General features: G+C 46.8%; 1 protein-coding gene across 1 annotated transcript; it reads left to right on the top strand.

Moving 5' to 3' along the window:
• The first annotated feature begins 16271 nt into the window (after positions 1-16271).
• Positions 16272-43155, top strand: NR1I2 (nuclear receptor subfamily 1 group I member 2). Its single transcript, XM_073617513.1, is given in 9 exon segments — positions 16272-16498; positions 16500-16588; positions 27658-27788; positions 32046-32233; positions 32721-32860; positions 34434-34579; positions 36300-36416; positions 39914-40019; positions 40979-43155. Coding segments are annotated over 9 exon segments (1170 nt in total). The 5' UTR covers positions 16272-16393; the 3' UTR covers positions 41127-43155.
• The last annotated feature ends 28934 nt before the right edge of the window (positions 43156-72089 follow it).

Below are 72089 nucleotides of genomic sequence, written 5' to 3'. Positions count from 1 at the left end.
CAATGCTGTACCCAAACAAAATTTGCGTCCTTTTTTTTTTTTCTTCCACAAATAGAGCTTTCTTTTGATGGTATTTGATCGCCTCTGCGAAAATTTTTTTTTTTTTTTTTTGTGATATAAACGGAAAAGACCGAAAATTTTGAAAAAAAAAAAAAAAAAAATATTTTCTACTTTTGTTATAAGAAAAATCCAATGAACTCAATTTTTAGTCATACATTTAGGTCAAAATGTATTCGGCCACATGTCTTTGGTTAAAAAAAAAAAAAAAAAAAAGCATATATTTATTGGTTTACGCAAAAGTTATAGCGTCTACAAACTAGGGTACATTTTCTGGAATTTACACAGCTTTTAGTTTATGACTGCCTATGTCATTTCTTGAGGTGCTAAAATGGCAGGGCAGTACAAAACCCCCCCAAATGACCCCATTTTGGAAAGTAGATACCCCAAGGAAATTGCTGAGAGGCATGTTGAACCCATTGAATTTTTTTTTTTTTTTTGTCCCAAGTGATTGAATAATGACAAAAAAAAAATTACCAAAAGTTGTCACTAAATGATATATTGCTCACACAGGCCATGGGCATATGTGGAATTGCACCCCAAAATACATTTAGCTGCTTCTCCTGAGTATGGGGATACCACATGTGTGGGACTTTTTGGGAGCCTAGCCGCGTACGGGGCCCCGAAAACCAATCACCGCCTTCAGGATTTCTAAGGGCGTAAATTTTTTGATTTCACTCCTCACTACCTATCACAGTTTTGAAGGCCATAAAATGCCCAGATGGCACAACCCCCCCCCCCCCCAATGACCCCATTTTGGAAGTAGACACCCCAAGCTATTTGCTGAGAGGCATGGTGAGTCCATGGAATATTTTATATTGCGACACAAGTTGCGGGAAAGTGACAACACTTTTTTTTTTTTTTTTTTTTTTTTGCACAAAGTTGTCACTAAATGATATATTGCTCACACAGGCCATGGGCATATGTGGAATTGCACCCCAAAATACATTTAGCTGATTCTCCTGAGTATGGGGATACCACATGTGTGGGACTTTTTTGGGAGCCTAGCCGCGTACGGGGCCCCGAAAACCAAGCACCACCTTCAGGATTTCTAAGGGCGTAAATTTTTGATTTCACTCCTCACTGCCTATCACAGTTTTGAAGGCCATAAAATGCCAAGATGGCACAAAACCCCCCAAATGACCCCATTTTGGAAAGTAGACACCCCAAGCTATTTGCTGAGAGGCATGGTGAGTATTTTGCAGCTCTCATTTGTTTTTGAAAATTAAGAAAGAAAAGAAAAGTGTGTGGTTTTTTTTTTTTTTTTTTTTTTTTTTTTTTTTTTCAATTTTGAAAACTTTGTGACAAAAAGTGAGGTCTGCAAGATACTCACTATACCTCTCAGCAAATAGCTTGGGGTGTCTACTTTCCAAAATGGGGTCATTTGGGGGGGGTTTGTGCCACCTGGGCATTCCATGGCCTCCGAAACTGTGATAGGCAGTGAAGAGTGAAATCAAAAATTTACACCTTAGAAATCCTGAAGGCGGTGCTTGGTTTTCGGGGTCCCATACGCGGCTAGACTCCCAAAAAGTCTCACACATGTGGTATCCCCATACTCAGGAGAAGGAACAGAATGTATTTTGGGGTGTATTTCACATATTCCCATGGCATGTTTGAGCAATATATCATTTAGTGACAACTTTGTGCAAAAAAAAAAAATATATTCCATGGACTCGACATGCCTCTCAGCAAATAGCTTGGGGTGTCTACTTTCCAAAATGGGGTCATTGGGGGGGGTTTTGAACTGTCCTGGCATTTATGCACAACATTTAGAAGCTTATGTCACACATCACCCACTCTTCTAACCACTTGAAGACAAAGCCCTTTCTGACACTTATTGTTTACATGAAAAAGTTTTTTTTTTTTTTTTGCAAGAAAATTACTTTGAACCCCCAAACTATATATATATATATATATATATATATATATATATATATATATATATATATATATATATATATTTTAAAGCAAAGGCCCTACAGATTAAAATGGTGGGTGTTTCATTTTTTTTTTTCACACAGTATTTGTGCAGCTTTTTTTTTTTTTTTTTTTGCATTAAAACACACTATATTGCCCAAATGTTTGATGAAATAAAAAAGATGATCTTAGACCGAGTACATGGATACCAAACATGACATGCTTTAAAATTGCGCACAAACATGCGGCGGCGACAAACTACATACATTTTAAAAACTTTTTAAAAGCCTTTACAGGTTACCACTTTAGATTTACAGAAGAGGTCTACTGCTAAACTTACTGCCCTCGATCTGACCTTCGCGGTGACACCTCACATGCATGGCGCAATTGCTGTTTACATTTGACGCCAGACTGATGCTTGCGTTCACCTTTGGGACAGAGCTTTCTTTTCCTTTTCTTTCTTTCTTTATTTCCCCTATGATAGCAATAGGTAGTGACAGGTACACTTTTTTTTTTTTTTTTTTCGAAAAAATTGGGTCTATTAGACCCTAGATCTCTCCCCCCCTGCCCTCAAAGCATCTGACCACACCAAGATCGGTGTGATAAAATGCTTTCCCAATTTCCAAATGGCGCTGTTTACATCCGGCAAAATCTAAGTCCTAAAATGCTCATAGCTTCCGTTTTCTTAGGTCATAGAGATGATTGGAGACATTCTGGTCTCTGATCAGCTCTATGGTCAGCTGCGGAACCACCGGCTGCATGCTCAGGTTCCCTGTTGGGACAGGAGAGCCTGAGAAAACCATGGAAGACGGTGGGGGGGGGGGGGGGGGACGGACATTCACTCCCACTGCTTGTAAAAGCAGTCTAGAGGCTAATTAGTGTGTGACAGTGATCGATCGATAATGCACTTGGGTGGGCTGGGCGGAGGGGCAAAAACGCAGGTGCTAGCAGGTATCTGGGCTGATCCCGCTAAAACACTGCCTTTTTTGGGAACCCTAAACTGCTGAAGACGCTAGTATAGATCAGATCAGATATTGATCCGTTCAGATACTATACCACTAAGGGAGGTGTATGCTGTGTGTGTGGGTGTTAGCGGTACTAGCACTAATCTGACGCTGCCTGGGGCGACGCAGAACCTGACTGACGCTAAAACCTAACTTATATCACCCCCCTGGTGATCAGGGGGTTGAACCTTTTATTGGGTAATAAACGGCGGTTATAAAAAAACAAACTAACTAACCAGCGTCACCCGTAACACTTTTATACGGTGATCACTGGTGAAAGGGTTAACTAGGGGGCAATCAGGGGGGTTAAAACTTTTTTTAGGTAGTATATGGGGGTCGCTTTTGCTATAAAATGCGGTGAACCTAAATACTTACCTGGGTATCTAGCATCACCTGTGACACTTATACGGTGATCACTGGTGACGGGGTGAAAACCTTTTTATTAGGTAGTATATGGGGGTACCTGACGCTATAAACCTAATAACCTAAATAACTAGCAGGCCAACTAGCGTTACCCGTGACACCAATACGGCGATCAGAAAAATGACTGATTAGTGACACTGGTGACAGGGGGTGAAATGGTTAACTGGGGGGCGATCAAGGGGTTAAACCTCTATTAGGGGGGTACTAAAGAGGCATACCACTAATTGCCCTAACGCTTATAACAGTCACAAAATGACACCAATGCAGTGATCAGTGAAAAAATGAAAACTGCTATTGGTGTCCCTGTGACAGGGGGGGGTGGGGGGGGGGGGTTGATCGGGGGCGATTGGGGGGTGATTTGTGTGTCTATGTGTACTGGTGTTAATGTGCTGTTGGTGCAAACTCAGTGATGTCTTCTCTCCTCGGGCGCTGGAACGAAAAGGCTCCTCGAGGAGAGATGACATCACTTCCTCTGCTTCTGTTTACAGTTTGAGAAGCAGAGGAAGCTTCCCATTCATCAGGAGCGATCGTGAGGGAGAGGCCATGAATCGGTGGCCTCCCCCTCAGGACGGATCGCTCCTGCAACGATGCCAACCGCCTCGGGCACCGGGGGGGGGGGGGGGGGGGCATGCGCGATCGTGACCCCCTGCCCGCGGGAGGGGAGTAACGTACCCATACGTTACTCTGCCTGCCCGTGCCATTCTGCTGAAGTATATCGTCGTGAGGCGGCCGGCAAGTGGTTAATATAATGAATTTAAATGAGTATGAATTTATTGTCGGCCATTATCGCCACCTTTTTTTTTTTTTTTTTGTGCCAGAAAAGCTCAAGAAAAATGCATCCCTCTAAAGTCTATGTATGTCTTCACACGGGTCCGTTGCGCTTCCTTTGTGCTGTTTAAAAAAAATCTTGCTTGCTGCTTTTTTGGTTAGTTACAAAAAACGCACCTCCCTGTTGAACTGCACTGAAAATGCATCAATAATGCAGCACCCATGTTATGTTTTCTGATGCATTTTTTGGGTCACATGACCTACGAAAAACACCCCCATTAGCACAGTAAAATCACGTGCGTTTTCGGCGCCATTTGGCACTTTTTTTTTTTTTTTTTTTTCCCCTGTCAAAATGAGGAAAACCATAATTTTTCAGCCGATATGTTTCGTCCATCGAAATTTGGTGTGTCTCTAAAGAAAATCCAAAATTTGGGGTCATCACCAGAACCAGTAATGGAGGGGAAATCTTACAATGGGGGACACTAGTTCTAGAAAACCAGGGATGTGGTAACAGGAAGTGAAGGAAAATCTCCCCAATGGACTAAAAAAAAAAAGCTTTGACCCCTCTTACCCTCTCTTACGCTATCCAAAATGGAAAAGACCAGTTGTGCCTTTTTTTTTTTAGTTCTTCTCGGTGTGACGGAAAGCGCACACTTTTGCACACAAGTCTGACTTGTGCCGACTATCATGTAGGAGGCTTTAGTTGTACATTTACAATGTTTTCTCTGCACGTTTTAGATCACACGTTGTGTATCTGGTCCTCTGTTAGATTTTCCATGTATGGACGTCTTTCCATGTCATGGGTGCTGGACGTATGACAGACGGGTCACATGGTGTTGCCTCCTGCAAAGCCTGGATGATGTTCCGTAAACTGAGGGGGTGTCTGTGACTGCACTCCTGCAGCGCTGGGGTCCTGATGTCCGTCCCCACCAGGGCTCTAGCTACATGAAGACCCTCAATCCTTTTCTTAGACCCTATCACCAGACCATCCATTTCAACACCGATCTTCCAATAAGACTATATTTGCATTTAACATATTATCGTATTATATTTGTTGTTACCTGTAACATCCTCCTTTTTGTGTAGACAACCGAAAGCCTGAGAGTGCTGCTGGGAGCTGCCATCTTGGATGTCAGCAGGCTCATAGCTGTCACTCAAGCGACACTCTATGGTATTCTCCTTCACACCTCCATGGGCAGCTACATACAGTAGTGCTCATAAGTTTACATACCCTGGCAGAATTTATGATTTCTTGGCCATTTTTCAGAGAATATGAATGATAACACAAAAACATTTCTTATACTCATGGTTAGTGTTTGGCTGAAGCCATTTATTATCACTCAAGTGTGTTTACTCTTTTTAAATCAGAAGGACAACAGAAACTACCCCTGATCAAAAGTTGACATACCCCGGTGATTTTGGCCTGATAACATGCACACAAGTTGAGACAAAGGGGTTTGAATGGCTATTAAAGTTAAACCATCCTCACCTGTGATCTGTTTTCTTGTAATTAGTGTGTGTGTATAAAAGGTCAATGAGTTTCTGGACTCCTGACAGACCCTTGCATCCTTCATCCAGTGCTGCACTGATGTTTCTGGATTCTGAGTCATGGGGAAAGCAAAAGAATTGTCAAAGGATCTGCAGGAAAAGGTAGTTGAACTGTATAAAGCAGGAAAGGGATATAAAAAGATATCCAAGGAATTGAGAATGCCAATCAGCAGTGTTCAAACTCTAATCAAGAAGTGGAAAATGAGGGGTTCTGTTGAAACCAAACCACGTCTGGTAGACCAACTAAAATTTCATCCACAACTGCCAGGAAAATTGTTTGGATGCCAAGAAAAACCCACAAATAACTTCAGGTGAAATACAGGTCTCTCTGAAAACATGTGGTGTGCTGTTTCAAGATGCACAATAAGGAGGCACTTGAAGAAAGATGGGCTGCATGGTCGAGTCCCCAGAAGAAAGCCATTACTACACAAATGCCACAAAGTATCCCGCTTACAATACGCCAAACAGCACAGACAAGCCTCAAACCTTCTGGCACAAAGTCATTTCAAGTGATGAGACCAAAATTAAGCTTTTGGCCACAACCATAAACACTACATTTGGAGAGGAGTCAACAAGGCCTGTGATGAAAGGTCCACCATTCCTACTGTGAAACACGGAGGTGAATCGCTGATGTTTTGGGGATGTGTGAGCTACAAAGACACAGGAAATTTGGTCAAAATTGATGGCAAGTTGAATGCAGTATGTTATGTGCAGCATGGGACGTACTTGGACATTCCAACATGACAATGATCCAAAGCACAAGGCCAAGTCGTCCTGTCATTGGCTACAGCAGAATAAAGTGAAGGTTCTGGAGTGGTCATCTCAGTCTCCTGACCTCAATATCATTGAGCCACTCTGGGAGATCTCAACGTGCCGTTCATGCAAGACAGCCCAAGAATTTACAGGAACTGGAGGCTTTTTGCCAAGAGGAATGGGCAGCTTTACATCTGAGAAGATAAAGAGCCTCATCCACAAATACCACAAAAGACTTCAAGCTGTCATTGATGTTAAAGGGGGTATTGAGAACTGGGGTATGTAAACTTTTGATCAGGGTCATTTTGGGTAGTTTCTGTTGTGATTTATGATTTAAAAAGCGTAAACACAGTTGATTGATAATAAATGGCTTCAGCCAAACACTAACCATGAGTGAAAAAAGTTTGTGTTATCATTCATATCTCTGAAAAATGGCCAAGAAATCATCAATTCTGACAGGGTATGTAAACTTATGAGCACAACTGTAAATGGCTGTCTAGAAAGGTGAGGTATTGGGCAGAGGAGCTGGACCAGCACAAGCAGTAATTAGACATTCCTTGAAGGGGCTATAACATGCCAGGAGGGAGAAGACTTTCCTAGTGAATTGACTCTTCCTAGAAAATGTGACTACTCCCAGGATGTTCAAAGGCACATTGAAAGTCAATAAAATATAATTTATCGAAAGAAAAAAAAACTCTGCAAGTTAGAATTTAACGTAGTTGATGTTCCTGTGCTTTTTACCTGCAATTTAGATTAGTCACAGGGTCTCTTTAAAGTGGATCTCCAGGAATTATTCTTATTACATACCTGCATTCCATGATGGGTTTTCCTCCATGTCGTCCCCCCCCCCCCCCCCACGATGGGTTTTCCTGCCATGTCGTCCCCCCCCCCCCCCCCCACGATGGGTTTTCCTCCATGTCGTCGTCCCCCCCCCCCCCCCCCACGATGGGTTTTCCTCCATGTCGTCCCCCCCCACGATGGGTTTTCTCCATGTCGTCCCCCCCCCACGATGGGTTTTCCTCCATGTCGTCCCCCCCCCACGATGGGTTTTCCTCCATGTCGTCCCCCCCCCACGATGGGTTTTCCTCCATGTCGTCCCCCCCACGATGGGTTTTCCTCCATGTCGTCCCCCCCCCCACGATGGGTTTTCCTCCATGTCGTCCCCCCCCCACGATGGGTTTTCCTCCATGTCGTTCCCCCCCCCACGATGGTTTTCCTCCATGTCGTCCCCCCCCCACGATGGGTTTTCCTCCATGTCGTCCCCCCCCCCCCACGATGGGTTTTCCTCCATGTCGTCCCCCCCCCCCCACGATGGGTTTTCCTCCATGTCGTCCCCCCCACGATGGGTTTTCCTCCATGTCGTCCCCCCCCCACGATGGTTTTCCTCCATGTCGTCCCCCCCCACGATGGGTTTTCCTCCATGTCGTCCCCCCCCCCCCCACGATGGGTTTTCCTCCATGTCGTCCCCCCCCCCACGATGGGTTTTCCTCCATGTCGTCCCCCCCCCCCACGATGGGTTTTTCCTCCATGTCGTCCCCCCCCCCCCCACGATGGGTTTTCCTCCATGTCGTCCCCCCCCCCCCCCCACGATGGGTTTTCCTCCATGTCGTCCCCCCCCCCCCACGATGGGTTTTCCTCCATGTCGTCCCCCCCCCACGATGGGTTTTCCTCCATGTCGTCCCCCCCCACGATGGGTTTTCCTCCATGTCGTCCCCCCCCACGATGGGTTTTCCTCCATGTCGTCCCCCCCCCACGATGGGTTTTCCTCCATGTCGTTCCCCCCCCCCCACGATGGGTTTTCCTCCATGTCGTCGTCCCCCCACGATGGGTTTTCCTCCATGTCGTCCCCCCCCCCACGATGGGTTTTCCTCCATGTCGTCCCCCCCCCCCCCACGATGGGTTTTCCTCCATGTCGTCCCCCCCCCACGATGGGTTTTCCTCCATGTCGTCCCCCCCCCCCCACGATGGGTTTTCCTCCATGTCGTCCCCCCCCCCCACCCCCCCACGATGGGTTTTCCTCCATGTCGTCCCCCCCCCCCCCACCCCCCACGATGGGTTTTCCTCCATGTCGTCCCCCCCCCCCCCCCCACGATGGGTTTTCCTCCATGTCGTCCCCCCCCCCCCCCCCACGATGGTTTTCCTCCATGTCGTCGCCCCCCCCCCCCACGATGGGTTTTCCTCCATGTCGTCCCCCCCCCCCCACGATGGGTTTTCCTCCATGTCGTCGTCCCCCCCCCCCCCCCACGATGGGTTTTCCTCCATGTCGTCGCCCCCCCCCCCCCCCCCCCACGATGGGTTTTCCTCCATGTCGTCCCCCCCCCCCCCACGATGGGTTTTCCTCCATGTCGTCGCCCCCCCCCCCCCACGATGGGTTTTCCTCCATGTCGTCGTCCCCCCCCCCCCACGATGGGTTTTCCTCCATGTCGTCGCCCCCCCCCCCCCCCCACGATGGGTTTTCCTCCATGTCGTCGCCCCCCCCCCCCACGATGGGTTTTCCTCCATGTCGTCGCCCCCCCCCCCCCCCCCACGATGGGTTTTCCTCCATGTCGTCGCCCCCCACGATGGGTTTTCCACCATGTCGTCCCCCCCCCCCCCACGATGGGTTTTCCTCCATGTCCGTCCCCCCCACGGTGGGTTTTCCTGCATGTCCGTCCCCCCACGGTGGGTTTTCCTGCATGTCCGTCCCCCTCACGATGGGTTTTCCTGCATGTCCGTCCCCCTCACGATGGGTTTTCCTGCATGTCCGTCCCCCTCACGATGGGTTTCTCCTGGCATGGTCCTGTCCCCCTCACGATGGGTTTTCCTCCATGTCCGTCCCCCTCACGATGGGTTTTCCTCCATGTCCGTCCCCCTCACGATGGGTTTTCCTCCATGTCCGTCCCCCTCACGATGGTTTTCCTCCATGTCCGTCCCCCTCACGATGGGTTTTCCTCCATGTCCGTCCCCCTCACGATGGTTTTCCTCCATGTCCGTCCCCTCACGATGGGTTTTCCTCCATGTCCCGTCCCCTCACGATGGGTTTTCCTCCATGTCCCCCTGATGTTTCTCCATGAAGATGGTGTTGTGATTGGTTGGAGTCTCCATTTCTTCATCACCATTTATGAGGGTCTCCCACTCTTCCTGGGTCTCTATTTATTATATAGTAGATGGAATGCCCCAGCAGAGCAGACACACCTGTCATTGCTGGAGCCCCAAAGTGATATAAGGAGCCAGCAGGTGACACAGCCCATTGGACTCCACCTGTAACTGAAATATCTTTTTTTTTTTTTTGGTGGACAACCCTTTTTTTTTTTTTTTTTTTTTTTTCCCAAGTGGCTCTAGAAAACCTTGTGTGCCTCTTAATGTGGTGCGATCATGGCGGAGAGCTCTGCCTGGTTTGTTTTTGACAGGCAAGGTGTTGCCAGACAGCGGCAATGCCAGAGATTTGCACTTTTTCATTGGGATGTATTGCAGAGTCTCCCAGCCCTGCACACCCTGATGAAGGGGCGGGGGAGGGGAGGCTAATTTTCTGCTTCTAAGGGGTAAAGGAGAGGTTTTATAGATAATTGTCCTGGAGGAGGCATACAACCTCCAGGCGATGTATTTTGTACGTCATATACTCCTCATGCGCTCTGTCATTGAGGTCACCATTCAAAAGATTTTTGTTTTTGTTTTGTTTTTGTTTTTTTTCTTCTGAATTATTGTCCTGTTTTGCTTATGTAACTTCACATTATGGAACATAAAGATAGGATTGTGAGGATCTCCTCTTCCATTCGGGTTCAGCTGACATTCATGATCCAGTCACTGCATTTAAATTTATTATTTAATATTTAATAATGTGACTGTGGGGGGAGGGGACATTGGAGTGTAAGCTCCTCTGGTTCAGAGACTGATGTGACTGGCTCAGTGTTCTATGTACAGCACTGCGGTATATGTCAGAGCTATATAAAATGTAGATTATTATTATTATTATTATTATTATTATTATTATTATTATTATTCTACATTTTATTTAGCTCTGACATATACCACAGTGAGGTACATAGAACACTGAGCAAGTCGCATCAGTCTCGGTACCAGAGGAGCTTACACTCTAATGTCCCCCCCCCCCAATGTCGCATAATAATAAAAATATTATTATTATTATACATTTTATATAGCTCTGACATATACCGCCGTGTTGGCCCTCTCGGACAGCCCCCCCCCGTGTTGGACAGCCTTTGCCCCCCTGCACCTGTTTGGAAAGACGATCAGTGACAGGCACGCCCGCACTGTTTGTGTTGTCACCGCTCTGTATGTACAGTTGTCACTTCATTCATCAGCTGGTGGAAGATCTTCTACAAGCTAAACCAGTTTTCCTGACCCCACCGCCGGCATTCTTCTTCCCCTTTTTTTTTTTTTTTTTTTTTTTTTTTCTTTAGTCATTGTCAGGAAACTGGAATGGTGACAATACCCACAATATTTTCTTTTGCATTTTAAAAAACGGGATGCGGTTTCTTTCTGCGGCGCCTCCCATTTCACATTGTGTGCGGTCGACCCCCATCTCTGGCTTAATCCCCCCCCCCCCCCCGGTTGCCGGTAGGCACGTCTCCTGATGGTCCCTATGTAAGCGGCGTGTTCCCTGGTGTTTTTGGCTTTGCCGTCTCTCTGTGTCTGCTGCAGCTTCACTTATACACCAGAGAAGGAAGCTCATGGGATCATGTAACAAGAGGCTGCAGACCCAGCAGGAAGAACTGAGAGAAATCGGCTGTACCTGACCATGCTGGAATTAAAAGGAACTAGGAATGAGGTAAACCTATGGGGAGTGCTAATACGTCATGGTTGGGGGTTCCAGTGCCCGGTTGAGGCATAGCTTGAGCCCCACTTGACCGTGGCAGTACTGTGGCGGTTTGCACATTTGATATTATTGTAGTCAGTATATCATTGTATATTAAAGTTTTTGAGCCAGAGATTGGGGGCGGGGCCTAGGGTAGTGCATGTCGTAGAGTCTCTGGGTGAAGGCAGGACATTCCCAGCTGTGGCGATCCGACCATATCGGTGATAATTCCTAAAACTATAGCCATGGCATAGTGGGCATTCTGCTGCTGGGTGACACCATCACCAAGATGGCCACCGTTTTTTCCTTAGTTACAGCTCAGCTCCCTCTGCTTCCCCATCCTGTCTCAGCATTTCGGCTCTCCCCCCTCCCTGCAGTGACACAGCAGCCCAGCTCATTCTGCTATCTTCTTACAGCAGTGACTTGGCTTTTCCCTCCCAGCAGTAACTCAGCAGCTTAGATCACTCTGCACCCTCTCCCAACAGTTACTCAGCAGCTCAGATCACCCTGCACCCTCTCCCGGCAAAGACTCGGCAGCTCAGATCACCCTGCACCCCCCCCCCCCCCCCACTCAACAGTGGCTCAGCTCCCAATACACCCCCCTCCCAACAATGACTCAGCAGCTCAGATCACCTTGCACCCCCCCTCCCAACAGTGACTTAGCAGCTTGCTTACAATACACCCCCCTCCCAACAGTGACTCAGCAGCTCAGCTCCCAATACACCCCCCCTCCCAACAGTGACTAAGCAGCTCAGATCACCCTGCACCCCCCTCCCAACAGTGACTCAGCAGCTCAGAACCTCCCAAGCCAGATGACTCCAAGTGGCTCTCTGCGGGAGACCCGGCCTCTCTAGCGGGTAGTCTGCTACAGTACCCATCTGACCTGGTAAGCCCCATGGCCATAGACCCTGCAGCCCTGCTCCATAAATTCCACTCCATAGTGCGGAATGAGATCACCACAGCCTCTCGCAAGCTTTCTGCTGACTTAGTAAAGGGCCTTAAAGAGCTAGGCCACCGCACCAACCAATTAAAGCAGCGCATGGAATTGGCGACCACGGTACTTGAGAGGGCATGAGGAGGAAGTTGATAGGTTTACTGCTGAACTTAGCATGCAGTATAAGTTGGAGGATGCAGAAAATAGAGCCTGCAGAAATAACCTTCGCATATGTGGAATCCCTGAGGCCAATGCTGACCTGCAAGGTACGGCCACTGCCTTTTTTTTTTTTTTTTCCCCCCAAGAACTAGCACCTGACTTTCCTCATGAGTGTTTTGGAATTTGACTGCATACAGAGGTCCCTTGCACCCAAACCAACTGAGGTCCCTCCAAGGGACGTCTTTATCAAGTTCCATTATTACCATACAAAAGAGACTCCTGCAAGCAGCAGCAGCCTGCCAAGATCTCTCCTTCCAGGGCAACCCCCCTCCAATTATTTGCAGGCCTCTCCCCAGTCACAATTGTCAAACGGAGGAATTTAAAACCACATCTGCAAATTCTGCAAACCCAAGGGATTGGGTACAGGTAGGGGGGTTCCCCTTTTTAAGCTCTCATTTTCCTACCGAGGACGCCGGTTTCATGCTTCCTCTTCACCTGACCTTTGGCACTTTCAGGAACTGCAGTTTGACCGACCTCTCAAAGGATACTGACATTTGATGTCCTGCGTTCCTCCCATAATATTCCCTTACGAGAACATTATATCTACCTCCAACTTACGCATTATATTTTAACAACTAATTTAAATCCCACCCTACTCCGTATACTCTGACCCCTTTTCGAGAGCCTTTGCAGAACCCGATCACATTCCCTGGGCTTGATATATTTGATATACTCCTCCTATAATTTCTGTAAAAAAGCTCCCATTGAGGCCGTATCACCTTCAGTGGGGAAGAAAAAATTGGGGAGACAGCTGGATCCGGAGGACTGGCAGAGGATGACTATGACCCTTTTCTAAATGTTCTGTTGGGAAATGCCTATAAAGTGTTGTATAGGTGGTGTTATACGCCAGTCAGATTGGCCCATTTTTATCCCCACTTACTCTCCTCTCTGTTTTCGGGGGTGTTTACAAAGAAGGTTCTTTGGCACATATTTGGTGGTTATGCCTGAGGGCGTGCAGAGTCTACACCCTTCTTCGAAATTTATTTCATGTTAACCTAAAAAGGAATCCCTATGAAGCCCTTCTTGGCAAATTGGTTGTTGAATTACTACATCCAGAATGGCAGTTGGCCCAGCATCTCTTTACTGCAACTAAACTAACCATTGCAAGAGCATGGAAACCCCCCACACTTAGTTTTGAGGTTGTCAAAAACCGCATGAATGATGTCATGGTGCATGAGAAACTGACGGCTATCCTTTCGAATACACATGACCAATTCCTTAGAGTTTGGCAACTGTGGATCACATATACCCAGCCTTTGCGGTTTGACAGTAGGATTCTCTCAATTTAACACTCCTCTGGCACACACCCCGTGGACTCTTTCTTCCTTTCACAGAAGAATATGGAGAGTACTCCATGGCCTCAGAGGAAGAGGTACATAATATGGAGAGGTGCTCTATATTTTCTGAGAGAAAGTGGTACATATTATGGAAAGTACTCCACTGTCTTCAAGGAGAAAAAGTATATATCATAGAGAGTACTCCACAGCTTCTGAGAGGAAGAGGTTCACAATGTGAAGAGTACTCCATGGCCTCCGAGCGGAGGAGTGCTCAGCTGTGAGTCATCCTTTTTCTTGTGTGCTAGAAATATGTCTCCTCCACCATATGGGGAGAGCACAGCCTGGAGAACAATCAATGACAAATTATTAAGCTTTGGGTCTAGTTGTAGGCACCCTCTCCTGACGGCTATTATTGGTCACTGGAGGCTGTCGCTGGTAATGGAGTGTCCACATTTGCATTTACATATGTGGTCGTTGCACCCCTTATACAAGAGTCGATCAGACTCCACATCTACTTCTAGACTTCATCAGTAGGCATCTACCTGCTCATCCAGATCACAAATTATTTTTCAACAATGTTTTCAGATTAAAATATTGTAACCACTCTAAATGTAACCATAATTGGATGGATCGGACATTTATTTTAATTGCTGCAAATAGTTTCAACCGTAAAAAGAAAATGAAAGTGTTCAAATACCGTTTTATGGTATTAATATTGATATTCTGTAAATTATATTGATGAGGAAAGTTCCAAGAAAATCAGTTCGATTCTCGTGTAAAAACTCAAAAATTGATTTAATAATAAAATGGCAAAATATTACAAGAACAATATCAAAATGTAAAAATAAGATCAATATAGTAATTATTATATTCTTAAGATGAAGATTGAATCAGGTGTGTGTGTGTGTGGCTTGTTTAAGGTTCTCATATGTCTTGCAGTTCTACAGAAAACCGTGGGCTTTAACGCCCTCACGTAATGGTGGGGGTTGCTCAGTCTCTATGCATTGGCATTCCCGAGGAGTGGGCAAGAACAATGTGTGAAACCATTTAACGTATAGGATAGAACTTCTTTGATATCTAAATAAAATACTACATAAATCAGTATGTATATTATATTCATTGAAAACACAATGTTCTTATTAATATCCTAATCAAGAAATATTTTAGTATAAAGAACTTGTAATCTTAACTAAAACATAAACTTTTACATAATCAGAAATGTGAATTCTTAATTCTCTATCTGTGATTGGGGGGGGGGGGAGAGTAAGAACTAATTATTACCATATGTGAGCTCTCCAAAGAAATGCTTATGAACATTATAACAACAATATGTGTACTTTCACAAGTATAAAAGTCTAAATAATTTTCACCCTTTCCATTATATTTGTGTGTGTGTATGTGTGTGTGTGTGTGTGTGATTAATAAATATATATTTATTATATATTTTTTTTTTTTTTCCTGATTTTATGTATATTAAGCGATGATAGCTTGAAGTGCAATGAATTCACCCACAAGGCTTAGTCAGCCAACCACATCCAGCCCACAGTGCTCCCATCAGTTGCCTCCCATTGGTCCAAAGATTCTGCAGTATTTTACCAGGTTTAGCATTGATCCCAGAGGATTAATATGACAGCCAGGCAGCCTGAATTTTTAGGAGATCAGCAATGTCGGGTCTCCCTTTTTAAATCCATGTCCCTGAGGATTTCATGATGGGTTTTTTTTTTGTAGAGGGGCCCTGAGTCCTCCTGATCCCTCCTTCTTTATTGAGAATCGTTATTTAAATTCCCAATTATTAAATGTATCGTCCTACTGTCTGGACAGATTTATTGATCAGCATGAGATTTCCCCGGGAAGTTCTGATCATGTCTGAGCCGTAAATCCCGTATTCCGATCGGTCACTCTCTATCGATTTCTGAAATTTTGTAACTTTTGGCTTTGCCTGTGTCCCCACTGGGGAGATTCCTTTCACTTCCTGTGCTGACGGAGGAATAAAAACCTCCAAATCCTTCCCTGCTTCTGCAGCCAGGCGTTCTCTGCGGGTCGTATTACAAAAACTCTCAGTGTAGTAAACCTAAGAACGTTGCCGGGGGATGGCTGGGATTTGAGCTACTGCGCAGACTTGTGAAAGAGAGCACCTGGGTGTTTTTGTATTCTGCTTGGGTAGATTTCCTGATTTGCTGGTCATTGAGAAAGGAAATGTAAAGCAAATCTCCTCCCCAAAGTAACACAAATGTGCAACTAAATTTGTTGGCTGGAATTCCATTTTTTTTAAGTTGCAACATTTTGGCAGTTCTAGAAAGATACAGCTTGATGCAGACCAGGCACCCTTTTCACACCTGAAACACAAGACTGTCAGAGCTGCAGGTAAAAAAAAAGAGGGGAGATTTGTGTCTAGGTTATTTTTTTTTTTTTCTTATTCCTGCCTCAATCGGACATCCAGTGCTGTCAGCCTAACCTGTCCTTTCAGCCGGTGTGTAGGGGGTGATGAGAGTTAAGTATAAAGTAAAGCTGTAGGCCATTTGTTGAATAGTAAATGGAGTTTTTTTTTTTTTTTGTGTTTGTTTTTTTTTACCCAGACTCCGCAGTCTTCGCACTGACACCCTGGTTATCCTTTGCCACTTCACCGTGCGTAGGAGGAAGTCGCACTCTCCGGACGAGAAGTGGCGGTCCCGGGGACCCCGGCCTCCACCGCCCAGCCATGTCCCTGGAGCAGAGAACCGTCGTACTGGAGGAAGACGAGGAAGAAGAAACTTCCAACAGCCCCGGAACCGGGGACGACGATGATGATGATGATGACGACGGCGAGCCCGAAAATCTGCCGCGCCTGCGGGGACAAGGCCACCGGCTACCACTTCAACGCCATGACCTGCGAGGGCTGCAAAGGCTTCTTCAGGTGGGTGCTCTGGATATACTGCCCCATACCCACATAAAAAAAATAATAATTTTAATAATAATTTTAGGCTTGAAGATTTAGGTAAGCCCCCATATCTTATGTTTTCTGACAACAGAGACCCTGGAGAATAAAACAGCTGTGTTTCCAAGTTTTTATGTCGCACAAAATCACAGCAACAGTTTATCAAGCACACACTTTCAGTAAAAAAGTTAATTCTGGGTCACACAAACACAATTTATTACCCGATATTTTTATTTTTTTTTTTTTGCTAAAATATAAAAGATGAGGTTGTGCCGAGTAAATGGATACCAAACACGTTAAACCCTAAAACTGCATGCACATTAATAGGAATAATTTAAAGGTTATAACGATGAACTAATTTGTCGGATAAATGTGCCCTCTTACCCGTCAGTTAAGGCCCGAGAAGACAAACTATCATCTACTGCATCCCAACAATCGCCCAACTGTAGGAGGTACAAGATGGAGCAAACAAACTAAACTGGAGCCTTTCCCCTGCAGTGCCCCCTAGTGACAGAAATGCACATTTCTCTTGTTTGAGAACTGCATTGAAGAAGTACAGTGTTACTTGAACTGTATTCCAGGATTTACTTGTCTTCAGCTGAGAGAACTGAGAATAATTTAAGACATTACAGTCTCTCTCAGAAATATTAGTATTAGTATATCAGTAAGTTCTTCATAGTACAGTGGGGGAAAATTAATTATTTGATCCCCTGCAGATTTTGTAAATTTTCCCACTTGCAAAGAAATAAAGTGTCTATAATTTTTATCATAGGTGTATTTTAAATGATTGAGCCAGAATATCAACCAAAAATCCAGAAAAAATACATGATACAAATGTTATAGATGGAGTTGCAGTTCAGTGAGTAAAATAAGTATTTGATCCCCCAAGCAAAACATGACTTAGTAGTTGGTGGAGAAACCCTTGTTGGCAATCACAGAGGTCAGACGTTTCTTGTAGATGGTGACCAGGTTTGCACACATCTCATGGGGGATTTTGGTCCACTCTTCTTTACAGATCTTCGCTAAATCCTTAGTTTCTTGGCTGTCGCTTGGCAACTCGAAGTTTCAGCTCCCTTAAATGTTCTATGGGATCAAGTTCTGGAGACTGGCTAGGTCACTCCATGACCTTAATGTGCTTCTTCTTGAGCCACTCCTTTGTTGCCTAGGTGGTATGTTTTGGGTCATTGTCATGCTGGAAAACCCATCCACGACCCATCTTCAGTGTTCTGGCTGAGGGGAGAAGATTCTCATCCAAGATTTTACAATACATGGCCCCGTCCATTGGCCCCTCAATGCGGCAAAATTGGCCTGTACCTTTAACAGAGAAACAGCCCCAAAGCATCATGTTTCCACCACCGTGCTTGACTGTAAGGATGGTCTTCTTACGCCGGGTACACACGACCTGACTTTCTGTGAAACTAGGTCCGACGTTCTTCCCGCCGGACTTTACGGCGGACTACCGCCGTACTTTCTGAATGGACGGACTTGCCTACACACGACTGGACTTTCCGGCAGGCTAGGTCCGCCTGTCTTCCCGATGGGCTTTCGCCGGAGTTACGGTGGACTTTCCGAATGAACGGACTTGCCCACACACGAACAAGTCCGTTCATTTTGAGTGTGACTCGGGTACAACGGGACTAGAAAAGGAAGTCTATCTCGCTGCTTTTATCGGCGAGATTGACATCTTGCGAGCCTGGTCTGGTATGGATTTTAAGGGGAACCCCCTACGCCGAAAAAACTGCGTGGGGTCCCCCCAAAGTCCATACCAGACCCCGATCCGAGCACGCAGCCCGGCCGGTCAGGAAAAGGGGTGGGGACGAGCGAGCACCCCCCCCCCCCTGAACCGTACCAGGCCGCATGCCCTCAACATGGGGGGGGGGGGGGGGTGCTTTGGGGGAGGGGGCCTTGTCCCCATGTTGATGAGGACAAGGGCCTCTTCCCGACAACCCTGGCTATATATGTGTGTGTGTGTGTGTGTGTGTGTGTATGTGTATGTGTGTATATATGTGTATATATATATATATATATATATATATATATATATATATATATATATATAATTTATGTTCTTTTTTTTTTTTTCTGTTTATAGCTTTTTTATAGAGACATCAGGTTCCTATTAGGCTGGGTTCACGGACAGTTGCCAGAGCGCTTTACCTGTCCAGCAGCTCTCCGCTCTTAACTGCACTAGGGGGCAGTGTGGCGCACAAATCGGCGCATCATAATTTTTTTTTTTGGACTAACTTTATTTGAAGTGTACAAAACATATACTTCATTCATGGTGCTGTACAGCAGCACTATGTGCTGCTGTACCGTGCCACACGATTATGTACAGTGCGCTGCGATAAAATGCAGCTTGTCTGCATTTTATCGCAATTACGCTGCAGCATAGTTACAGTGGCATTAAGTGGTAATGGCACCCTAACCCCATGCATCTTCAAACCTGCACCAAACTGCATGGTGCTGCAGCCCTAGGTAGTTTGGTGCTGCATGCTTTTGGAAAAGGGTTAGAATACTTCCTTTTTTTTTTTTTTTTTTTTTTTTTTTTTTATGCGTTTCTCCTGCGTTGAAATGAATAGGCTGCCCTACACGCAATGCGCTGAAAGTACACGGAAACGCAAGTGCGCTTGCTCAGTTGTACCTGTAGGCGTGAACCAAGCCTTAGACCCCCCCCTGATGTCTCCTCTGTCCTCTACTGAAGCTAATGGAGCTCAAATAGCCGTCCATTAGCTTCTTTCCTGGGGAAAGCGACAGACGAACCTGGAAGTGACGAAATCCCTCCTCACTCCCAGGTTCTTATGCGCTTGGGGAGATTAGTGATTGGACGCTTGCTGGTCTCCCTCCCCCTCCGCCTTGGCAGCACCTGCCATGTGGGTCCCGGGCCCCCGGGGGGGGGGGGGGGGATATCAGTGCCTGGAAGACAAGGTGGGGGGGTGCACAAGGGGGGGGAGCAGCTGGGGGTGAATGTGCCGCTGCAAAGTGTGCTCCCTAATGCTCCACAAAGCACTCTGATTTTTGAATATTGCATTCCTTTTCTAGGATCTCTAATTCGTTATAATATCCTTTTGGTGTTATTCGGTAAAGGGACGGCATTCGTGTTTTTTTTTTTTTTTTTTTTTTTTCCGGAATGTCAGTGTTCAGACTCCTCCGACCCCGGTACTGCAATCCTCGATACTGTGCTGTCAGTGTGATCACCATCCATATCTGGGAATCGCACTCTGCGGGAGTGTGTGGGTCCAGCTGGAACAGGTGCTCAGAGGTATCAGAAACAATGACAGCTTCCAGGATGTGACCGCTCAGGCGGAGGATTGTGGTGGTTATAATGAGAAAACCTCCCGTTCAGGTCAGACGTAGGTCAGGAACGAGATTTGACTCTTCAGCTTCTTTCTCAACTGGGTGGACAAGTTAAAAACCACCTGATTACCGACCATACGTATATACACTCACCAGCCACTTTATTAGGTACACCTTGCTAGTACCGGGTTGGACCCCCTTTTGCCTTCATTCTTCTTGGCATAGATACAACAAGGTGTTGGAAACATTCCTCAGAGATTTTGCTCCATAGTGACCTGATAACATCACACAGTTTTGACAATTTGTTGGCTGCAAAGGTGCTCTATTGGATGAGATGTGGTGAGTGTGGAGGCCATTGGAGTACAGGGACCTCATTGTCCAGTGGTGAGATGATTGGAGCTTTGTGACATGGTGCATTATCCTGCTGGAAGGAGCCATCAGAAGATGGGGACACTGTAGTCATAAAGGGATGGACATGGTCAGCAACAATACTCAGGTAGTCTGTGATGTTTAAATGATGCTCAATTGATACTAAGGGACCCAAAGTGTGCCAAGAAAATACCCTCCCCACCATTACACCCCTACCACCAGCCTGAACCAGAGATACCCCATTACACCCCTACCACCAGCCTGAACCAGAGATACCCCATTACACCCCCACCACCAGCCTGAACCGGTGATACAAGGCAGGATGGGTCCACGCACCAAATTCTAACCCCACCATCTGGATGTCGCAGCTGAAATCCAGACTCGTCAGATCAGGCAATGTTTTGGTCGTTATTGTCCAATTTTGGTGATCCTGTGCGAATTGTAGCCTCAGTTTCCTGTTCTTAGCTGACAGGAGTGGCACCCGGTGTGGTCTTCTGCTCCTGTAGCCCATCTGCTTCAAGGTTGGATGTGTTGTGTGTTCAGAGATGGTATTCTGCATACCTTGGATGTAACGAGTGGTTATTTGAGTTACTGTTGCCTTTCTATCACCTGGAACCAGTCTGACCATTCTCCTCTGATATCAACAATGCACTGTACTGGATATTTTCTCTTTTTCCTACCATTCTCTGTAATTCCTAGGGATGGTTGTGCGTGAAAATCCCAGTAGATCTGCAGTTTTTGATAATACTCAGACCAGCCCGTCTGGCACCAACAACCATGCCACATTCAAAGTCACTTAAATCCCCTTTTCTTCCCCATTCTGATGCTCAAGTTTGAACTTCAGCAAGTCATCTTCCCCACGTCTAGATGCCTAAATGCATTGAGTTGCTGCCATGTGATTGGCTGATGATCAATTTGTTTTACCAAGCAATTTAGCAGGTGTATGTAATAAAGTGGCCAGTGAGTGTACATCAACTTCAGGGACAACATGTTCCCTTGCTGCCTAAGTTATCCCCCCCCCCCCCGCTTTCAGATGCCAAGACAATCAGTGTTGTTTGCTTTACCTGTCAGTGGTCATAAAGCTATGGCTGATCGGTGTATGCAGTATCCTGATGCACATCAAGAGCAGAAAAGTTGAATTTGGTATATTTCTCTGAGCGTTCCAGATTTTGCCTACTTATTGTGTCGGGACTAAAAAGATTTAGAAATGTGGTCATACAGGACCATAAATGTGCAATGTGTTCAGAGCTGAGTTGGAAGATCAGGTTTTAGCTCGGAGCTGGGTTGGAAGATCAGGTTTTAGCTCTGGGCTGGGTTGGAAGATTGGATTGGAGCTCTGAGCTGTTTTGGAAGATTGGATTGGAGCTCGGAGCTGGGTTGGAAGATTGGATTGGAGCTCTGAGCTGGGTTGGAAGATTGGATTGGAGCTCGGAGCTGGGTTGGAAGATTGGATTGGAGCTCGGAGCTGGGTTGGAAGATTGGATTGGAGCTCGGAGCTGGGTTGGAAGATTGGATTGGAGCTCGGAGCTGGGTTGGAAGATTGGATTGGAGCTCGGAGCTGTGTTGGAAGATTGGATTGGAGCTCGGAGCTGGGTTGGAAGATTGGATTGGAGCTCGGAGCTGGGTTGGAAGATTGGATTGGAGCTCGGAGCTGGGTTGGAAGATTGGATTGGAGCTCGGAGCTGGGTTGGAAGATTGGATTGGAGCTCGGAGCTGGGTTGGAAGATTGGATTGGAGCTCGGAGCTGGGTTGGAAGATTGGATTGGAGCTCGGAGCTGGGTTGGAAGATTGGATTGGAGCTCGGAGCTGGGTTGGAAGATTGGATTGGAGCTCTGAGATGGGTTGGAAGATTGGATTGGAGCTCTGAGATGGGTTGGAAGATTGGATTGTAGTTCGGAGCTGGGTTGGAAGATTGGATTGGAGCTCGGAGCTGGGTTGGAAGATTGGATTGGAGCTCGGAGCTGGGTTGGAAGATTGGATTGGAGCTCTGAGGTTTGATCCAAGTCTCAGAACTCCTGGAAGCTCTCTCTCTGTCTTGTTGCTTTTTGTTACTTTTTAACATATAAAATTGTTACAGAATTGATGATGGTGATCTTGTAACCTTTTGTAGCCGTGTTTGGGGAGGGAGATCACTGACGTTTGTTCTGTGTTTCTAGAAGGTCCTAGAAACTAGAAACGTTTTTTATAATTTTGACTCTCAATTAACCTTTTTAGAAATGGCAGTTTTGAGCTGTTGTCAATGTGAAGAGAGTCAGGTGGCCTTGTCAGAACCATTTTGCGAACTTCCTGCCTCTTCTTCCAGGTATTGGCCTCTTCGGCTCTCATTGTGTCAGTCCTCTATTATATTCCCTGGTTACCTAACAAGGAGGCCGGTTGCTCAGTGACCAAGATAACTCCACTCTGACTGGAGTGACTTCTGCAGAAAGTGCACTAATTCAATAGAACACTTCAATAAGGTTGAAAAGCTCTTGGCTTTTAATGAACGTGAGTGTACATTCCTGACTAAAGGTTCCTGGAAGAGCTGCTTATAGTCCACATTACTTCTACACCGCCAAGAGCTCAAGTCTCATTATCCCTCTCATTAATGGAAGGCTAATTATTCCAGGCAGTGAATGGAGGAGCACCTGGGGTGACCACCTTGTGGGTTTTTACTGTTGTCTTTGACAACCCCCAATAGGGAGCCAGCACTCCATTGTGGCCCTAGAATTATTCTCATCCTATAGAACAGCCATCAGCAGTACACCTGGGGATTTGGTGACTTTCTCTTGATTTCAGGGACTCCCAGTCTCATTTATTTCCCAGTTTTCTAAACTCTGCTAGAAATAATTGGTCAAAGCCCCAACAATGCCAGCCAAGGTATTTCCATCAATTTCTACAAGTGTAATCCTCTGGTTACCCGAAACTGGGATGTGATTGAAGCCGTATGGACTAGAGTGCGGGGGGTGTTGGCTGATTTTAAATTTCAAAAGTGTCAGCAAAATTGCCAACTGTATCACTGGCATGAGATCCATGTTGGTAGCCCCCCCTCCCTAACCAACCACCACTTATAGAGCCATTGAGTCTCAGGGCCAAACAGGCTGGTTGAGATTAAACAGTCCAGCAGCCTTTTACCATGGAGGAAACCTTGAAATAATGTTAGGTCTCGGGTAACCCCAATATTGGTGGCCAGTGGGAGAAGGGCCCCCTTCCATTGGTGGTCAGTATAAGAAGGGACCCTGTCCATTGGGGGTCCTTGGGCAAAGGACCACCTTTCATTGGTGATCAGCAAGATGAGATCCTTTTTATTAGTAATCAGCGGGAGAAGGGCCCCCTTCTGTTGGTGGCCAGCGGGAGAAGGGCCCCCTTCTGTTGGTGGCCAGCGGGAGAAGGGCCCCCTTCTGTTGGTGGCCAGCGGGAGAAGGGCCCCCTTCTGTTGGTGGCCAGCGGGAGAAGGGGCCTCTTCCATTAAGGGTTATTAAAAAAGGGCCCCCTTCCATTGGTGGTTAGTGGGAGTATGATCCCTTGCCATTGGTGGTTAGTGGGAGTATGATCCCTTGCCATTGGTGGTTAGTGGGAGTATGATCCCTTGCCATTGGTGGTTAGTGGGAGTATGATCCCTTGCCATTGGTGGTTAGTGGGAGTATGATCCCTTGCCATTGGTGGTCAGTAGGGTTCATGGAAAAGGTGCTCCCTCTCATTGTCTCATTGACAGCAAGGCCACCTTCCAACCTCTGAAGGAACCCTGGTTGATAAAGGCTGGTCCACAGAAGTCTACTGCCCACAGTTTTTGATCAGTTTCTGGACGAAAGCGACAACTGAAATAGGTGCGGTCCTAAACTATCTATTAGTGTAAATGGAATACCTAAACAATGTATTTAATGTATCTTCACTCCACAACCTGGTGTGACAAGGTGACCAGTAAGGGTTCTCAGATTGAACATACAGACTCTGATCCAGTTTCACTGTTTCCCTTCATCAAGTACGTTTTATAGGGCTATTGAACGCTATTGGTCAAATTGTAATCTTTTCCCTTGGTGCATATTTATCAGTAAAATTCTGCTGATCTAGAAGAATGTACCGTGTCACCAGCTGTCTGCCTCAGACATTTCCCAGCACGCTGGGCTGACATATCAGAATATTGTCCAGATATAAATATGTTTTTTTTTTTTAAAGCTGGACTACAGCTAGATACAAAATGCACAAATGAATGCAGCTTTGCAATCATTATAAGAAATGTAAAAAAATACAATCACTGTAAGTACCTGCAAAGTTACAATGTTACAGTCTGATCTCTGGACTCCCCTCTACAAAGTTACAATGTTACAGTCTGATCTCTGGACTCCCCTCTACAAAGTTACAATGTTACAGTCTGATCTCTGGGCTCCTCTACACAGTTACAATGTTACAATCTGATCTCTGGACTCCCCTCTACAAAGTTACAATGTTACAGTCTGATCTCTCAAGACTCTCTGACTCTATGGACCTTCTGGAATAAGCCACCCATCGCCCAGACCACCTGACCGGCAGACTCAGGCCATCGGGCATCCTAAGCATGAGTCCCTGTCCCCTTTGCTGTACCATATTACTGCCTGGGGGATCATCGCCCCTTGCTTTGCCATATTCGTAGTACTGCCTTGGGTAGTATCTCTCTTTGCTGTGCCCTATTGGGACTATTTATCTGTGCTGTGATACATTTTTGCCCTGTTGTCTATGGTCTTTGTGCTGCTTCCTATTTCTACTCCAAGTTCCCCAGTAAACGCCGGCATGTGTGATCCGCCTCCCATGTGCTCTCTGCTCTCTTAGTTCTTTACACCCGCTCGCCCTCCTCCTCTATGAATGTTCCCCAACATTGTATCTTGTTTCATCCTTCAATTAAAATCGTGACGGCCACAAAGAAATTCTTTGAAAGCGTTTCCACATCCGAAGCCACACAGAGCGCAGAAACCGAAAGTGCGCCAGGTCAAAGCCAAGCCGTTCCAGGGAGCGGTTGTGAGACTCCGAATGCCTTATTATTCCGGCATTAACGGACGCAATCCCGGGATGAAGGATGCGCGCTGTACAGGGACTCAGTGTCCTTGTTTACTACATGCCTGGCCTTGACTATTCACATCACACATTGCCGCGGATCTGAGCGTCGCCTCCACACACTGCCGATATTGTATAACTTGTATCCTTCACATGAATACTAAAATTGTACAGAGAATGTATACAAGAAAGATGTATTTTCTACTTTATATACAGTGAGGGGGGGGGGGGGAGTGAGTATTTGATCCCCTGCTGATTTTGTAGGTTTGCCGCTGACAAAGAAATGATCAGTCTCTAATTTTATTGGTCGGTTTATTATAACAGTGAGAGAAAAACCTATCCAGAAAAACGCATTTCAAAAAACTTAAAAAATGATTTGCATTTTAATGAGTGAAATAAGTATTTGATCCCCTATCAATCGGCAATATTTCTGTCTCCCAGGTGTCTTCTATACAGGTAACGGGCTGAGATTAGGAGCACTCTCTTAAAGGGAGTGCTCCTAATCTCAGCTTTTTACCTGTATAAAATAGACACCTGTCCACAGAAGCAAACAATCAATCAGATTCCAATCTCTCCACCATGGCCAAGACCAAAGAGCTGTCCAAGGATGTCGGGGACAAGATTGTAGACCTACACAAGGCTGGAATGGGGCTACAAGACCATCGCCAAGCAGCTTGGTGAGAGGGTGACAACAGTTGGGGCGATTATTCTCAAATGGAAGAAACACAAAATAACTGTTAATCTTCCTCGGTCTGGGGCTCCATGGAAGATCTCACCTCGTGGAGGTTCAGTGATCATGAGAACGGTCAGCGCCCGCAAGGTCCCCCTGCTCAAGAAATCACATGTAGAGGCCCGTCTGAAGTTTGCTGATGAACATCTGAATGATTCAGAGGAGAACTGGGAGAAAGTGTTGTGGTCAGAGGAGACCAAAATCGAGCTCTTTGGCATCAACTCGATTCACCGTGTTTTGGAGGAGGAGGAGGAGGAATGCTGCCTATGACCCCAAGAACACCATCCCCACGGTCAAACATGGAGGTGGAAACATTATGCTTTGGGGGTGTTTTTCTGCTAAGGGGACAGGACAACTTCACTGCATCAAAGGGACGATTGACGGGGCCATGTACTATCAAATCTTGGGTGAGAACCTCCTTCCCTCAGCCAGGGCAATAAAAATGGGTCGTGGATGGGTATTCCAGCATGACAATGACCCAAAACATACCACCAAGGCAACAAAAGAGTGGCTCAAGAAGAACGTTAAGGTCCTGGAGTGGCCCTAGCCAGTCTCCAGACCTTAATCCCATAGAAAAAATGTGGAGGAAGCTGTAGGTTCAAGTCACAAAACTTGGAGAGGATCTGCAAAGAGGAGTGGGACAAAATCCCTCCTGAGATGTGTGCAAACCTGGTGGCCAACTACAAGAAACGTCTGACCTCGGTGATTGCCAACAAGGGTTTTGCCACCAAGTACTAAGTCATGTTTTAAGAAGGGGTCAAATACTTATTTTCACTCATTAAAATGCAAATCCATTTATAGCTTTTTTGAAATGCGTCTTTCTGGATATTTTCGTTATTCTGTCTCTCACTGTTAAAATAAACCGACCCATTAAAATTATAGACTGATCATTTCTTTGTCAGTGGGCAAACATACAAAAATCAGCAGGGGATCAAATACTTTTCCCCCTCACTGTAATAGAAGGATAGACTTCCCTCCAGTCTTGCGCAGTTGTCCTCTCCTTGACTAAAATTACTTCCTCTAATTTCACTACACACTGTGAACTTCTCATAATGTGCATTAGGAGCTGCAGCAAGTCAGAGCCCCACCAACGTAACTTGCAGGCGGGACACTCAAAATTGGTCTTCTGTTCCCACCAACATAACTTGCTCAAAGACAGCAGGGGGTGCACTCAAGTCTGGTCTTCCGTTTCCACCAACACAACTTTTCTTACAGCCAGCAGGGGGCGCACTTGAATCCAGATATCTGTTCTCACCAATGTAACTTACTTACTGCCAGCAGGTGGTGCACTCAAAGGTGGCCTTCTCTTTTTACCAACACAAATTGCTTTTTTTTTTTTTTTTTTTTCCTATGGGGGTGGGGGTATACAGATATAGAGTTGCATGTCTTTTCACTTAGAGGCAGTCGAAAGGGAGCAGGAAGGGGCAGGGGTGCGCTTTGTATTAAAAAATGATTTGTAAAATAAAACAATATACAGCTACATGGACAATCGGGTTATCTTCTTATGCACACTCCAAAGAATTAAAATTTGACCAAAAAAATTTGCGTTTGAAGGGGAACTCTGGTGTACGTCCCAGTAAATCACAAGTCATTGTCCTAGTGATTGCTAACTAAAAAAAAAAAATTTTTTTTCTTTGCTCCCCCCCTGCAGGCGGGCGATGAAGAGGAATTTGCGTCTCAGTTGTCCTTTCCAGAACTCCTGCGTCATTAACCGAAACAACCGACGTCACTGCCAGGCCTGCCGACTGAAGAAGTGCCTGGACATCGGGATGAGGAAGGAGTGTAAGTGGAGGAGAGCTGGTGATACATAACTGCAGCCAAAAGCATCTGTGATCTGCCAGGGGAGATTTAAATTTACTTCCTGTTACCTGTAGTAGTTTGTGTCTCTGCCCCTCCCACAATAATGCGATTTCCTGCAGTAGTTTGTGTCTCTGCCCCTCCCACTATGGTGAGATTTCCCTGCAGTAGTTTGTGTCTATGCCCCTCCCACAATGGTGAGATTTCCCTGCAGTAGTTTGTGTCTATGCCCCTCCCACAATGAGATTTCCCTACAGTAGTTTGTGTCTGTGCCCCTCCGCTTTGCGCTGGATTTTTTTCAAGGGCAGCTGTATGCCAGTGGTTTGAGCGGGGGAGACTGCTTGTAAAGTGGAAACTCCCTTTTAAAGTGAGCCTGTAAAAATTAAAAAGGAAGCTGCCCTCACTGACTTGTTATTTAAAGGAGAAGCCTTCAGTGAACCAGCTTCACTACTGCGAACTTATTGCCCTGCTCAGCTTTGTATTGTCAGCAAACCCTGAGATCAAGCTACTTATACCGACCTCTATTAGAGCTGCACAATTAATCGTTAAAAAATCGTGATCTCGATTCACCTCCCCTGACGATCTCTCCTGCTGAGTTTGACGATTCTTTCATATAAACAAGTGGAGAGATTATCTGCTCACTCAGCTGTCAAAAGAAAACATCCAGGCATTCTGCCAAGTTTAGAACTTGAAACATTGTATCTAACTTCCTTCTTAGATCAAAGGGATAAACTTCTCTGTGTAAACAAATAACCTGGGCAATCTGCCAAGCTTTAAACAACGTGTAAATGCAGGAAGTTTAACCACTTAAAGTCTAAATCTTTTTCTGACACTTCTTTCTTAAGTTAAAATCAATATTTTTTGCTAAAAAAAATTACTTGGAACCCCCAAACATTAGAGATAAAATATATAAATATAAAATATATATATATATATATATATATATATATATATATATATATATATATATATATATATATATATATATAATTATAATATGGAATAAAATGGCAATTGCTGCAATATTTTATGTCGCACTGTATTTGCCCAGCGGTCTTTCAAATGCAATTTTTTGGGAAAAAATACACTTCAATAAATAAAAAAAAGAAACAGTAAAGTTAGCGCAATTTTTTTTGTTTTAATGTGAAAGATGATGTTACGCCGCGAGAATCGTGAGAGAATCGTGATCTATCCTCTAAGCAAAAAAATCGTGATTCTCATTTTAGCCAGAATCGTGCAGCTCTAACCTCTATATCATATATGAATAAATCAAACCGAATTGGTCCCAAGACAGACCCTTGGGTGACGCCACTTACCACTCCGGACCAGTCTGAGCACTTGCCATTTATCACCAACCTTTGAATGTGCCCCTATAACAGGTACCCTATGGTCCATAGCAACAGCCTTCAATCTGTACATTTTGAGCCTTTATTTGGAACCGTGTATTGAATGCTTTGGCAAAATCCAGATACACCACACCCACAGGCCTACCTTTTATCTAGATGGCAGCTCACTTCCTCATAGAATGTTAACAGATTGGTCTGACAAGAATGATCTTTAATAAATCCATGTTGATTACTACACTATTTTCATATGAAAAATTCCTGGATATGGTCCATTATCATCTCCTCCAAAAATTTACATACTATTGATGTTAGGCTGACTGGCCTGTAGTTACCAGATATTCAAATCTTGCCCCTTTTTTAAAATATTGGTACCACGTTGGCTTTTCGCTAATCAGCTTGTACTATTCTAGTCACTAAGCTGTCCTTTTTAATAATTTAGGAAAAATGGTCTGGCTATGACTTGACTAAGTTATTTGAGGACTCTTGGGTGTAAGTCATCTAATCCTGGTGATTTATTTGTGTTCTGCTTCTTTCAAGTCCTTTTTTTATTTAGACTCTGGCTTCTTTTAGCCACAAGGTTACATTCCGTGTTGTGTTTCTAACAATACAGTCATGGTTGTTATACCAACTTCCCCCTGATCAACCTTCATGGGGGCCAATATGCTCTGACATCGCTTTCTTACTAAAAATATACAGTACATACCCAATGGTCCATGCCAACCGCCTTCAATTTGTACATTAAGCATTTATGGGGAACTGTATCGAATGCTTTGGAAAAATCCAGATACACCACATCCGCAGGCCTACCTTTTTATCTAGATGGCAGCTTGCTTCCTCATAGAATGTTAGCAGATTGGTCTGGCAAGAATTACCTTTCATAAATCCATGCTGATTACTACTAATGATACTGTTTTCATATGACAAATTCCTGGATGTGGTCTCTCTAATAAATTTACCTACTATTGATGTTAGGCTGACTGGCCTGTAGTTACCAGGTATACATATCTTGGTGGGCTCTTCGTGAATCAGCTGGTACTATTCCTGTCACTAACCTGTCCTTAAAAATTTGGAAGAATGGTCTGGCTATAACTTGGCTAAGTTCTTTGAGGACTCGTGGGTGCAAGTCCTCTGGTTCTGGTGATTTATTTGTGTTTTACATTTTTTTTTTTTTTTAACTCCCCCCTTTTTTCTTCTTTTTTTTTCTTTTAGCCACAAGGGTACATTCCGTGTTGTGTTAATAAAGATACAGTTGTGGTTGTTTATACTCCTCCTCTATTTGCTTTTGTAAAAACTGGGGAGAAGAAAGCATTTCGTACAGTTGCCTTCTCCTCATCATTTGTAACCAACTTCTGATCATCCTTCATGGGGCCAATAGGTTCTGACCTCGCTTTCTTACTAATAATCTAAAAATTTGAGGTATTTTTTTTTTTTTTTGTTCACTCGCTTCCAATACGTGCCTCTCATGGTCTATTTTAGCTGCCCTGATCGCTTTTTTACATTTCTTATTGCATTCCTTGTAGTGTTGGAATGCCGTTGATGACCCCTTGGCATTATCGTTTTTAAAGGCCATTTATTTTCTCTTTTTAGATGCCTTTTTACGCTGAAGTTTAACCCTGGCTCTTTTTTTTTTTTTTTTTTTTTTTCCTTATATTTGCTGCCCATTGGAATACACTGGCTAATACCGCAATTTAACACTTTCGCTGCCAGGTCCGTGCATCATACAGCGGGGGGGGGGGGTTCACACACAATCCAATGGCTGCGGACAACGTAAATTGGGTGTAAAACTGAGAAGAAGACTTCTGCCTGTCAGGTGGAAGCATTCCCTTTCCCCAGCCAGCATAGCCGGGAAGAAATGTATTGCAATGCAAGTTGAGGCCAGCGGTGACATGCAGGGTCTTTTAGACCCTGCAACTCACATGAGAGTAGCTGCCACCAAAAAAAATCATCACATAGGGGACTCTCCTATTTGATGGGAACAAAAAAGTTAAACCAAAAAGTTTTTTTAAATTGCAAACAAATTTACACCCATGCACATAAAATCCCCACTAAGCCAATGTGACCTAAAGGGGGCTTTTGAAGCATCACCTATAGAAAATATAGGGTACTGAAGTTTGTCCCCGTTTCACAAGCCCACACAAATCTGAGGTTTGGCATGTTGGATATCTATTTACTCGGTGCAACCTCATCTTTTATATTTTACCAAACATGTGGATAGTTTATTGCGTTTGTTTGCCTTAAAATTCACTTTTAGTGTTTTTTTTTTTTTGTTTTTTGTTTTTTTTTCTGAAATTTTGCGAAACTACTACTATTTTATTCTCTAGGGCAGGGGTCTCCAAACTTTGTCCCTCCAGTTGTCCAGGAACAACAATTCCCATCATGTTTAGTCATGTCTGTAAATGTCAGGGTTTTACAATGCCTCATGGGACGTGTAGTTCCGCAAACAGCTGGAGGGCCGTAGTTTGGAGATCCCTGCTCTAGGGTGTCTGCTTTCAGAAAATCTATAATGTTTTGTGTAATCTTCAGGCCTAAAATGATGTGCAAAAAAAAGGTTCTGGCAGCGAAAAGGTTAAATATGTTCTTAAACAACTCCCATTTTTTCCTCCAGTATTCAATATTTTTAGAACTTGAACCCGTTGAATATCTTGTGGTATGGAGCGCAGTTTAGAAAAGTTGGCTCTTTTTTGAAGTTTAGTGTTCTTGCACTTGCCCCGGTGCTTCCTTTTTCCTATGATTTATGGTGAATGTAATTACTCTGTGATCACTGTTACCTAAGTTATCCCTTATTTCCACACCTGCAATCAGATCTTTGCTGTTTTGTAATTAGTAGATCTCAGATTCTGAGCTCCGAGTCTCTGGAAGGTCGGACTTCTCACATTTTTTGTCTTTTGGTCGGCAGTGATCATGTCGGACGAGGCGGTGAAGATCCGGCGGGCGCTCATTAAGAAGAAACGGAGATTGGTGCAGTTTCAGAGCACCTCCCCCAATCCCGGCCTGACGGAGGAGCAGAGATTGCTGGTGGAGCAGCTCGCCGAAGCCCAGAAGATGACCTTTGATTCCAACTTCGCCCATTTCAACAATTTTCGGGTATGTGAGGTCATGTGATGGCGATCGAAGGTAGAAGGGGGAGGATTGCTGACTTGGTTTTCCCTGTAACGGTTCCAAGGCTGTCCTCATTTCTCTCCGGGTCTCTGGCTGTCATGTCAATCAGACTGTGGAGTCTTACATGTCTGAACGTGTGTCGTCCTCCTAGTTTCTTTCAGTTCAGCAGGATCACAGTGATGGCTCTGGAACTGGAACCTTGAAGGAAAGATCTGCAATACAATCCTCCTATATTTTTGTCCTGATAGATCCCTTTTTAAATGTTACAAAATTAGTAAACAATGTAACCAGGTTGTACCGGCTCCTCTCCTGGACTCCAATTGGCTGACTCTGCTTTCACTGCACGCTGTGAGCTTCTCGCCATATGCATTAGAAGCTGCAGCAAGTCAGAATCCTGCCTGGCTGGAGGACATCCAGCATCATCTAGCTCTTTCCTCCTCTGCCTCCATAACCCGTTTTTTATATCTTCCAGCCAGTCAGACGGCACGTGAACCTCACAGACTTCTCTCAGCATTCCTCCAACGTCTTTACCATGTTACCTCATATCTCCGACCTCGTCACCTATGTGATTGAGGGAGTCATCAGCTTTGCCAAAATCGTCCCTAACTTCAGGTACTGTTCTCTGTACAGCACTGCGGTATATGTCAGAGCTATATAAATGCATGATGGTATTAGTATGTGAATGTGGGGGTATTGGAGCGTAAGCTCCTCTGGTACAGAGACTGATGTGACTGGCTTAGTGATCTCTGTACAGCACTGCGGTATATGCCAGAGCTATATAAATGTATAATAATAATCGTGTGTGACTGTGGTATCGAAATATTCCACCTTTAACCACTTCCGGACCGCCGCGCACCGATATACATCCTTACTTTGAGTTCAGATATCGCTGTTATGGCAGCAGCTAGCTGCCATAACCCCGGTATCCTCATGTTCAGCCGCTACAAAATAAAAGTGGTCTCTGCGGCGGATTCGGCGCAAGATCACTATCGGCGGTGGAAGAGGGGGGGGGGCCCCCTCCCGCCGCACTTCGGTGCCCTTCACCGCTTACCGGAGCTGTCGGCAGCGGCGGAGGCGATCCGGTCCTCTCTGCGGCTGGGCATAGACACAAGTGAGGGGGAAGATGGCCCCCACCCGTCTCCATGACATTGCAGGGCGGAAGCGACGTCAAAACGTCACTTCTGCCCATAGCTGTTAAAGGGCCATTTTTTTTATTTTGTTTTTTTAATCTTTTTTTTTTTAATGACACCCTTTTTTTTTTTTTTTTTTTTTTTTTTTTTATTGCATTTTTGTTTAAATATGAGATCTGAGGTTTTTTTTTACCCCAGATCTCATATTTAAGAGGTCCTGTCATGCTTTTTTTTCTATTACAAGGGATGTTTTACATTCCTTGTAATAGGAATAAAAGTGACACAATTTTTATTTATTTATTTATTTTTTTAAAAAGTGTAAAAATTAAAAGGTAAAAAAAATTAGAAAATTTTTTTAAACGCGCCCCGTCCCGCCGAGCTCGCAGAAGCGAACGCATACATGAGTAGGGCCCACATATGAGAACGGTGTTCAAACCACACATGTGAGGTATCGCCGCGATTGGTAGAGCGAGAGCAATAATTCTAGCCCTAGACCTCCTCTGTAACTCGAAACATGCAACCTGTAGAATTTTTTTTTAAACGTCGCCCATGGAGATTTTTTAAGGGTAAAAGTTTGTCGCCATTCCACGAGCGGGTGCAATTTTGAAGCGTGACATGTTGGGCATCAATTTACTCGGCGTAACATCATCTTTCACAATATAAAAGAAATATTGGGGTAACTTTACTGTTGTCTTATTTTTTTTTTTTTTAATTAAAAAAAAAAGTGTGCTTGTACGACCGCTGCGCAAATACGGTGTGACAGAAAGTATTGCAATGACCGCCATTTTATTCTCTAGGGTGTTAGAAACCCAAACATTATACTTTTTTTTTTTTTTTTTTCTTTCTAAGTAATTTTCTAGCAAAAAAAACACAAAACTGTTTTTAACTTGTAAATGACACATCTAAAAAAGAGGCTCGGCCCTTAAGTGGTTAAGATATTGTAGCTGTGGAGGCTTACCCAGCTATTGAAGTGTCCCCAGTCACCCGATTGCTCACCTCCAGGGGGGGCTCTGTGGTCCTGCAGAGGGATTTAATGCTGTTCTCTCTCTTTCTAGGACTCTGTCCATCGAGGATCAGATTGCACTCCTGAAGGGCAGTGCGCTTGAGATGGCCATAATCCGGTTCAACACCGTATTTAACACAAGGACGTGTAGCTGGGAGTGCGGCAAGATCACGTACAACCTCCGGGACATGGCGCTGGGTGCGTGAAAGTTTGTAACAGTAAAATGAGAAAATGTTCTGGGGGGGACCCTGTGGGGGGCCCAGCTCTGAGCACTGTTCAGAGATTCTTGTCATCTTCCTCCTGTATAGCCAAATTATCTACATTTTTAAGAATATTTAAACCCAGCATTTTATACTCCTGATATGTGGCTGCTGCTCAGCACCAGTTGTGTCTGGGTGAGATCGGATCGCCTCTGCCAACGGTTCCATGGCCGAAATAAATAGAAGTGGGGAGAGTGGGCAGCCTTGCCGGGTTCCCCTCCTGATGGAAAAGGGGGCTGATTCGAAACCATAATATTTGACCTTAGCCTGGGGGGAGTCATGTAGTGCCATTACCCATTGCAAGAATGACGATCCGAAGGGCGGCACAGTGGTGTAGTGGATAGCACTTTCACCTAGCAGTAAGAAGGGTCGCTGGTTCGAATCCCACCCATGACACTACCTGCCTGGAGTTTGCATGTTCTCCCTGTGCCTGCGTGGGTTTCCTCCGGGTACTCCGGTTTCCTCCCACACTCCAAAGACATGCTGGTAGGTTAATTGGATCCTGTCTAAATTGTCCCTAGTATATGAATGTGAGTTAGGGACTGTAGATTGTAAGCTCCTTGAGGGTAGGGACTGATGTGAATGTACAATGTATATGTAAAGCGCTGCGTAAATTGACGGCGCTATATAAGTACCTGAAAGAAATAAATAAATAAATAAATAGTGGCGGAGTACCGTCGTCAGGTAAGGCCAGGACAAAGTGTTGAAGGCCTTGTTCATGTCAAGAGACAGTAACATAGTTGCTATAGACCTGCTATGTGCTGAAGTTGTATTATACGTGTAATAGCGTCTCCAGCTTGTCGCCCCGGAACGAACCCCACCTTGTCCTTTTTGACCAGGCGTGGTGAGAAGGAGTTTAAACGATTGGCCAAGATCTTGGTCAATATTTTAATGTCTACATTATTAAGTGAGATGGGCCTGAAATTGGTCCAAGACGAATGGTCACGGTCGGGTTTTGGAATCATAACAATATTGGCGGTTAAGAGGTTAGGGGTGAGTGCATGGCCATCTTTTACTGCATTGAACATAGTCGTTAAATGGGGGGCTAAGACGTCTGCTAACTTCCTATAGTAAAGGGCTGTGAAGCCATCCGGGCCTGGACGTTTGCCTACTTTCAGTTCTTTCATGCCCTGTAATACTTCTGTTAACTGAATGTCTTGGTCCATCAATGAAGTGTGTGTATTGGACAGTTTAGGCAATGTCAGGAAGGATGTCAGGTCTTGAGTAGGAGGCTGAGTGGAGGCCTTGTAGAGGTTGGTGAGGCGGTGCCTAAATTCTTCCAACACTTTCAATGGGTTACCTGTGAGGACATTATGTCTAGTGCGAAGAGTGATAGGGTTGTGTTTTGGGGTAAAGGTGCGCAGCCTGTTGGCCAGCATTGAGTTGGGTCTGTTGGCTTTGGCATACCATTTCTGGCGGGCCCAGCGTAATGTACGTTCTGCCTCTTCAGTGAGGCATAGATCGAGTTCTATACGCGCCTCATCCTAATAATTTACAATTAGCCGGAGTAGGGGACTGCCTTTCATTTCTAATTTTAAACTGAATATTTTACAAGGTGAGGGTTTACATATACTTTAACATCTATTCTAATCTTTGACTGGAGTGCCACTTTAAATCTCCATTGATTTTTTTTTTTTTTCCCCTCTGTCTCCCTCCAGCTGGATTCCGCCAAATCTTCCTGGAGCCGCTGATCAGATTTCACTGTATGCTGAAGAAGCTCAACCTGAACATGGAGGAATATGCACTAATGCAGGCCATCTGTCTGTTCTCCTCCGGTACTGGCAGAGGCAGATGCACTGCTTCCTGTATCCTCTTCTCATCTTTTTATACTATGTGCTTGTGTCAGGCATTGTTCTGTTTTTCATGTTAGACTCCTCCCCACCTGTCTTCTTCACCGATACGTTTTTTTTTTTGTTTTTTTTACATGTTCTCTCTGCTATCCCTCACAGCCATGTGCCTCTCCTCTACCACTGACCACTGTTGTGGACGTTTTTATTAATGTTTGTTGTCAGATGTCCCCCGGGGTCCATTTTGCTGTGCTACGCTCGTGCGAGCGTGTTCGCACATACAGACCTTGGTTGAAGACCATTGGCTGCGGAAACCTTCCCGTGGACACAGCAGATCTGTTTGCTCTTTTGGGGATGATCTTTTATGCCTCACCAAGAGACTGGTCACCTCATGGCGACTGCATTAACGCTCCTAGCATGCGGATCTGCGTACATGGGAACCATAGCCTAACCATACAAAATTATGGCCCTCTGTGGCATGATAGAGTACGGCTTGCGTCATTGGTAGCGGTGATATACACAATCACTGCCCCTTGCCTACCACCCCATATCCACCATCGCTGCCCCTTGTCTACCACTGACCACCCCAGATCCACCATCACAGCCCTTTGCCTACCACTGACCACCCCATATACACAATCGCTGCCCCTCACCTACCTATGACCACCCCATATACACAATCACTGCCCCTCACCTACCTATGACCACCCCATATACACAATCACTGCCCCTTGCCTACCACTGACCACCCCATATCCACCATCGCTGCCTTTCACCTACCTATGACCACCCCATATACACAATCACTGCCCCTCACCTACCAATGACCACCCCATATACACAATCACTGCCCCTCACCTACCAATGACCACCCCATATACACAATCACTGCCCCTTGCCTACCACTGACCACCCCATATCCACCATCGCTGCCTTTCACCTATCAATGACCACCCAATATACACCATCACTGCCCCTCACCTACCACTGACCACCCCCATGTACACAATCACTGCCGTGCGCCCCTTCTCTACAACTGACCCTCACTGCCATCTGCCTCTCGCCTACCACTGATCACCCCCATATTCACCATCAATGCCATGCGCCCCTTCTCTACAACTGGCTAACTCCTATCCACCATCCATGCCCTCATGCCACATTCCCTCCTCTGCCATTGCCCAAACAATATCCACCTTCTGTGCCCTCAGCACCAAGTGCCCTTTCTCTACCACAGACCACAACATATCCATCATCCGTGCCTCAACTGCATTTTCCCCCTCCTCTACCACTGACCACCCCATATTCATGATTCCATCCCTCACTGCAATTTGCCCCTCTTTTGCCACTGAGCAGCCCAAATTCATCATCCATGCCCTCACTGCCATGCTCACTCTGACCTGAAGCTAACAACACTCTGATGGGTGTTTTGGGTTAAGGGTTTATATTCCAAGGTTGGTTCAGTAATACAGTCAGGTCCATAAATATTGGGACATCGACACAATTCTAATCTCTTTGGTGCTATACACCAACACAATGGATTTGAAATGAAACAAACAAGATGTGCTTTAACTACAGACTTTCAGCTTTAATTTGAGGGTATTTACATCCAAATCAGGTGAACGGTGTAGGAATTACAACAGTTTGTATATGTGCCTCCCACTTTTTAAGGGACTAAAAGTAATGGGACAGATTAACAATCATCCATCCAACTTTCACTTTCTAATACTTGGTTGCAAATCCTTTGCAGTCAATTACAGGCTGAAGTCTGGAACGCATATACATCACCAGACGCTGGGTTTCATCCCTGGTGATGCTCTGCCAGGCCTCTACTGCAACTGTCTTCAGTTCCTGCTTGTTCTTGGGGCATTTTCCCTTCAGTTTTGTCTTCAGCAAGTGAAATGCATGCTCAATCGGATTCAGGTCAGGTGATTGACTTGGCCATTGCATAACATTGCACTTCAGCATGCTTCGGGTCATTGTCCATCTGCACTGTGATGCGCCGTCCAATGAGTTCTGAAGCATTTTGCTGAATATGAGCAGATAATATTGTCCGAAACACTTCAGAATTCATCCTGCTGCTTTTGTCAGCAGTCACATCATCAATAAATACAAGAGAACCAGTTCCATTGGCAGCCATACATGCCCACGCCATGACACTACCACCACCATGCTTCACTGATGAGGTGGTATGCTTTGGATCATGAGCAGTTCCTTTCCTTCTCCATACTCTTCTCTTCCCATCACTCTGGTACAAGTTGATCTTGGTCTCATCTGTCCATAGGATGTTGTTCCAGAACCGTGAGGGCTTTTTTAGATGTTTGACAAACTCTAATCTGGCCTTCCTGTTTTTGAGGCTCACCAATGGTTTACATCTTGTGGTGAACCCTCTGTATTCACTCTGGTGAAGTCTTCTCTTGATTGTTGACTTTGACACACATACACCTACCTCCTGGAGTGTGTTCTTGATCTGGCCAACTGTTGTGAAGGGTGTTTTCTTCACCAGGGAAATAACTCTTTGGTCATCTACCACAGTTGTTTTCCGTGGTCTTCCAGGTCTTTTGGTGTTGCTGAGCTCACCGGTGCGTTCTTTCTTTTTAAGGATGTTCCAAACAGTTGATTTGGCCACACCTGATGTTGTTTTTGCTATCTCTCTGACGGGTTTGTTTTGTTTTTTCAGCCTAATGATGGCTTGCTTCACTGATAGTGACAGCTCTTTGGATCTCATATTGAGAGTTGACAGCAACAGATTCCAAATGCAAATAGCACACTTGAAATGAACTCTGGACCTTTTATCTGCTCGTTGTAACTGGGATAATGAGGGAATAACATACACCTGGCCATGGAACAGCTGAGCAGCCAGTTGTCCTATTACTTTTGGTCCCTTAAAAAGTGGGAGGCACATATACAAACTGCTGTAATTCCTACACCGTTCACCTGATTTGGATGTAAATACCCTCAAATGAAAGCTGAAAGGCTGCAGTTAAAGCACATCTTGTTCCTTTCATTTAAAATCCATTGTGGTGGTGTATAGAGCCAAAAAGATTAGAATTTTGTCAATGACCCAATATTTATGGACCTGACTGTAGGTTGAATGGGGAGAGAAAGGTTGTTGGGTAAGGGTGATAAGTGAGGGGTAATTAGTTCCAAGACCTGAAGCCTGAAAAACAAACATCCAGCTCCAGATTTCCATTACGAAAATGTACCTTAAACGCAGACGTCCCCCTCCTTCTTCTCTTCCTTCTTTTCCTCAGTTCCCGTGTTGAGCTCGCCACGATCTGCCACTGCTCAGAAGATCACACAGATCTCTGTTTTGCCTCCTTGATGTAGGGTTACCAAGTGCCTCAGGCTGAGAATATATCCTGCTGCCTGATCTCCGGTCTCCCCACACACATTGCAGTCTTTATCTTCCATCATCAGCTGATCGCATTCCTCTGTGTTCCATGTGACGTGGGTCCTACAGTGGCCTTTCCAATTGTGTGTTGCAGATCGCCCCGGTGTCACCGACCGAGAAAACATTGATAGGATCCAGGAGCATTTAGCATTGACGCTGATGTCGCACATAGAGGCCGAGCGGCAATCTCAGGAGTACAGGTAAGCATGTTCATGGAGATCCATATATTGCAGCGGTGGTCGCACAAGTGTGTCCCCCACCTCTTCCACCTAATAATAAAGGGCTTTATAGTAGATGTGCTTTTCCTTAACTAGTCACCAAAGTCTATATCATCCAGAATTTTGTGCTGGTCTCACCAGTTCTGTCCAAAGTTGATATTTTCCATTTTGTATGGAAAGGACAGGGGGGTGACTTCTGGCCCTTGAGGCCTAATTGTTTCTGCTTTGTCCTCTGCCTGTCCTCTGCCTGTCCTCTGCCTGTACTTGTACTCCTCCGAACATGCTCCTATCCCAGCTCCCAAGTGCACAGAGCAGCATAAAATAACAGGAGTAAGGAGGGATGTGAACAACTGCAGGATTCTTTTTTTTTTTTTTTTTTTTTTAGGCACATACAGGATCTATAAGTCAGCCTATGTTATCATGACACTCCTTTTCTTCTGGAATCGTTACAAATCTGGCAAAGAGGATTCCTTGTGCTGTTTCCCTTTTTTATTATTTACTGGGAAAAGCCATTTTTTACAATTGTACTGGGTGTCACCAAAGGCTGGCCCTATGTCTATGGAGCCAGGTGTGTCCTACTGCTCTGTATGAGCTGCACTAAAAATGCCATGATGGATCAAGACAAGTGAAATTCTCCTGACTATTACTTCAGGCATGTCAATACATTCCTAATTTTGTCTCAAGATCAGTATCACCATACAGCTCCACCTTTTATCATTACCAAGATGTCCTTGAGCTCCAGTTAGTGCCTATGCCTTAGCTGCGATGATGTCATTAGTCTGCTGCAGGCAGGAGGAAGCATATCCTTTTAGTTTCCTCTCCCTCAATGATCAGGTTGTAACGTTGTAGCAAGTCACAATGGACTCCAGGACAAACAGAAGGGGCAGAATTTACTTTTGTTGCTTTGTATATAAAATGTAATCGGCTTTTGCCATTTGCAGGTTTCTGTTTGCGAAGATCATGGAGTGCCTGACGGAAATGCGTACAGTGAGTGATGAGCACAGCAAGCAGGTCCTCCACATTTGGGACATCCAGCCAGGCTACACGCCTCTCCTGCTGGAGGTCTTCAGCAAAGTGAACGATGAATGAACCAACACACTGACGCGGCTTATTTTTGGGGACAGGTTAGGAACCAGTGCAAGTAAGCTACTGGTTACCTGAGACACTAAATGTCCCTCTAGACCAGTGATGGCAAACCTTGGCACCCCAGATGTTTTGGAACTACATTTCCCATGATGCTCATGCACTGTGCAGTGTAGTTGAGCATCATGGGAAATGTAGTTCCAAAACATCTGGGGTGCCAAGGTTCGCCATCACTGCTCTAGACTGAGACTGCTCCCTTCCGAAAACAAAACGGGTATTGGAAACTCCCCTGAATGTGAATTCATATCCTCCTTCTCCAATTGTTCCCCCTTTTTGTTGCTGTTGTGAACACTACATGGACCAGCAACTCTGACCTCAGGACAATCGCTTATCAGGGAAACAGAATGTGCCAATCACAAGATGCTGTATCTATGGGAACCGTCCATGGTCATCTCATGGCCTGTAAGCTACTGGCTTCTCTGGTGACATCAGCCAAGACACAAGATAAGCTACAACCGCCTGCCGATAATGTGACATAAACCACTGACGAGGGAGGTACAGGCAGTACTCCTGTATAGGGTTTGAGCCCCATCTGGTCATTAGAAAGGCCCGGCAGGGCTTGTGGGCAGCAGGCCCTGTCAGGCTGTATGGGACCCCATGATTTCTAATGGCGGCCCAGGGACACAAGAACTTATGACTTTTTAGGGGACCAGTCTCCTGTGAACCCTCTGTGTCTCCGGCATGACTTTGCTTATGTTTAGGGTTCAACCAACCTAACAATTTTAAAGTGAGCCCCTCATGCCAAAAACCAAAGTGCTGCAACCTTAGCCTGGAAAACCAGATGTCTGTCACCTTCATCCTTTACCTTCACCTCATTCTAGAGCAGTGACTAAAAGTGTTAATGCACGAGGATCAACATAACAGTGGTTCTGGAGCTAAAGATCAGCCCCAACAGGTTCCTTAGGTTTCTGTAAAGAATGAGGATAGAGATGACAGCCAGGAATCTTCTAAAAGAAGCCGTGGATGCTTCTGAATGATTGTCCATGTTCACTGTATGGCCTCTCAGATGCAGGAGCTGAGCAGGTCCTATGTTAAATGGGTGGATGGATATAGATCTACAATATCCACTTCAGCCAATCCATTTCACCCTTAGATGGCTGTACACGTACTTTAATGGAAGAGAAAAATTTTAAGTGGCCACATTAGTGGAAACCTGTGCCAGGTAGGGATATTGTATGTTCTCTACGTTTTGCTGACCTTCTTCTGAAAAGCTCATAAGCGCAGACAGTTGATATAAAGGACGCAATATCAGCCACTTACCGGACTTGGCAATGTATGATGGGGCCTATCCATAAAGTTTTGGCTAAACAGCAGCGTACATCACCATAACACTCCATGCTGCTGTAGCCTTAATCAAGGCATTTTCTGTTCATTTGTGATGAGCGAAGTGATTGAGCTAACTTTGATTTTGCCTTTTAAATGGCCAGTATGTTTGCTAAAATTGGCCACCAATTTCACCATCCTGGCTGCTTAGTTGAGATATGCTTGACAAAAGAACAATTTATGGGGCTATGTTTCCTAACTAAGCCATGTGATCACCAGATGAGTGATGATATAAAGATTACATGGCTTTGTGACAATCAAAGGTTTAGGGTCAACTTTGGGATGAAGGTTAGGGTCAGCATTTTTATTTAAGGTGATTGAAAAGCTAAGTTTTTTTGGGTTTTTTTTTCTTAATAACAAACATGTCATACTAACCTCCACTGTGCAGTTTGTTTTGCACAGAGTGGCCCCGTTCCTCGACTTTTGGGGCCCCCCCCCGGCGGCGCTGATAGCTCCTCCCACATCGAATAACCCCCTAGGAGAAGCGCTTTCCCGGGGGGTTACCTTGCGGGCGCACTCCTGAGTCCAGCATCCAGAGGGGAAGAGCACATCTCCGGTGTGGGAATTAGGGGAGGGGGCTGGGTGGCCGGTCAGTGACAACCCCTTTAAGATTATGACCAGCATTGGGATCAAGATTGAGGGTTGGCTTTAGGATAAAGGTTAGGATGAGCTTTTGGATCAAAGTTAGGGTCAGCTTTGGGATCTAGGTAAGAGTTAGTGTTGGGATCTAGGTTATAGTCAAAAAGAAGGCCAGTTTCCCATAGGCTTCAGCTTGTATAAGAGTAGTGCGAGCAGCAAGATTCGACAAAGCATTCACAGAGCTTTCAGCAAGATTTGTTAAAGCTTTAAAATTACCATTCAGCTCCAGTTTGTAAATGTTGAACACAGATCCCAAAGGGAGTGCTGATTGCCACTTTAGGCAAGCTTTAAGGAGGCTTCAGCAGGCCTTCAACAAGCTTCAAGAATTGCTGAAGCATGCTAGCAGCTTACTTAAAGTGGCAATCAGTACTCCCATTACGATCTGTATACAACTTTTACAAACTGGAGCTAAATGGTACTTTAAAAGCTTCAACAAGGCTTGCTGAAAGCTCTGCAAATGCTTTGTCGAAGCTTGCTGTTCGCACTGTTCTTTTACAAGCTGAATGAAGCCCATGTGAAACTGGCCTTCTTCTTGCTGACCATAACCTAGATCCCAACACTAAATCTTACCTTGATCCCAAAGCTGACCCTAGCTTTGATATTAAAGCTGACCCTAACCTAAATCCCAAAGCTGATCCTAACCTTGATCCCAATGCTGACCCCTAATGTTTATCCTCAAGCTAACTCTATTCCTTGATCCCAATGCTGACCCTAACGTTGACTTTTATTGCTGACCATAACCTAGATCCCAACAGTAAAGCTTACTTTGATCCCAAAGCTGACCCTAACTTTGATATTAAAGCTGACCCTAACCTCATTTCCAAAGTTGATCCTAACCTTTATCCTAAAGCTAACCATAACCTTGATCCCAATGCTGATTCTAGAGTTAGCATTAGCATAAAGGTTAGGAGTCCACATTAGAATGAAGCTCGGGAGCATCATTGGATTTAAAGTTGGGATTTGCATTTGGGTCCGCTTCGGGATCAAGGTTAAAGTCAGGGTTGGGATAAAGGTTATGATCTGAATTAAGATTAGGATCAGCTTTGGGATTAAGGTTTTTGTTAACGTTAAGGTTTGGATCCCCCTGTTTCTCAATACCCATCATCTTCCCAACTAATGAGGACCCTTTTCTGGTGCAAGAACAGTTCCAGGATAGATAAAAGAACTTCTGTAACCCTCGGGAGTAATTTCAAAGACCATGTTGTTGCCAAAAAGTTAGGAGCATCATTGGAATTAGGGTTGGGGTTAGCGTTGGGGTCGGCTTCGGGATCAAGGTTAGGGTCAGCATTAGGTTTTGGATACTCCTGGTTCTCAACATCCATCATCTTCTCAGCTAATGAGGGCATTTTCCTGGTGCAAGAACATGTCCCAGGATGAGTAAATGAGCTTCTGTAACCCTCAGGCGTAATTTAAAGACCATGGTACCAAAATGTTAGAAGCGTCATTGGAATTAAGCTTATTATTTGCGATGGGGTCAGCTTCGGAGTCGAGGTTAAGGTCAGTATTGGGATAAAAGTTATGGTCCGTGTTAGAATTAAGATTAGGGTCAGCTTTGGGATCAAGGTTAAGGTCAGCATTAGGGTTTGGATCCCCCTGTTCCACACCATCAATTTTTTTTACCCAGTGAGGGCCCTTTTCTGGTGCAAGAACAGGTCCCAGATGGGTAGAAGAGCTTCTGTAACCCTCAGGAGTAATTTAAAGACCATGGTACCAAAAAGTTAGGAGCATCTTTGGAATTAAGGTTAGGGTTAAAAAGGAAGAAAAACTGCGCTAAAAAGCAAAAACAAAAAATAAAAAAATAAAAATGGAAGAACCAGTACAAAAAGCAGCAATTAAATGTGGGATAGAACACAAAACATGATAGGAAGGAGAAAAAATTGCGCTAATTAAGTCCGTATAGCAAATTGCAGGGCATAAGATAGTTCCAATGATTGCACAAGTGGTTGAATAGATTCAATAAAGGGACACCCCAGTGATTAATCCACAGACAAGTGCACAGCCACCTCACAGAGAACATGCTTGCCAGATAGAAAGCCAAATGGACAGGTGGCTACAACCCAGCCCAGGCCTTTACTTTGCAGATGATCACCGGGATGCTGTATGTATGCCGATAATGGCTCACAGGCTGATAACCATAAGCTCCGTAGCTCCGTAAACAATATGTCAAAAATGGACCCAAAGAGAAATAAAATGGACCGTAGCGTGATACTGTGTTCAATAAGGGACACCCCAGTGATTGATCCACAGACAAGTGCACCGCCACCTCACAGAGAAAGAAAAGTAAAAGAAAAACCTTTATTATTATAATGGTGGTAGATATTACAACCAATACCTCCATAGTAAATTGTAATAGTGAACACCATGTAACAATGGATGTTCATCAACATGGACAATTATTTTAATTAATTAATTTAGCAGTGCCAAAAAAAGAGATAAATTGAATGTTTATATAAGAAACATCCGTAGTGTGTATATATAGAACAAATTTGTGAATAAAAAAAAAAATAATAATATATATATAATATTATTATAAAAATTGTATATACGTGAAATCAATTCTAAAAATTACTGTGTGTATATAGTAAGTGAGCTTATGGTTATCAGCCTGTGAGTCATTATCGGCATGCATACAGCATCCCGGTGATCTCCTGCAAAGTAAAGGCCTGGGCTGGGTTAAAGCCACCTGTCCATTTGGTTTGCTATCTGGTAAGCATGTAATCTGTGAGGTGCCGGTGCACTTGTCTGTGGATTAATCACCGGGGTGTCCCTTTTATCGAATCTATTCAACCACTTGTGCAATCATTGGAACTATCTTATGCCCTGCAATTTGATATACGGACTTCATTAGCGCAATTTTTTTTTTTTTCTCCTTCCTATAAGGTTAGGGTTCATACTGGGGTCAGCTTCGGACTCAAGGTTAAGGTCAGTGTTGGAATAAAAGTTGTGGTCTGCGTTAGAATTCGGCTTAGGGTCAGCTTTGGGATCAAGGTTAGGGTCAGCGTTAAGGTTTGGATCCCCGTTTCTCAATATCCATAAACTTCCTGGCTAATGAGGGCTCTTTTCTGGTGCAAGAACAGGTCCATGATGAGTAAAAGAGCTGTAACACTCAGGAGTATTTTAAAGACCATTGTACCAATAGATTAGGAGCATCATTGGAATTAAGGTTAGGGTTAGCATTTGGGTCAGCTTTGGGATTAAGGTTAGGGTCAGCATTAGGGCTGGGAAGATGATGGGTATTAAGAAACGGGGATCCAAACCTTGATCCCGAAGCTGACTCAAACGCTAACCCTAACCTTAATTCCCATTTTATGTTCCTAATTTTTTGGTACCATGGTCTTTAAATTACTCCTGAGTGGTACAGAAGCTCTTTTCTTGCACCAGAAAAGGGCCCTCGATAGTCAGGTAGTAGATGGATATTGAAATAGGAGTATCCAAACCTTAACGCTGACCCTAACCTTGATCCCTAAGCTTAATTCTAACGCAGACCATAACTTTTATTCCAACACTGACCTTTTTAATCTTAACTCCGAAGCTGACCCCAGTGTAAACCCTGACCTTTAAATCCAGAGAGACTCCTAACCTTTTGGTACCATGGTCTTTAAAATGCTCCTGAGGGTTACAGAAGCTATTTTACCCATCATGGACCTGTTCTTTAACCAGAAAAGGGTTATCATTAGTTGGGAAGATGATGGGTATTAAGAAACAGGGGGATCCAAACTAATGAGAATTTAAAGACCATGGTACCAAAAAATTAGGAACATCATTGGCATTAAGGTTAGGGTTAGTTTTGGGGTCAGCTTCGGGATCAAGGTTAGGGTCAGCGTTAGGGTTTGGATTCCCATGTTTCTCAATATCCATCATCTTCCTAGCTAATGAGGGTCCTTTTCTTGTGCAAGAATAGGTCCATGATGGGTAAAAGAGCTTCTGTAACCATCAGGAGTAATTTAAAGACCATGATACCAAAAGGTTAGGAGCATCTTTGGAATTAATGTTAGGATTTGTGTTGGGGTCAGCTTCAGGATCAAGGTTAGGGTCAGCATTGGGGTCAGCTTCGGAGTCAAGGTTAGGGTCAGTGTTGGGATAAAGGAGGTTATGGTCAGCGTTGGCATTAAGATTAGGGTCAGTGTTAGGGTTTGGTTCCCCCCTGTTTCTCAACACCCATCATCTTCCCAATAAGGGCCTTTTTCTGGTGCAAGAACGGGTCCAGGATGGGTAAAAAAAAAAAACCTCTTTATCCCTTTTAGGAGTAATTTTAAAGACCATGGTACCACCTTCATTCTACCTGCCCCTTTAACTACAATGCATTTCAATAAAACAAAAACTCCCAAATTCGCTCATCTTTAGGGTTGAGTCTATCTGATAGACAGATACCTGAATTTTGCACCCAAGTGTTCCTGCTGCGGCATGCCTCCATGCCGCAGCAGGAACACCTGAATGTGCTCGTTGTTGGAGACATGAGGCAGACACGGTGGACAGTTGGGCCATAGCTGGTGGGAGAAGGGACAACATTTCCAATGTTCAAGACAAAATCACTCCTTGCAAATTAATAATATTTTGCATTTGGATTCACAATCTGTTGTGTAGTCCAAAAAGAGGATACAGTGACGTCATGCAAGAATTGGCCCCAGCCTTGAAATAACGTAATGAAATGGAGCTCTGGGTAGGAATTTACAGAACAATTTAGGGTTAGAAAATTTACCTCAACGTGAGTCTTCTCGGGTGACACTATGGAAAAAAAAAAAAAAAAGGTCTGCTTTGCAGCACAGAGGTCCTTGGTTCCTTGGTTCAGGACATTGCATGGAGTTTGCATGTTCATCCCTCTGGTTGGGTTCCCTCGCACACTCCAAAGACATGCTGGCAGGTTCTTGGCTAAATTTAACACTGATATATGTGTGTGTATGCATGTGAAAAAGGGACCCTAGATTGTAAGCTCCTTGAGGGCGGGGACAGATGTGACTGTTCATGCCCGGGAGGAGCGCAGATCCCAGAAAGGGCATTAAAAGGACCTTGAGAAGGGTTATAGTCCTCTCCCCGGAGATCCACTTTAAAGTGCAGTCAGGTGATGGGCTGCATCCTTTTTTTATAGCGGCAGGTTTTAATTTCGCATTTCATACATCCCTCCGGTTCAAATCTCAGGAATTGTGATGTCACAGTCCGCAGGACCAATTCGTAGAAAACCGCTGCAATCCCCCCTCCCCTCCCCCCGTTTTCCGACTATGAATGTATGTACGCGTGTGTCGTTATCGCCCCCTGATGGCCTTTTTTTCTGTTATTTAATTTTGTTGCTGGTCGTGTCTCTCTGTGAAGTGAATGTGCCGGGAAATTTTTTATTTTAACGTGACTTGATCTATTGTGACAATCGATTGGTTGGGTGGAGGGTGGGGGCAGATAGGTCTCCCGGAAGAGCTGGTGCAGCGGGACAAGAGTAGAGACCGAATCTGGGAGGGCAAGAGGTTAACTACCGATGAGAAATGTGAAATTTGTGATTGTTTACTGGAATAAACATGATTTACACATTTTATACAATGTTTCTGTGTGATTCATGCTGTGGCCACGTGAAGGTTTCAGAATTTCTGCATTTCCTGGGATTGGGGGGGGGGTGAGTCAGCTGGTACGGCTCACATGGCACACAATGATGTAAGGGGGGGGGGGGGGGGGGAATTACAGTGTTAAATTATTCACATTTATCTATGAAGGATAATGACATAAAAACATGGATATTTATAGGGACACGTCTGTTTTCGTGGTTTTCATGCCGGAAAAAGGTCAGGCCATTAAATGCGTTGGAAAAATCACTTTTATCTGGTAATGATGTGACTGTGGAAGTGTTTTACACCTAGGGGGTTATTTATTAAGCAGAAGATCTGACATTCACTGTAGGTCAACCTTCCAGGGGAATGTGTTTTTAAGTGACAGTGACTGCTGTATGTATGTATATAGGTGTGTACATACATACATACATACATACATACATGATGGAAAGTATTCAGACCCCCTTAAATTTTTCACTCTGTTATATTGCAGCCATTTGCTAAAATCATTTTCAGTTCATTTTTTTTCCTCATTATTGTACACACAGCACCCCATATTGTACACACAGCACCCCATATTGTACACACAGCACCCCATATTGTACACACAGCACCTCATATTGTATACACAGCACCCCATATTGTACACACAGCACCCCATACTGACAGAAAAACACAGAATTGTTGACATTTTTGCAGATTTATTAAAAAAGAAAAACTGAAATATCACATGGTCCTAAGTATTCAGACCCTTTTGATTTAGTATTTAGTAGACGCCCCCTTTTGATCTAATACAGCCATGAGTCTTTTTGGGAAAGATGGAACAAGTTTTTCACACCTGGATTTGGGGATCCTCTGCCATTCCTCCTTGCAGATCCTCTCCAGTTCTGTTAGGTTGGATGGTAAACGTTGGTGGACGGCCATTTTTAGGTCTCTCCAGAGATGCTCAATTGAGTTTAAGTCAGGGCTCTGGCTGGGCCATTCAAGAACAGTCACGGAGTTGTTGTGAAGCCACTCCTTCGTTATTTTAGCTGTGTGCTTAGGATCATTGTCTTGTTGGAAGGTAAACCTTCAGCCCAGTCTGAGGTCCTGAGCAGTCTGGAGAAGGTTTTCATCCAGGATATCCCTGTACTTGGCTGCATTCATCTTTCCCTCGATTGCAACCAGTTGTCCTGTCCCTGCAACTGAAAAACACCCCCCACAGTATGATGCTGCCACCACCATGCTTCACTGCTGGGACTGTATTGGACAGGTAATGAGCAGTGCCTGGTTTTCTCCACACATACCGCTTAGAATTAAGGCCAAAAAGTTGTATCTTGGTCTCATCAGACCAGAGAATCTTCTTTCTCACCATCTTGGAGTCCTTCAGGTGTTTTTTTTAGCAAACTCCATGCGGCTTTCATGTGCCTTGCACTGAGGAGAGGCTTCCGTCGGGCCACTCTGCCATAAAGCCCCGACTGGTGGAGGGCTGCAGTGATGGTTGACTTTCTACAACTTTCTCCCATCTCCCGACTGCATCTCTGGAGCTCAGCCACAGTGATCTTTGGGTTCTTCTTTACCTCTCTCACCAAGGCTCTTCTCCCCCGATAGCTCAGTTTGGCCGGACGGCCAGCTCTAGGAAGGGTTCTGGTCGTCCCAAAACGTCTTCCATTTAAGGATTATGGAGGCCACTGTGCTCTTAGGAACCTTAAGTGCAGCAGAATTTTTTTTTTTTTGTAACCTTGGCCTTGCCACAATTCTGTCTCTGAGCTCTTCAGGCAGTTCATTTGACCTCATGATTCTCATTTGCTCTGACATGCACTGTGAGCTGTAAGGTCTTATATAGACAGGTGTGTGGCTTTCCTAATCAAGTCCAATCAGTATAATCAAACACAGCTGGACTCAAATGAAGGTGTAGAACCATCTCAAGGATGATCAGAAGAAATGGACATCACCTGAGTTATATATATGAGTGTCACAGCAAAGGGTCTGAATACTTAGGACCATGTGATATTTCAGTTTTTCTTTTTTAATAAATCTGCAAAAATGTCAACAATTCTGTGTTTTTCTGTCAATATGGGGTGCTGTGTGTCAATATGGGGTGCTGTGTGTACAATATGGGGTGCTGTGTGTACAATATGAGGTGCTGTGTGTACAATATGGGGTGCTGTGTGTACAATATGGGGTGCTGTGTGTACAATATGAGGTGCTGTGTGTACAATATGGGGTGCTGTGTGTACAATATGGGGGGCTGTGTGTACAATATGGGGGGCTGTGTGTACAATATGGGGGGCTGTGTGTACAATATGGGGTGCTGTGTGTACATTAATGAGGAAAAAAATGAACTTAAATGATTTTAGCAAATGGCTGCAATATAACAAAGAGTGAAAAATTTAAGGGGGTCTGAATACTTTCCGTCCCGTGTGTGTGTGTGTGTGTGTGTGTATATGTATATATATGTGTGTATATATATATATATATATATATATATATATATATATATATATATATAAATTTTAGACTCCGTGCTCAGGATAATAATGGGTTCCAGCCTCCTCTAATAGGCTCCCATAAGGAGGTTACAAGTGATAATAAAACAAGGAATGGGGTGGGTGGTGCTACCCTATAGTAAAAGAGATTACTGGTACTCTGTGACCCACACTCGTGTACTATACCCACCTTACTTGAAAACAAACCTGGTGGGTAATCATATGTGACAGTGAGAAGAACAATAATGTACCAGGTATAAATACACACATCAAGAAATCGTATACCATCTATGCCAAAAAAAAAAAAAAAAAAAAAAAAAAGGGGGGGGGTACCTACATCTAAAGGTTATAGGTGCAGCGCCATAAAGAAAAAAGTGAAAAAATATATATAACTCGTGTATATGGAATATGTATATGTGCCAAAAATCAGATGGTGTAAAGTCAATATATATAAAGCTGTCAAAAAAACAAAAATGTGTGTATATACACAAAAAAGTGTTAATTCATAGTCCCACATATATAATGTGCAAAAAAGTGCCAACGAATCCAAGGTGACCACAGTGCTCAGCAGATCAGGTGACTCTTGGGGTCCCCACTCACCAGCTCCCAGTACCCCTGCAGGGGTAATAGGCATGTATAGATAACCGGGTGGGACGGGACGGGGGGGGGGGGGGGGGGGGGGGGGTAGATGTCCCTTGGTGTATCCTCCCAACTGATTTCACCTGGCGAGGTATCTCCTCTGGTCCGTCCTCCAACTCGGAATCTCCAAAGCCGATCTCCTAATTTGAGCTCTCCAGTATCCGCATCCAGGAAAAAAAAAATCCAATGAATTTCCAGGGATTGATCCTCGTAGGAAAAGAGATAAGGCTCCCATAGTGCAGTGTAAGGTAAATGTGTTTAAAAAAAATAGTTTAAAAACAATTATTAAGCTTCCCACCATGTGGGTGAGCTCTTAAAAACTGCCTAAATGGATTCAGTGTGTACAGGGGCCGCTTCACAGCGTCCGTCCATTTTTTTTTTTTTTCTTCTCTTTATGGTGTTGCATCTATAACCTTTTAGATGTAGGTACCCCCCCCCCCCCCCCCCTTTTTTTTTTTTTTTTTTTTGGCATAGACGGTATACGATTTCTTGATGTGTGTATTTATACCTGGTACATTATTGTTATTCTCACTGTCACATATGATTACCCACCAGGTTTGTTTTCAAGTAAGGTGGGTATAGTACACGAGTGTGGGTCACAGAGTACCGGTAATCTCTTTTACTATAGGGTAGCACCACCCACCCCATTCCTTGTTTTATAATAAAATATATGTAAGAGTGTGTGTGTGTGTGTGTGTGTGTGTGTGTGTGTGTGTGTGTGTGTGTGTGTGTGTGTGTGTGTGTGTATACACACACACACACAAGCGTTTCGCATTTTTATTTTATTTATTTTTTAAACGTGACTCGATTTTCAAGCGTTGTCTCGCAAGTCGAGCAGGATTCAAGCCTCTGGGGTATGCAATACCGCATGTGGCCAGAGGTGGGCGTTGGAGACACTTGGAGAGAGCATCTCCGCCCCCCAGCCACCTCCTGGCCACATGCGGTATTGCATACACTAGCAGTGACACTGGAATGAATTATTTCGATTGATTCCTATGGGGAAACTCGCTTTGATATACAAGTGCTTTGAATTACAAGGATAGATTGATTTTATTGTCATTGTATACATACAACAACATTTTTCCGGACATTCTTTACAGCAGCAATAAAAGACTTCTCAACAAAACCACCCATACATACTGCCCACGTATCTATTTAAATATATCAAAATATAAAATGTTATAGAAGCATGCTTCTGGAGTGAATTCTACTCGTAATCCAAGGTACAACTGGTATAATATACACTCACCAGCCAGTTTTATTAGGTACACCCAATGGTGATCTATTGAATGAGATGTGGTGAGTGTGGAGGCCATTGGAGTACAGAGACCTCATTGTCCAGTGGTGAGATGATTGGAGCTTTGTGACATGGTGCATTATCCTGCTGGAAGGAGCCATCAGAAGATGGGGACACTGTAGTCATAAAGGGATGGACATGGTCAGCAACAATACTCAGGTAGGCCGTAGTGTTTAAACCATGCTCAATTCGTACTAAGGGGCCCAAAGTGTGCCAAGAAAATATCCCCCCCCTCACCATTACACCCCCACCACCAGCCTGAACCGGTGATACCCCATCCCCCACACCATTACACCCCCACCACCAGCCTGAACCAGAGATACCCCATCCCCCACACCATTACACCCCCACCACCAGCCTGAACCAGAGATACCCCATCCCCCACACCATTACACCCCCACCACCAGCCTGAACCGGTGATACCCCATCCCCCACACCATTACACCCCCACCACCAGCCTGAACCAGAGATACCCCATCCCCCACACCATTACACCCCCACCACCAGCCTGAACCAGAGATACCCCATCCCCCACACCATTACACCTCCACCACCAGCCTGAACCGGTGATATCCCATCCCCCACACCATGACACCCCCACCACCAGCCTGAACCAGTGATATCCCATCCCCCACACCATTACGCCCCCATCACCAGCCTGAACCGGTGATACCCCATCCCCCACACCATTACACCCCCACCACCAGCCTGAACCGGTGATACCCCATCCCCCACACCATTACGCCCCCATCACCAGCCTGAACCGGTGATACCCCATCCCCCACACCATTACACCCCCACCACCAGCCTGAACCAGAGATACCCCATCCCCCACACCATTACACCCCCACCACCAGCCTGAACCGGTGATACCCCATCCCCCACACCATTACACCCCCACCACCTGCCTGAACCGGTGATACCCCATCCCCCACACCATTACACCCCCACCACCAGCCTGAACCGGTGATACCCCATCCCCCACACCATTACACCCCCACCACCAGCCTGAACCAGAGATACCCCATCCCCCACACCATTACACCCCCACCACCAGCCTGAACCGGTGATATCCCATCCCCCACACCATTACACCTCCACCACCAGCCTGAACCGGTGATACCCCATCCCCCACACCATTACACCCCCACCACCAGCCTGAACCAGAGATACCCCATCCCCCACACCATTACACCTCCACCAGCCTGAACCGGTGATATCCCATCCCCCACACCATTACACCCCCACCACCAGCCTGAACCGGTGATATCCCATCCCCCCACACCATTACACCCCCACCACCAGCCTGAACCGGTGATATCCCATCCCCCACACCATTACACTCCCACCACCAGCCTGAACCGGTGATACCCCATCCCCCCACACCATTACACCCCCACCACCAGCCTGAACCAGAGATACCCCATCCCCCACACCATTACACCTCCACCAGCCTGAACCGGTGATATCCCATCCCCCACGCCATTACACCCCCACCACCAGCCTGAACCGGTGATACCCCATCCCCCACACCATGACACCCCCACCACCAGCCTGAACCGGTGATACCCCATCCCCCACACCATGACACCCCCACCACCAGCCTGAACCAGAGATACCCCATCCCCCACACCATTACACCCCCACCACCAGCCTGAACCAGAGATACCCCATCCCCCACACCATTACACCTCCACCACCAGCCTGAACCGGTGATATCCCATCCCCCACACCATTACACCCCCACCACCAGCCTGAACCGGTGATATCCCATCCCCCACACCATTACACCCCCACCACCAGCCTGAACCGGTGATACCCCATCCCCCACACCATTACACCCCCACCACCAGTCTGAACCGGTGATACCCCATCCCCCACACCATTACACTCCCACCACCAGCCTGAACCGGTGATACCCCATCCCCCACACCATTACACTCCCACCACCAGTCTGAACCGGTGATATCCCATCCCCCACACCATTACACCCCCCACCACCAGCCTGAACCGGTGATACCCCATCCCCCACACCATTACACCCCCACCACCAGCCTGAACCAGTGATATCCCATCCCCCACACCATTACACCCCCACCACCAGCCTGAACCGGTGATACCCCATCCCCCACACCATTACACCCCCACCACCAGCCTGAACCAGAGATACCCCATCCCCCACACCATTACACCCCCACCACCAGCCTGAACCGGTGATACCCCATCCCCCACACCATTACACCCCCACCACCAGCCTGAACCGGTGATATCCCATCCCCCACACCATTACACCCCCACCACCAGTCTGAACCGGTGATACCCCATCCCCCACACCATTACACCCCCACCACCAGTCTGAACCGGTGATACCCCATCCCCCACACCATTACACTCCCACCACCAGCCTGAACCGGTGATACCCCATCCCCCACACCATTACACCCCACCACCAGTCTGAACCGGTGATACCCCATCCCCCACACCATTACACCCCACCACCAGTCTGAACCGGTGATACCCCATCCCCCACACCATTACACCCCACCACCAGTCTGAACCGGTGATACCCCATCCCCCACACCATTACACTCCCACCACCAGTCTGAACCGGTGATACCCCATCCCCCACACCATTACACCCCCACCACCAGCCTGAACCGGTGATATCCCATCCCCCACACCATTACACCCCCACCACCAGTCTGAACCGGTGATACAAGGCAGGATGGATCCATGCGCCAAATTCTGACCCCACCATCTGAATGTCGAAGCTGAAATCCAGACTCATCAGTCCAGGCAACGTTTTTCCAATCTTCTATTGTCCTATAATCATGAGCCAGTGTCAATTGTAGTCTCAGTTTCCTGTTTGTAGCTTACAGGAGTGGCACCCGGTGTGGTCTTCTGCTGCTGTAGCCCATCTGCTTCAAGGTTGGATGTGTTGTGCGTTCGGAGATGGTATTCTGCATACCTTTTGGATTTAACGAGAGGTTATTTGAGTTACTGTTGTTTTTCTATCATCTCCAACCATTCTCTTCTGACATCAACAAGGCATTTTCCTCCACACAACTGCCGCTCACTGGATATTTTCTCTTTTTCCCGCCATTCTCTATAAACCCCGAGAGATGATTGTGTGTGAAAATCCCCAGAAATACTCAGACCAGCCCGTCTGCCCACCAACAACCAGGAAACGTTGAAAGTCACTTCAGTCCCCTTTCTGATGCTCGGTTTGAACTTTAGCAAGTCGTCTTCACCACGTCCTAGATGCCTAAAGGCATTGAGTTGCTGCCATGTGATTGGCTGATTAGCGATTTGTTGTTACCAAGCAATTGAACATGAACAGGTGTACCTAATAAAGTGGCCGGTGAGTGTAAATGTGAGAAGTTGACAGAATTGGCCAGGAGCTGAAAAGGTTAAAACTGCGCCCCCCCCCCCCCCCCCACCCCAACCCCCCCCCCCGTGAAACTTAAATTGTCCGTAAGCGACACTTGAAAGGTCTATAAAGGTCATGCGTTTCAATTCAGCGTAAAATAATGGCTCTAGATTCCCTGACCTCACTCCGGACGTGTGCTGCCTCGTGTTTTTCCACCATCCTGTGCAATAAGGCGGAAAAACTTCTGGCAGTCACCGGCGCCGTTTGGCTCCCGCGGTTGTGAAAGTCAGACAGCCAATCAGGGGAGGGAGGGAGGGGGGCGGGGCCAGATTGGGGCTCCGTGTCTGAATGGACACACGGAGCTGTGACTCGGCTCGGGTGCCCCCCATAGGAAGCTGCTGGCTGAGGGGGGCACTCGATAAGAGGGAGGGGCCAGGAGCAGCGAAGAGGGGACCCGAGAAGAGGAGGATCGGGGCCGCTCTGTGCAAAACCAACTGCACAGAGGAGGGAAGTATAACATGTTTGTTTTTTTATTTGTATTTTTTTTTAAAAATGCGACTTTACAATCACTTTAACCACTTCCCGCCCACCGGCCGTCAACTGACGGCTGGGCGGCGCGGCTCTCGTTCTAGGTGGACGTCATATGAGGACCCTCCAGAACGACCGCTCTCGCATGCCCATCGGTGATGGTGTTTCAGTCTGACACACCGCTACAACGATCTCGGTAAAGAGGCTCTGACCGACACTCTTTACCACGTAATCAGCCGTGTCCAATCACGGCTGAGCACGATGTAAACAGGAAGAGCTGCTGATTGTCTTTTCCTCACTCCTAACAGGAGGGGTCTGTTCTGATTGTTTATCAGCGCAGCCCCACCTTGGATGCCCACCCAGGACCACCAGGGATTGCCACCACACTGGACCACCAGGCAGCTGCCAATCAGTGCCCATACCAATTCCTGCCAGTGCCATCAGTGATGCCTATCAGTGCCACCGATAAGTACCCATCAGTGCAGCCTTTCAGTGCCCACCAGTGCCATCCATAGTGCCACCTTATTGGTACCGCCTTATCAGGGTCGTTTTTTCGATTGCGCACGCTGGGCAGTTGCCCGGGGGCCCCACTTGCCTGGAGGGACCCATCCAGGGCCGATCCTCAGCGTTGCAATCTGCTTCAGAAGACTTGAAGTTTTGACTGACTGCACTGGTTGCTCACTTGCTAGAATCACTGGGCGCCCGGCGTCTAGCTAGCAACCAGTGACGTCAGTCAGAGGCTGCGGTTGCCCCAGCATTCATAGCGCGCCGCGGCTAGTGAACAAGCTCCGCCCACCTCTGCCATGTTCTTCAGACAGCGTGGCTCAGAGGGAGCGGAGTGGACTCAGCAGAGCAAAACTTTCGGTTTCTGAAGAACTCTCAAGTAAGTCAGACTTAAGTAAGTTCAAGTGAAGTTATGCCCATTAAAAGCAGCCACTGTGCCCTTTAAAAGCTGCCACTGTGCCCATCAAACACAGTCACTGCCCATCAAAGCTGCCACTGTGCCCATCAAACGCTGCCACTGTGCCCATCAAACACAGCCACTGTGCCCACTGCCCATCAAAGCTGCCACTGTGTCTGTCAAACACAGCCACTGTGCCCATCAAAAGCTGCCCCTGTGCCCATCAAAGTTGCCACTGTGCCCATCAAACACAGCCACTGTGCCCATCAAAAGCTGCCACTGTGCCCACTGCCCATCAAAGCTGCCACTGTGTCTATCAAACACAGCCACTGTGCCCATCAAAAGCTGCCACTGTGCCCATCAAAGTTTTCACTGTGCCCATCAAACACAGCCACTGTGCCCATCAAAAGCTGCCCCTGTGCCCATCAAAGTTGCCACTGAGCCCATCAAACCATGCCACTGTGCCCATCAAACCATGCCACTGTGCCCATCAAACCATGCCACTGTGCCATTAAACACAGCCACTGTGCCCATCAAAAGCTGCCCCTGTGCCCATCAAAGTTGCCACTGTGCCCATCAAAGTTGCCACTGTGCCCATCAAACGATGCCACTGTGCCCATCAAACACTGCCACTGTGCCATTAAACACAGCCACTGTGCAAATCAAACGCTGCCACTGTGCCCATCAAAGCTGCTACTGTGCCATTAAACGCAGCCACTGTGCCCATTAAATGACATTCTAAAAGCCATTGACTTCAAGCCAATTATAAAGGAATTCTCTACAAAGAAGTATCGCAAATTTAATAAATAATAGTGCTTTTGTACTGTCCCATTTCAATCTGTAATTTCTTGTTTTTCAATCTCTTGCTTTTCAAGCTCGTGTTATATTGTCCAAACGTTGTGTTAATGTTTAAACACTGATTTTGTTGGAAGTACCAATAAATATAGCCTTATTGATAATTTGCATTTTTATTCTTGTGCGTGATTGTGTAGACAGGGCCCCAGTGCACTGTATTGCCCGGGGGGCCTATAATGCTCTTAAGATGGCCCTGCGCCTTATCAGTGCCCATTAGTGAAGGAGAAAACGTACTTATTTACAAAATTTTATAACAGAAACAAAGCATGACCGCGCAATTGTCATTTAAACAGCGACAGCGCTGGAAATTGGCTTGGGCAGGAAGGGGGTGTAAGTGCCCTGGTATTGAAGTAGTTAAAAAGAATCTTCAGCCTGATTTAAAAAAAAAATTGAAGTCAGCAGCTACAAATCCTGTAGCTGCTGACTTTAAATCTATTAACACTTACCTGCCAGTGATCCAGCAATGTCCTCCGCCCGGGGCGGTTCGTCACCCGTCTTTGGGTCCCCGGAGCTCCCATGTTTACTAAGGGAAGCCAGCTGTGACTCCATGCGGCCTCACGCTGTGCATGCACGAGCCAGGCTGCGCTTTGTGAACTGGGGCCAGGAAGCTTTAAAAAAAAAATTTTAGGGGGGGTATTTTTATGGATTTTTTTAAATTTTATTTTATTGCGTTATTCAGTTCAGGGATGATCAGTAAATGGTTGTCAACTGATCTCCCACCCCTCTACCCAATGACATTCACCATGGATGTCCCCCAGGAGGGGCAACAGAGCCTGGGATGCATAGCTGGGGTTATGGGAGGGGGAGGGGGGGGACACCTCCGTTTGGAAATGACCGGTTGGCTTTACATCTGAATCCCTTTCCAATAGGAAGCCGGCAGTTACCTGAAGAGATGAGGACTGACGGCTGCAACAGCAGCATGGGTCAGTTTGAAGGACTGTGCTGCTGTGATGTATTCCTAACTTCCAATGGCAGAGAAAGGGTTCAGTAGGTTGGCTCTTCAATGTGCCCCCCCCCCCCTCCCCGATCCCTCTCATTTGGTGGCAGTGCCCATTTACTGAATTGTTTTGGACAGAGGTCGCCAAAACTTTCCAAGCAAAGGGCCAGTGTATTGTCCTTCAGGCTTTGGGGGGGGGGGGTCCGAACTGTGGCCAGTGGGAGTAGAAAATGCCCCGGCATCAGTGCTCCATTATCGGTTTTAATGGGAGGAATAGTGCCCAATTGTTGGTATCAATGGGAAGAATAATGCCCCGTTGATGGTGCCAGTAGGGGGAATGGTGCCCCGTTGATGGTACCAGTAGGGGGAATGGTGCCCCCTTGATGGTGTCAGTAGGGGGATGGTGCCCCATTGATGGTGTCAGTAGGGGGGATGGTGCCCAATTGTTGGTATCAATGGGAAGAATAGTGCCCCCTTGATGGTGCCAGTAGGGGGAATGGTGCCCCGTTGATGGTGTCAGTAGGGGGAAAGGTGCCCCATTGATGGTGTCAGTAGGGGGAATGGTCCCTATTGATGGTGTCAGTAGGGGGAATGGTGCCCCATTGATGGTGTCAGTAGGGGGAATGGTCCCTATTGATGGTGTCAGTAGGGGGAATAGTGCCCCATTGATGGTGGAAGTAGGGGGAATGGTGCCCCGTCAATGGTGTCAGTCGGGGGAATACTGCCCCATCGATGATGTCAGTAGGGGGAATGGTGCCCCATTGATGGTGTCAGTAGGGGGAATAGTGCCTCATTGATGGTGTCCATAGGGAGAATGGTGCCCCATCATTGGTGTCAGTTAGTGGACTAGTTCCCCAGGGGCCCGATAAAGGCAAGTAAAGGGCCATATTCAGCCCCCAGGCCACAGTTTGGAGACTACTGGTCTTGGATTACCAACCTTATAGTGAAAATGATCACCGGGACCCCTTCCACAGGACCCCAACTATGTCTCTCCCCACATATAAGAAATCACTGATGCCGCACAGGCTGAGTGCAGCCAAAAGCCTGACCCCCAAAAGTACTAGAAACCCTCCAGACCGCCATCCGTAGCTGAATGGATATTGGGAGTTGATAAGATACCCTTTGTCACGACTATACTCACCGAGGCCAAGATGCCGAGAGCGGCTCGGCCTTACGACCACGCGCACTCGAACCCCTGGAAGTGATACAGGGAGTTGGGGGCACGCGGAGGCACGGGCTTCCGGTAGTAGCAGGATTTCTGGAAGGCCTGATGGAAGTCCGGATTGCCGTTTGGTACTGAAGAACTGAAAAGACAAGAAGTTAGATCAGAACCGGGGTATCCGGCAGGGCAGAGTCCGTTTAATCGAGCAGAGGTCAGAACCGGGGTATCAGGCAGAGCAGAGTCCGTTAATCAAGCAGAGGTCAGAACCGGGGTATCAGGCAGAGCAGCGTAATCCGTGGTACAGGCAGAGGTTCAGCACAGGTTTAATCAGGATTTCACAGAAATAGTAGAGGTACAGGGGACAGGGCACAGCTGACGACAAACCAGCAACCCAACTGGGTGCTGGAGCCGTCAGATGTAGCCCTCCGGCAAGCGCGTCAGCGTGACGCGCTACCGGGCACCCACACGGGCCACGACGCGTACACGGGGACCGCCGTGCAGTGCGCGCCGCACCATCGGGCCGCGAACGGGTGTGCGGCGTAGCGCGAGTCCACCGCGCATGCTCCCTGAAGCCCGGCGGACGGGGGCGACCTGCGCCTCCTGACACCTTTTGATGGAAGAGATCCACCATTCTTCAGAGGGGAGACAATGATCCACTTTATAAAATATGGGTGAGCTGGATACATTTTTTAACACTTCTTAAATATAGTAGAAAACACTTGTAATTCCCAGAGGTGGTGAGAGGCCGGTGCACTGGCTTGTAGCATCCTCCTAGCACCCTATAGGTGAAGGAAAGCCGGCAGCTCGATCTTCCGCAATGAATGAGTTTATTAATCCAGGTGCGGTACAAAATAATACAGGCCTTACACGTTTCGGCATGTAGCCTTAATCGGGGGTTAAGGCTACGTGCTGAAACGCGTAAGCCCTGTATTATTTTGTACCACACCTGGATTAATAAACTCATATATGTTATAACGCTTCTGACGCCAACGCCAGCATATAGTACTGTGAACTTAAAGAGGACCTGTCATGCACATTAAACTATCGCATAAGGTTTTGTCAGCCCCCCCCCATGTGATATCAATAAAGATAAGTGGGGGGGGGGATTTAAAAAAAGTAACTAAATCCTAACTCAATAAACACACAAAAAAACTTTTTTTAAAGCCTCCCAATCATGCAAACACAAATGTAAACACATTTGTTGAAAACGCTGATTGCACTACACACGTTACATTGTTAAAAAAAAACAAGTTCATCTAGTTTGACCAACTGGAAAAAAATAAATAAATAGAAAACCTCCATATACAGAACCTGATTCCCACAGTTGCTCCAGGGGAAGGCAAAAAAAAAACAATATAAAGCTTGGACCAATTTTCTCCAGCAAGGGTAACATAAATTCCTTCTGATCCCCCAAGAGGCAATCAGATATCCCACGAGATTCCACCAGAGCACAAAGCAAGGCCCATAAAGACACGGATGAGCGAGTTTGGGGTGGAGGAACTTGACTGGCCTGAACAGAGTCCTGACCTCAACACCTTTGGGATAAATTTGATCGCTTTGAGGTCAGGACTCTGTGCAGGCCAGTCAAGTTCCTCCACCTCAACCTCGTTCATCTATGTCTTTATGGACCTTGCTTTGTGCACTGGTGCGCAGTCATGTTGGAACAGGAAGAAGACATCTCCAAACTGTTCTCACAAAGTTGGGAGCATGAAATTGTCCAAAATGTCTTGGTATGCTGACGCCTTAAGAGTTCCCTTCACTGGAACTAAGGGGCCAAGCCCAACCCCAGAAAAACAACCCCCACACCATAATCCCCCCTCCACCAAATGATTTGGACCAGTGCACAAAGCAAGGTCCATAAACACATGAAAGAGCGAGTTTGGGGTGGAGGAACTTGACTGACCTGCACAGAGTCCTGACCTCAGCCGTTAGAACACCTTTGGGATGAATTAGAGCGGAGACTACGAGCCAGGCCTTCTCATCCAACATCAGTGCCTGACCTCACAAATGCTCTTCTGGAAGAACGGTCAAACATTCCCATAGACACCCTCCTAAACCTTGTGGACGGCCTTCCCAGAAGAGTTGAAGCTGTTATAGCTGCAAAGGGTGGGCCAACTCAATATTGAACCCTACGGACTAAGACTGGGAGGCCATTAAAGTTTATGTGTGTGTAAAGGCAGGTGTCCCAATACTTTTGACAATATAATGTAGTTCCTGATGGAGTCTATATTCCACATTTTCACAGCTCTTCCTGTGAAGAAGCCCTTTCCACATGTGAAGGATAAATCTCTTTTCCTCCAGACGTAAAGAGCGCCCCTTTGTGGACCACCTTGACCCTTCTCTGCACTCCTCCACTCCTCCGATACCCCTTTTGTGACCTGGAGCCCAAAAACCTGAACCCTGTATTCCAGATGAGGTCTTCCTAATGACGTGTACATTTCATGTCCCTCACTCGGGGGCAGTGGCGGCTGGTGGTATATTTTTTGGTGGGGGCGGCAAATAATCCGCCACCTGGTCAGTCGGGTAACAAGCCCCCCGACCCATAACCCCCCCCCGGTCGGTCCCCAGCCCCACACTTACCCCATCTAGGTCACGGGCAGCGCTTCCTGTGGGCGGCGGCTTCACCCTGCGTCTCCTCCTCCTCGGCTTTGGCGGCTTCCCCTGCGTCTCCTCCCTCCTCCTCCTCGGAGGCCAATAGAATCACTTCTCCTCTCGGCCAATCAGGTTATGGGTCTAAGGACACGCTTCCTGATTTGCTGGGAGGAGAATCAGGAAGATAATAGCGAATATTAATTCACTATTATCACACAACTGGGTGGGCACTGCGCCCCGAGCCCACCCTTTTTTGAAGCCAATTAGAGCCTCTGGTTCTAATCACATGCTTCTTAAAAAAAAAAAAAAGAAAAAAATATGCGCCCTGCATACAGATTAGGGGCCGGAGGTATGAATTGGGGGGGGGGGGGGTGGGGGGGGGGCGGCGCACCTTCTCAGTGGTCTGTACCTCCTTGCTCGCTTTAGAACCTGCATATACCCCCGAGTGAGACCAATAATTCCAAGTCCATCATTCACGGTTACCTCCTAACCCCCATGACCTGTGAAGTGTTACGCAATTTTAAATCTTGGCGTGTTTGGTATCTATTTACTCGTGACAACCTCATTTTTTTATCATTTACCCCAAAAGTTGGACAGTATATCACACGAGTGCTGTGAATTAAGTTTAGTGTATTCCTTACAAAAAAATCTGGGTTTGATAAACCATTGCGCTACCACCGTTTTATTCTTCAGGGTCTTTACTTTCAGAAAATAGATACTATTTGGGTGGGGGGTGGGGGTGGGGGGTCATTTTAACGTGTATGTTACTGTGAAAGGGTTAAAACCTCCAACCTACTTCCAGTCTTTTCTGGAGACAGTAGCGTGCTGTAATTACTGCAGACGGGAGAAGTCTGGCGGAATACACGTTATAGTATAACAGGTGAGTTTCGTCTCCCTCCCCTCCCCCCTCCATTGATTATAGGTATCCATTGTTTGGATAAATGTTTTTCTTGGTTACTTCAGGAGGCTCGCAGAAGCTGCCCTACTACATTACTCTGTTCACAAAATATCCAGGGCCGATCCTAGGGTCAAAGGCGCCTGGGTGCAGAAATATTTCTGGTGCCCCCCACCCCCCACATGGGCGTGGTCATCTTACTAACTCCTCCCCTTTACAAATGTTTCTATGGCAACAGCTCCACCTCTCCATCTGTAAGCCCCACCGCTTTGCTTTGGCCATAACTTAGTCAACGGCTTTGACAAGTCAAAATAAATGTTTTATTTATAGACAATTCTGTGTCAAGTGCTTGTAAATCAAATAGTGTAGCAATAAACAAAACTTGGAATATAAATATGAACTGAACAATAATAAAATTTTGAACAGAAAATGAGGTAGCAGAAAATCTATAGCTACAGATGCAAAATATGCAAGATAGATTGATTCTGTACTTTTTATATTTTCAATAAATACAATCACTAAAGTGCAAATAACAGATATGACCACCGAGACAGGGCCGAGCAGACAGCGGGCGGGGGGGTCACAGTGGCACTATTTGATGGGCACAGTGGCTGCGTTTGAGCATAATGGCTGCGTTTGATGGGCACAGTGGCTGCGTTTGATGGGCACAAAGCCAGCATTTGATGGGCACAGTGGCTGCATTTAATGGGCACAGTGGCTGCGTTTAATGGGCACAGTGGCTGCATTTGACACAGTGGCTGCATTTGATGGGCACAGTGGCTGCGTTTGATGGGCACGGTGGCTGCGTTTAATTGGCACAGTGGTTGTGTTTGATGGGCACAGTGGCTGCATTTGATGGGCACAGTGGCTGCGTTTGACGGGCACAGTGGCTGCGTTTGATGGGCACAGTGGCTGCATTTAATTGGCACAGTGGTTGTGTTTGATGGGCACAGTGGCTGCATTTGACAGGCACAGTGGCTGCGTTTGATGGGCACAGTGGCTGCATTTAATTGGCACAGTGGTTGTGTTTGATGGCACAGTGGCTGCGTTTGATGGGCACAGTGGCTGCATTTGACAGGCACAGTGGCTGCGTTTGATGGGCACAGTGGCTGCATTTAATTGGCACAGTGGTTGTGTTTGCTGGCACAGTGGCTGCGTTTGATGGGCACAGTGGCTGCATTTGACAGGAACAGTGGCTGCGTTTAATTGGCACAGTGGCCAGTGGCTGCGTTTGACGAGCACAGTGGCTGAGTTCGAATGGCACAGTGGCTGCGTTTGACGGGCACAGTGGCTGCGTTTGACGGGCACAGTGGCTGCGTTTGACGGGCACAGTGGCTGCGTTTGACGGGCACAGTGGCTGCGTTTGACGGGCACAGTGGCTGCGTTTGATGGGCACAGTGGCTGCGTTTGAATGGCACAGCAAATAACTTACAGGGTGATGTCTAGGGTCAGGTCAGGTGCAGTGCAGTCTCTCACAGCAATGCAAGCTTAGGCTTAGTCAGGCACAGGCAGCTCTTCTCAGAAGTGCTCCACTGTCCGCTCGCTCCCCTCCCTCTGAGCCACGCTGAGTCTGAAGATGGCAGAGGTGGGTGGAGCCAAGCCAGTTTTCCAGCTGCGGCCGTGGCGCGCTCTGAATGCTGGGGCGGCCACGGCCTCTGATGTCACTGGTTGCTAGGCGCCGGGCGGCCGGCGATTCTAGCAACCAGTGCGAGTGAGCGGCGGGCGGCATGCCACAGCTTCGGTGCCCCTTCTCTTACAGCGCCGGGGCGCTGTCCACCCTGTGCACCCGCCTAGGATCGGCCCTGACAGTATCTCACAAAAGTGAGTACACCCCTCACATTTTTGTAAATATTTTCTTCTATCTTTTCATGTGACAACACTGAAGAAATGACACTTTGCTACAATGTAAAGTAGTGAGTGTACAGCTTGTATAACAGTGTAAATTTGCTGTCCCCTCAAAATAACTCAACACACAGCCATTAATGTCTAAACCGCTGGCAAAAAATGTGAGAAACATGTCATCCTTTAAAATTGAGCCTGCTTGTGGAATGGTGTCGAACTAGGGTACTTAAAAACCTCCATAGACGCAGCTTTAAAAATTTCTGCAGGTTTCCTGTTTAGAGTTACAGAGGAGTTCTAGCACTGGAATTATTACTCTCGCTCAGACATTCGCGGTGATACCTCACGTGTGGTGCGTTACTGCGAGCGGGGACGGGGGCGCTTTAAAAAAAAAATTACATTTCTTTTATTACATTATTTTAATTTTTACACTGTATCTTTGACATTTTTTTTTTTATCACTTTTATTGCTATCGCAAGGAATTTTCAGTCCAGAACCGGAAGTGACGTCATTACGTTGCATCGGTCCTCCTAGGGCATAGAGATGAGCAGAAGCCAGGGGCGTTGCTAGGTGGGAAAAAGGCCAGGGGCTTCAGCCCGAAGTCTGAGCCTGGCATCCGTGGGGGGTAAGCTTACTTGCCTGTTGCTGCCTGGCTTACCATTGCCCATCAATGCTGACCACTAAACTGACCTACCTGACACACACTGACCATTACACTGACCTTCTTGACCCACACGGACCATTACACTGACCTGCCTGACCCACACTGACCTACCTGACCTACACTGACCCACACTGACCTACCTGACCCACACTGACCATTACACTGACCTACCTGACCCACACTGACCATTACACTGACCTACCTGACCCACACTGACCATTACACTGACCTACCTGACACACTGACATACCTGACCATTACACATCAGACTTAAGGTCACCTCCTCCTGCAGCTTAGCCGTAGTGTGCGGCGGACCCATCCCAGTAGACAACAGGCAGCCAGAGACACAACAGAAGAGGACACGGGAGGAGAGCCGCCCGCCCGAGTGCCGGGGGGGGATCTCATAATGCTCGACGCAGCCGCATTGTAATTCCCGCCCTCTGGAGCCTGCAGCGCCTATGATGGACGTCACACATCCCGCGGTCCCGGCATTGGACCAGTGACCACTCGGCCACGCTCGGAGTCAGATCAGTCCCCACTCCAGCTCCCCCCTCCCAACGCCACTGGTGGAGGCCCCTTTTCCTTCACTCATCTCTATGCCTAGATGCTGCCAGTGCCAGATTGTTTTTTCTTTCTTCCTGATCTGCCAGGAAAACCACCAGAAAGTGGCTATAGGGGGACTGACCCCCTCCCGCTGCTTCTAAAACTGACCCAGCGGCGAATCCTCTGCTCGGAGCACTTTTATTAGAAAGACCTGCGCTTGAGGGAAAAAAATGATACGGGGTTATGGCATCTAGCTGCAGCCACAACCCCGGTATTTAACGTCAAAGTCATGGAGTATTTTCCCAGTTAGGCAGTCGGCTAGTGGTTGCCACTCACACGCCGCACATACGTGTCCGTGGAAGGTTTCGGTCTTGAGAGCGCGCTCCAAGCACGCTGCAAAGACATCTCCTGGTCTCTGGTTGAGTTGGTGGGAAGAGCTCCATCATATGACCACTATGACAGCCGATCACAGTGATCGGGAAGTTCGTTCCTGGCATAAAGACCCAGTTAAAGGGCCATCAGGAAGGGAAAAAAAACAGAGGCATAACTAGAACCTTCAGGGTCCCGGTGCAAAGAACCATGAAGGGCCCCCCCCCTGACCTCTGGTCCTGGGGCCCTTTCTGAAATCTTGGTTTCAAGACCTACTAGCCTGTGCTATACATACACTAAGGCTACTTCCACACTGAGGCGCTTTACAGGCGCTATGTATAGAGCCTGTATAGAGCCTCTCCTGTCTCTCCAGTGTGAAAGCCCGAGGGTTTTACAATGGAGCGGTGCGCTTGCAGGACGGTAAAAAAAAAAAGTCCTGCATCTTTGCAGCGCTGTATACACCACTCCTAAATCGCCCCTGCCCATTGAAAACAATGGGGCAGTGCCGCCAAACAGCCGCTACAGTGGTGCTTTGTGGGCGGGCTTAACCTTTTTTCGGCCGCTAGCGGGGGGGGTTAAAACCGCCCCCCCCCCACTAGCAGCCGAATAGCGCCGCTAAAACGACGGTAAAGCGGCACTAAAAATAGCGCCGCTTTACCGCCGATGCCTGCCCCAGTCTGAAAGTAGCCATAGGCTGGCAGAACATGATGGGGCTTGTAGTCGCACCACACTAGGGAAACCCCAGTGGGCTGCTGTGTTGGTTGAGAGGCTCTGGAGGGGACAACACACTCAGTCCCATCAATGACTGACCCACCGGAGTGCTGCTTTCTTTTCAGTCACTGAGAAGTTTCATTAGGAAGCAAGGCGATTGGCTGACCTGGAGAGATGTGGATCCTCTGTAGAGGGTTGCAGCATCCATAGTACAAGCTGGCCTTTCCTCCACTATCTACCTGCAGGCTGCTGGAGTTTCTCTTTGCGAAGCATGGAGCTGCCGAGGATTGGAATGTGGGCGGGGCCACGGGGACACACACATGAGGGGGGTGGGAGGAGAAGATCCTGATCTCTGTTACCTCTTTCCTCACCTCTCCTGTCCGACATCCATGCGAGGAGGGGGGCAGGGCCGTATTTTCGAATCGGCGTGCTGGGCAGTTGCCGGGGGCCCCACTTGCCAGAGGGGCCCCACCACCCCAGCGTCCCCAAAAAACCCACGTGTGTCGTATTTCTCATTAGCTCCAAGTGTAAACATCCAGTGACTGGTGGGCAAGCTGGGGGCGTGCGGCCGCAGTGAGATTGGAGCTGTCAAATCTAAGCACTGATGTCGGGGATGGGCGGGGCCACGGGTACTCACACGAGGGGGGTGGAAGGAGAAGATCCTGCGCTCTGTATCTCTTTCCTCTCCTGTCCGACGTCCGTGCGGAGAGTTGGGGGGCCTGTCAGTGCGGGGTCCGAGCAGTGTGACAGAGAGTATAATAGACACTCTCAGTTTATAACTGCAGACAGCAACCTCGGAGCCACATCCCGGGCTTTTGGGCCCCCCTATATGGGCAGAACTCCAGGGCCCAGTCGCAAGTGCGACTGCTGCGACCCTGGTAATTCCGCCACGTTATTAAAACGTTATTGCGAAAAAAAAAAGGATCTGATTCATCACCGGGGAATGTTTAGTGAAAGTAGCGTCAGGAGATTTCTCAAAAGATCTCCGAGATCAGATCGAACCTTCCTGGATTGAGATCTAAATGCAGACTTGGTTTGAGGGGGAGGGGAGTCTTTTGGGGGGACCCCTGTGACATAATTGCTGGAAGAACAGAAGAGACAGAGCACTTAAACCCTGACAGGTGATTTAACCCCCCACTTCTCCCGGACCCCTAAATACAACTGTTTCTCTGTCCCCGTCAGAGAGATATTGTCATCAGTCAGTGGGACAGAAAACGAGGTTAAATCTCCTGACAATAATTAGAACCTGACCGAGGCTCTCAGCCTTTCACATTTGAAGTTGAGCGGAACTTATGGGGCCGGTGTCTTGCCGAATAAGTTCCGCGGATAAGTTCCCCCCCTGTACTGCGCAGGCGCAGCACCTGCGCAGTACGAACTACTAACAGCCGCCGGAGATAGCCGAAGCTCAAGATCGACAATCAGCTGTACACGGCGCCTGCGCTCTGGGTCCAGGTTCGTTCCCCACCATCCAAGTGGACCTAGAGGGGGAATCTAAAAGAGCCAAGCGAAGCGAGGCCGTGCCCGAAACGTGGCGAGCGAAGCGAGCCTGCGAGGGGCCCTCTTACAGGCGCCGTGTACAGCTCATTTTCAGCTATTCCGCTTCGGCTATTTCCGCCGGATCCTACTGCGCAGGCGCAGCGCCTGCACAGTAGAGGGGGGAACTTATCAGCCGAGTGGAACTTTCTCGGCAGAACACCGGAATATCTCAGCCGTGTTCAGTCAGAGTCAGACAATCTTTTAAAAGAAACAGTATAATGTGTTGTCCTGGAGGGAGGCCAAATAAGCTCGCTGGGGACTCTGGAGCTGGAAGGACTGGAAGAACTGGTCCGCTTCTACTGGGGGAGCCGCACATAGCGAAGTGCACAGTCCCCTCCCCCGCAAATGTCATACTAAGAGGATAGATCAGCGTTCCTCAACCTTTATTCAATCACAGCATCCTATAAAAATATGCAAAATCTCAATGCGCCCCTAAAACATACAAATATGTAAATGTTACTTATCACATCAGTGCCCCCCCCCCCCCACCCATCGCATCAGAGGTCCTCCAAATCACATCAGAGTCCCCCCCCAATTACATTACATCAGAGTCCCCCCCCCATCACATCAGAGGTCCTCCAAATCACATCAGAGACCTACCTTCATATCAGAGGTCCTCCCCATCACATCAGAGGTCCCCCCTTCAGATCAGGGACCTCCCTTCACATCAGAGATCCTCCCCATCACATCAGAGGTCACCCCTTCAGATCAGGGACCTCCCTTCACACCAGAGGTCCTCCCCATCACATCAGAGGTCACCCCTTCAGATCAGGGACCTCCCTTCACACCAGAGGTCCTCCCCATCACATCAGAGGTCACCCCTTCAGATCAGGGACCTCCCTTCACACCAGAGGTCCTCCCCATCACATCAGAGGTCACCCCTTCAGATCAGGGACCTCCCTTCACACCAGAGGTCCTCCCCATCACATCAGAGGTCACCCCTTCAGATCAGGGACCTCCCTTCACATCAGAGGTCCTCCCCATCACATCAGAGGTCACCCCTTCAGATCAGGGACCTCCCTTCACATCAGAGGTCCTCCCCATCACATCAGAGGTCACCCCTTCAGATCAGGGACCTCCCTTCACATCAGAGGTCCTCCCCATCACATCAGAGGTCACCCCTTCAGATCAGGGACCTCCCTTCACATCAGAGGTCACCCCTTCAGATCAGGGACCTCCCTGCACATCAGAGTCCCCCCCCCCCATCACATCAGAGGTCCTCCAAATCACATCAGAGACCTCCCTGCACATCAGAGACCTCTCTTCACATCAGAGGTCCTCCCCATCACATCAGAGGTCCTTTCCATCACATCAGAGGTCACCCCTTCAGATCAGGGACCTCCCTTCACATCAGAGCCCCCCCCCCCATCACATCAGAGGTCCTCCAAATCACATCAGAGACCTCTCTTCACATCAAAGGCCTCCCATCACATCAGAAACCTCTCTTCACATCAGAGGTCCTCCCCATCACATCAGAGGTCACCCCTTCAGATCAGGGACCTCCCTTCACACCAGAGGTCCTCCCCATCACATCAGAGGTCACCCCTTCAGATCAGGGACCTCCCTTCACACCAGAGGTCCTCCCCATCACATCAGAGGTCACCCCTTCAGATCAGGGACCTCCCTTCACACCAGAGGTCCTCCCCATCACATCAGAGGTCACCCCTTCAGATCAGGGACCTCCCTTCACATCAGAGGTCCTCCCCATCACATCAGAGGTCACCCCTTCAGATCAGGGACCTCCCTTCACATCAGAGGTCCTCCCCATCACATCAGAGGTCACCCCTTCAGATCAGGGACCTCCCTTCACATCAGAGGTCCTCCCCATCACATCAGAGGTCACCCCTTCAGATCAGGGACCTCCCTTCACATCAGAGGTCACCCCTTCAGATCAGGGACCTCCCTGCACATCAGAGTCCCCCCCCCCCCCCCCCATCACATCAGAGGTCCTCCAAATCACATCAGAGACCTCCCTGCACATCAGAGACCTCTCTTCACATCAGAGGTCCTCCCCATCACATCAGAGGTCCTTTCCATCACATCAGAGGTCACCCCTTCAGATCAGGGACCTCCCTTCACATCAGAGCCCCCCCCCCCATCACATCAGAGG

This window comes from Aquarana catesbeiana, linkage group LG02, assembly GCF_042186555.1.
Source record: "Aquarana catesbeiana isolate 2022-GZ linkage group LG02, ASM4218655v1, whole genome shotgun sequence".
In the NCBI taxonomy this organism is placed as follows: Eukaryota; Metazoa; Chordata; class Amphibia; order Anura; family Ranidae; genus Aquarana; species Aquarana catesbeiana.
Note: the sequence above shows the minus strand (reverse complement) of the source record. Positions and strands in the feature narration are given on the sequence as shown.